Raw genomic sequence first — 70,368 nt, 5'->3', positions numbered from 1 at the left:
AAATAAGCCAGCCAGACAGTAAAGGAAATGCAGCTCAAACATAGGCATAAAAATATAGTAGGTACCCCAGAGATAAATGTACAGATAAAAGTACATGTGCTTCTAGCTGGATTCCAGCTTATAGAACCATTCTGCTCAGTGCAGCAAGTACTTGTAAGTGCTTCAGAGGATGCATGGAAGAGTATGAGGCAGCCCATGCCGTTAAGAAGTTTAAGATCTTCTAGGGTGGGAGAGACAACTATGCAGACAGCAACATCACAGGCAGGACTAATGTCACAACTGAGGAACTGCAACTTATATATCCTCAAAGGTGGGAGAGATTAAGGCTTGCAGGGCATCCAGAAAAGCTTCACTGAAGAGACACCATTTGAATTAATAAGAGTTAAAGAGAAAAAAAATGTTAAGTAGGATTTTTAACAGGTACATGGGGGAATAGCGAGTGCTTTTCAGGATATCAGGGAGGAAGTTTTAGATATGCCCAGAACAATAATCCAAATTTGCTGCAAGATAGGATTCTACTAGAATGACAGTGAAAGATAAAGTTGCTGCCAGACTGTGGAGGTTCTTGAATGCCACATTTAGGGGGCCTGTGCTTCATTTAACAGGCACTGAGAGGCTGAGTGTGGTGGCTTATGCCTGTAATCCCAGCGCTTTGAGAGGCTGAGGCAGGTAGGTCACTTGAGGTGAGGAGTTTGAAACCAGCCTGGCCAACATGGCAAAACGCTGTCTCTATTAAAAATACAAAAGTTAGCTAGACATGGTGGTATGCACCGTAATTCCAGCTACTAAGGAGGCTGAGGCAAGAGAATCACTTGAACCTGGGAGGTGAAGTTTGCAGTGAACCAAAATCGGGTAGCAGTGAGCCAAGATCATGCCACTGCACGCCAGCCTGGGTAACAGAGCAAGACTCTGTCTTTAAAAACAAAAAACAAAAAAGGCACTGAGAGATGCTTCAGGTGATACACCTTCAGGAGATTAATCTGGAAATGATAGTTCTGACTGGAATGGCAGCAAACGATGAAATGAAGCAACTAGGGAAGAAGAAATCTCAGCAGTGCAGGCAAAAGAGGAAGATAGTCTAATCTCAACAAGGATCAGGAATGGGAAGAAGCAGACAGATGATGGGGACGTCACAGAGGTAAAATTTGAAAATGGTTACCTATTAGGTACCAGGGCTCAGCAGAGAGAAGAGGGTGAAAATTAACTCAGAGGTTGATAGCCTGATTTACTGAATAGCTGGAATAGATGGACGGATTCATCTGAGCAGGGGACGTGCTGGTGGGAAGAGGAGGGAGGGAAAAGAAGAGGAGGAGGAGGAGGAAATAAAGAAGGAAATACTTTGAACTTGATAAATTTGCTCATGGTACTATCAGGTGGTAATGTCCAATAAGTGGAAGAAAATATAGGATTGGAGTTTAGAGAAAGGTCAAGGCTTTGGTAATTATCGACATGAAGGGCATAATTGAAGGTATGTGAGTAGATTCAAACACAAAGGAAAGAGATTAGATATCATCTTAAAGGAAGAAGAGAGCTGGCTAAGGACAGAACCAAGGGGCCGGAGGATGAGTGGTTAGTGAAGGGGACACAAAAAGAAGTGGTGGGAACTGGAAGGAGATCCTGGCATCCATTGCCAAGAGAACAACTTTTAGAAAGATATGCAGATGGGCAATTATGGGGTGAGGTTTTCCCTTTTTTTCTGAGACGGAGTTTTGTTCTTGTTGCCCAGGCTGGAGTGCAATGGCACGATCTCGGCTCACCACAACCTCCTCCTCCCGGGTTCAAGCGATTCTCCTGCCTCAGCCTCCCGAGTAGCTGAGATTACAGGCATGCGCCACCACACCCGGCTAATTTTGTATTTTTAGGAGAGACGAGGTTTCACCATGTTGGTCAGGCTGGTCTCCAACTCCCAACCTCAGGTAATCCGCCAGCCTTGGCCTCCCAAAGTGCTGGGATTACAGGCGTGAGCCACTGCGCCTGGCCTATTTTCCTTTTTTAAAAAAAAATCTTTCACCAAAATCAGTAGTACTTTTGTAAAAAATATTTTTAATCCGTTTATTTTAAAGAAATCATTTGTTATCAACAGAGGCAAATACCACAGAGACATGGGAGGAGAAGGGCTGGGGACAATATCACATTTAGTGACAAAGAGATTGTGTGTGCCCCTGTAGAAATAAACATGTTTCAGCAGAACAGGGAAGCAGGAGAGGATTGGAAGGCACACGGGAGGATCCTGCAAGTGACTCATTGGCAGCACAGGGGCATGGGGGCACAGGAGCACAGGGACACAGGAGCACAGGGGCACGGGGGCACAGGAGCACAAGGGCACGGGGGAACAGGGGCATGGGGGCACAGGGGCACAGGAGCACAGGGGCACGGGGGAACAGGGGCACGGGGGAACAGGGGCACAGGAGCACAGGGGCAAGGGGGCACAGGAGCACAGGGGCACGGGGAACAGGGGCATGGGGCACAGGGGCACAGGAGCACAGGGGCACGGGGCACAGGGTCACAGGGGCACAGGAGCACAGGGGCACAGGAGCAAAGGGGCACAGGAGCAAAGGGGCACAGGGGCACAGCAGCACAGGAGCACGGGGGCACGGGGCACAAGGGCACAGGAGCAAAGGGGCACGGGGCACAGGAGCACAGGGGCACAGGGGCACAGGGTCGGGGAGGAGCGAGATAGATAAGGGGATTGTTTTCAGGGAAAAAGTTTAGAGGCACATTTGTTGAAGAAGGGAAAGACAATAAAGAGGGAAAGTTGGAATATTTGTGTAGAAGTAGAAATTCTTGACCTAGCAGCAGAGAGAAAACGGGCAGGAGCAGGTGGGCTAGGAGCACAGATGTCAGCCTTGAAAAGCCAAAAACAGAGACCAGTCCTCTAATGTAGAGGAGTGTGGTGAGGTAAAAACTAGGAAAGGAGGCTGAGAGATTTTAAAATGAATGGAGGAGAGTTGAGGGTTGTCCCGTATGAATAATTTAAGGGATAGCTGAACTTAAGGAGCGTTTGAGAGGAGCTGGGAAAAGCAGAAAGGCAGTCTGCACATTGTTCAGCAAACACAAAGGCTTTTTCTTCTTAAATCTTAGGTCTTAGACAGATATAAACTTCCCCATGTGAGTAGGGGAATTACAACAGGCCCCAATATCAACCAAAAGAAGTTACATCTGAACCCACAGACCTTAACAAATACAGAGAAGACTAACAGGCTGGGCTACTATAGAGAACATGAACCACATAAAAATCATGGACACCTAGCACTCAGAGGGATCTCCAAAGGTCGTCGGAGAATGCACACATCCCTGACAACACACACGGCTGCACACATGCACCAATTACACTATGCTCTGTGTACAGAGTTTAAACACCAGAAAGTCTTCTATGGAAAGAAGGAGAGAGGCACCACAGTAGATGGCCAGAAAACTGTGAATTGATGAGAAGGGAAAGATGGTTCACAGGACAAAGCCTGAGAAAACTGCAGTTCCAAAACTATGCCCCAGTTCGATTCAACAGATAAAATATTGCATGATGTTTGAGGATCTTTGTATCCAGTTCCCAGAACGATTATTTTAAACACCAAGAGATCGATCACAGGAAAAATAAAGGTTTCTGGATTCTTTGACCACATCAAGTCCCACAGGAACCATGGACACGTGAACTACACACTTGCTGAGCACATAACGTGACACTAGCCCATATTTCAGGACCTTTACTCTCACCTTGAATCCTATTTCATTGAAGTCATTTTTCTAATCGTTAACTGTAGCAACAGGGAGAAAACATTCAATGTGGCAAAGAGAGAAGCTATGACCCTTTGAGTCCATGCCTTCTCCACAGGAATCTCCTTGAAGTTTTTCGTCAGCTGTGGCTCAAGGTGTCCGGCACCTCGAGGAACGGCACCTCTCCAGCACAGCTCTCAGCCTGCGGTTGCTGAAGAGCAGAACAATGGGGTGAACTCCTGCACACAGATAAATCACTGACTCCCCCACCCAGAATTTAAAGTCCAGAGGTGGAAAAATACCTGCAGCACTGAGCACCAGTGACAGGAAATACGAGATGAAGAGCATGGCAAGAGAGAGGAGAGCCAGCAGAGCCTTTATGTGTGCCTGCACACTGGGTTCTCGGAATCCTGAGGTTGTAAGGAGAGCCTTCTCCATGTGTCTTCCCAGAGATGTGATGAGCAAAATCATGCAAATGAAAAAGACAGCAGTGGGCATTGTCCAAGTAATCATTTTTAGAGGGAAAAGGTAGAATTTCTCACAGTAGCTCCATATGCTATTGCCAGTGACATTCCAAGGTTGTAGATGGTTCCTTAAATAATTCTGATATATACTGTGGTTGCCTATGAAAAATAGAATGGTGGTGAAGCTGGAGAGCCCTACAGAGCTGAAGAACATCCATGGTACCCACTCAGACAACTTGTGCTTTAGCCAGAGGAAGACAGGGTGGGTGAAGGTGGCAATTTTCACACAATAGAAGACACTGAGCCAGCTAGAGAACCACAAGGTGGCAGCATTCAGGAAGTCCCACTGGAAAGCTAGAAACTGCAGTACAGGGTTGTATGGGAAGGCTGTCGGATACAGCAAAACATAAATGGTGTTACCCATTACCACCCACTGCAGACAAAAGCGAGAGGCCCTTAGGCTAACCAGTAACTTATCACAAGGCAACAACGTTCCCCGTAGCACCCACTCCACACCCAGAGCAGCAGTGATGAAGCCATTGCCTGCTATTGCTACCAGGCACAAAAGGAGTAAAATGATAACCAAGATGATGGCCTTCTGGTCAGTCACCGAAGATCCTAGAACCATGTGATCTCCATTCATCTCTCCAGTGGACAAGATGGGTCCCAAAGCTTCAAGGGCTATTTCTGTTGGGTTGCTCTGGAAGGTCTTGTAGGATTTGGTTGTCCCTCCACCTGCCCCGAGTGCAGAGGCTAGGCCAGAGTAGAGGACACAGGCTATCAGCGGAGGGTGGAGACGTTTTTTCTTCTCAGAGTAGATGCAAATATTGTCACGGCTCAATTTTCAAAGTCCCCATACCTGCCCAAAAATTTGCCTGCTCTTCTGCCTATTCTCTGCCCATGTCAACATCAAAGTGGATAATATATCAGGCCCTGGCATTTAGTGTCCTTACACAGGAGGTTATACTTCTCTAAGCTGACACCTAAGACAGGACCATGCACCTGCCGGCTCAGTAGTATCATCTGTGGGACACACCTGCTACTGAGACAGCACTCATATCCACAGAGCGAGGTGATTGTTACGTTGCAGACATTGTTCTGAATGCTCTCCTTAGTCTCACAACAACTCTATGAGGGAAGTGGTATGGCAAGATCCCTCTAACCAAGACAGAGAGAAAACTGAGCAAACCTTTACAGAGAAAGGTTAATTCAAGTCTTATTACTCACAGTGACCATCATCATAAAAAAGAACACAGGAGACAATTATACATAATGAGGCAGGCAAATTTTTTCAAAATTTAAAAATATATATTTTATAACTGCTGGCCTCTAAAATAGCAATTCACAGAGGAACCCCCAGTAGCGATAAGCCAATGGGATATGGCAGAATGAGCCCTGTACTAGGAGTCAAGACAGCCTTTAGTCCAAGCTTCACCCCTTATTGTGAGTTGTTGGATATGTCAGCCCCTCTGCCCCTCATTTTGTCCATCTATAAAATATGAAAAGTATCCTATGTTCTAATTCACAAAGATGTCTTAGAATCTCAGCTTAGAACAAAAGAAGATACTAAAGATAATCTTACAGATAAAAGAAATAAGGCCCCAAATTATATATTAAGACTCCCACCTAAAGCCACAGTTACGCAGAGGAAAGAACAAGATCCAAACTGATTCCAGGACCAGGAATCTCTGCCATGGTTAGCAATACATGTTACATCTCCATCATCTTCATCCCTAGCTGAACTCAGAAACCCAAAGTTTTGAGTCTTGTCACAATCACTACGGATCCTCAAGCAGTTAACCTCTCTGAACACCCACCTTTCTTCACCTATAAAAAATATGGATCACAAATAAATATGACCATGAATATGGTAAATATATTGGAAACTATGAATCTCTGCATATGGACAAGCAGCAATGATGATGATGACAATGACTTTATTAGAATGGCTGTCTTCTATTCCATCCATCCTGTGGCATAATAAGTAGCATAAGGAGAATTCAGGAGAGCATCAGGGATGCAATAGAAGTTCAGGGCACCAAATGTCAGACCATTGACATCAACCAGAGAAGGGCAGAGTAAAAAAAGACCTCATTCTTTATGGAAATGAGCTTCAAAGAGTCAAAAAAAATCAGCAATCAACACCCAGGTGAGTGTAAGTAGGTTAACGTGTCACAGGGAGATAGAAAAGCAGAAATTGTTCTGGGTCAAATACAGCAGTATTGAAGGCTCAGGATCAAGTAACATGACAGTAAGGGGGTTTTTAATAGAATACACATCTTCTGGCCGGCACCACAACCTACCAGTTCCGTATATAGGACCCCCACAAAATGGGAATAAAATGCATGTCAGCATCTCTTCCCAGTTCTCAGTCCACTTCCCAGTCCCCAGTCCACTTCCAGATGAAATTGTTTCTTTAACAGATAGGCGAACCATAGTGGACACAGTTCTTCTGGGTAAATGAAAGCAGATGAACTTAGGTAACTCACTCTGCCTTTCTGTGAAGATGCAAATTTCCAGGAGATAGAGTTCCCAACTGCTTTCTTCCTTGCCCTTTTTCTTCTGGCTGACATTTGGCTGTTTTCTCTTGGAACTTGGAGACATGGGGCAAACTTCAGGCTTATAGTTCTGGAGTACGGCCACCTACAAACCTCCCATGTGGAAAACTTGAATCTTTTTCATCCACCTCCCACACCTTCAATGATAAAGATGTGGATTTAACCTTCAGTTCATTTAATAATAATTTATTAAGCATATCCTACATGCCATGATAACCCTTTGAAAGACATTGGGCTACAACAATGAATCAGATATCTGCCCTCAAAGCATTTTTATGGGGTAAACATAAACCACAAACACTTACTGGATGTATACTATGTGCAGAGTAAGTTAATCCAAAAGAGGGAATAATCATTTGAATTTAAATATGCAATGTATTTCGTGGTGATTCTTTTGTTGTTTGTCTGTTTGTTGCATTTGGCTTTCTCATGGCTAGATTTATCTTCTTAGGTAAAAGCCAAGTCTGAGAGTTTTTAACTTTTCATAACCAGTCTTTACAAGTGTAATCATGAGGATAGTAGGATAGGGATTCTGAGTTGGCTCTCTATATGGAATACCTTCAACTCAGTACTCTCAACAAGTGACTCCCAGTCTGTGGCTCTGTGTGTTAGGGATCATGCTATTCCCATCCCAAGATTTCTCAGAAGAGTTTAGCAGTAACAGCCCCATAATTGTGAGACAACAAATATGCTGTCTTGTATGTTGGAAGGAAAAAGATGAGGCATCAGTAAAGGAGGGGGATACATGATTATATCCAGAACAATTAGATACATTTAGTCACAACAGAGGACTTACACAGAGAAGATGGCATATCAAGCCAAAAAGGTAGGCTGGAGAGAGATCACAGAAATTTTTGGAAGCCTTGATGAGACATTAGATTGTATCTTTAGTCAAGATAGAGCCACCAAGTGTTTTGGGGCTTTTATGAGCTAGAGTTTAAAAAAGGAGATTGAGAACATCAATCAATCAGGAACTCCTGAGACAAGTCCACTTAACCTGGTATCACTCAGCTGTGAAGATGGAGCAGAACATGAGAGTTGAATCACCACCCACTTCCCGTCCAAACACCTTCGGTAAACTTCTGGAGCTCTGCCCAAGGGAAGGGCAGTCTTCCAGGTGCTCACAGTTGAGTAGAAGGGATACAGGAGAAAGATCTCCCCACCCCCGCCATGCTTCTGCCTTCCCTGCCTCCAACTAACTTGTGGCTTGAGCCCCAAGGCTCAGTCCCATAATTTATTATTAATCTACCTGTAGGAAGTCATTAACTCGCTCATGTTGCTACAAAGAAAAAGAAAAATTCTTCATGATTGATGATGAGAATAATACCTGTTCTCTAGGTGGGATAATTCATAGACTTCAGGTGTCTATTTAATTTAAAGCCCAGCCACAGTGCCAGCTTCCCACAGGTTCCTCCATCCTGCCTCACCCTCACTCTACCCTCTGGGGGAATCCCCCTGGGTTCCTCACCAGCAACTTGAGAATCTCCTCTTTTAAACCTTTAATCATCTTCTTGCAAGAGAAAATTCTTGATCTTGTTATCTTGCCTCTGGTCATCCCTCTCTCTTCTCTTGCCATATCTTGGCCTCCAGCTAGCATTGTAGCATAATGTTTTGGGGCCTCAGCTTCCCAGTGTTACTGGACATTTGACTATAAATGCATTTATCTATTTGAAAATTCTTTGTAACCTCGGTTCTGTCCTGTTATTTACTGCTTCTATTTTGACTAGTTCAAACATATGAATCTCTCTTAACTATGTGTAGAGTTTTTCTCAATCTCTTTTAGTCTGTTGGTCTCCATACTTTTTTTTATCATGAATTCCATCAGTAAAATGTATATATATATATGTGTGTATATATATATATATATGAACATGCAACCCACCAGCTATGAATTGAATGTTTGTGTCCTCCCAAAATTCATACACTGAAACCTTAACCCTCAATGTGATAACATTTAGAGATAAGGCTTTCAGGAGGTAATTAGTTCATATGGGTGAAGCCCTCATGAATGGGATTGGTGTCCTTATAAGAAGAAACACAAGACAGATAAGTCTCTCTGCCATGTGAGAACACAACAAGAAGATATCTGGCTGCAACCCAGAAGAGGGTCCTCACTAGAACCCAGCCATGCTGGCACCCTCAGTTTCAGCCTCCAGAACTGTGAGAAATAAATGTTTGTTGCATAAACACCCAGTTTATGGTATTCTGTCACAGCAGCCTAGGCTAAGACACTACCATATGCATGTTTATTTTTAATTATATGCGTGTATATTTTACTAATACATTATATGCATCATAAAATACCCCAAAAAATAGGGATTAAAAGAAAAAGAAAAATATAAATTGAAACTGAAATTGCTACAGGCCTAGTGGATCATCTTGCACAAGCCCTGGCATGCAGACATCCCAATCTGGAGATTCCCATCCTCAGCAGCAGCATCTGGGATCCACCTCCTGAGTGAGCAGACAGGAAGAGTAGGATCATCAAAATTAAGAACTGTAGGACATTTCCTTTGTTTTCCATCTATCTTCTGTTGGCCAAAACCTAAAAGCATTTTTACATCAGACAATTCCTTTTCATTCGACATGAACACATGAAGTTATGGATGTGACAGACAGTGGCACCAAACTGCTATGTGTCCTTAGCCTTCTGTGAGATACAGCTGGAAAAGTTCCTTGGGTGGAATCAGTCTTAAGCAGAGCACAAAGGAAGGAAATGGTGGAGATTGGCAGAGAAAGGAAAGAAGGAAGTATTGCGTGGGCCCAAGAAGCACATGAGGAAGAAAAGGACTTGGGGGAAGAGGGGAAGAAGATTTATTGGGCTGAAGTGGAGAGACGAGGCCGAGAGCACAGGCGTGGAGCAGAAGGGCAGGCGATGTCAAGTGGATGATGCTAGACAATCCATGTCACTATAAAAAAAATAAGCTTCAAGGGCAGGGCGCGGTGGCTCACGCCTGTAATCCCAGAGGTGGGTGAATCACTCGAGATGAGGAGATTGAGACCAGCCTGGCCAACATGGTGAAACTCCATATCTACTAAAAATACAAAAATTAGCCAAGTGTGGTGGTGCATGCCTGTAGTCCCAGCTACTCGGAAGACTGAGGCAGGAGAATTGCTTGAACACGGGAGGTGGAGGTGCGATGAGATCACACCACTGCACTCCAGCTTGGGCAACAGAGTAAGACTCCATCTCTAAAGTAAAATAAAATATATTAAAAACAAGCTTCAGTTTGCCAACAGAGACAACTGCTGACAGTTACAGTTCTCTATAAAGGGCATACAGACCAAAATGATGCTTGGCAAATATTAGGGTTGCTTACCTGTAGATTCATAGGGCTCCATGAGGAAATGAGGCCACCAGCAAAGGCCAAGGTGATTGAAGGCTAGGACTAGAGACTCACAGCAGTAGAGGGGATGGTAAGAACACAGACAGCAAGATGGAAAAGGGATTCTGAGGCATGGACAAAGTGGGAGAGAAAGAAGAAACTGGAAAGAGAAAGACAGAACCCAAACCATATGCACTCCTGCCGGAACCAGGATCATTCATCACAGGACTGGTTATTGACACGGATGACTCAGGAGCAGAACCACCCTATGGCCAGCACCTTCCAAAGCCCTATGAGCCAGCAGCACATGGGCACTGCAGCTGAGGCCATGTCTTCAGGCTCTTTTTCAGTTTGGGGCTCCTCAGCACCAGGAAGGTAGAGTGCAGACAGATGTTGGCATAGATTAGCACTTCCCAGGCCCAGTGCCAGTGATTCTGAAAGTTTATGATTTTCAAAGCAGAAACAAACAAGAACAGGAAGTACAATGTACAGAAGATGAGGGAAACGGTGAGTGACTTTAGAGCCACGGTGTAAGCCTGGGTGCTGGGATGACAGGGCCTGGGCCTGCGGTCCCTCATCTGCCCCAAGTGCCAGCACAGTGAGACTATGAGCAAGACAGTGGACACTAGGAACAGGAGGAATGGAATCAACAACACAAACCCTTCATAAAGGAAAAAGTAGAGCTCAAATGAAGCCTGCACTCTATAAACTAGAGTTTCGTTTCCGCAGGAATTCAGGGAGACCTTCCTCGGACCAAACAGTACATTCCCAGTGGCTGATGAGATGACTTCCAGGCCACAGATGATCAGGGAGACCTGGATCAGCCTGGGCACTGACCGAGAGATCCTCCACTTCATCCAGGCGAAGGTGGGGTGGGAGAAAGATGAGATCTTCACACAGTAGAAAGCAGCAAGCAAGGCAGTAAACCACAAAGTGAGGGCATTGAAAAGGTCCCAGAAGGTGTTCACATAGGGAACTGTGCGCCAAAAATCTAAGGAGGCCAGGAAGTTGTTCACCATGGCTACCCCATGGAGGCAGAACCGGGAGGCAGCGAGACAGGCCACAATCATGTCACTTGCAGACAGAGTCCGGCACCTTACCCACTCCCTGCCCAGCACTGTGACCAAGAAGCCATTCTGCATCATTGCAGCCAATGACTCCAGGCAAAAGATGGCCATGAAGATCAATGTGGGCGAGGAGGGCATCTTCTCCAGGGAAGTTCTGCTAAGTCTCGGCTCCTACTGCAGAGGACTGGGACACATCTGCAGGGAAAAACAGTCTCTCTGGCCAAGTCAAGCCACCCTGTTGACACCAGAGACTCAGAAGCCCTTGTCCCTGGATTCATAGAAAATCCCAGCCACCAGCAAACACCCCCAGTCCCCAACATTTGAAAAGATAATTTCTGTAATCTCCTTTGGCATGCAAACCACTCCCAGCTCAAGGACACCGTCTCTATTTGCATAACCTGTATTTGCCTATCCTTTCTCAGAGCCAGGTGCAGGGAAATGTTAACAGAACAGAGGCTGCCGGGGTGACTGAAAATACCCACATTCTGTACATTATGTCTTAACTGTACTATTTCTTTCCTAACTCTTCTTTAAAAGACTTTGTTACTCTTATTGTTCTCCCCAAACCACAAATCTTCCCTTCGCGTCCTGCCTTAATATTTTATTCAGTAGCCTCTATACACTGCCTTAGCTCACCTCCTGAATGGGTGGAACAGAAAAATCATTCACATGCACAAGGCTTCAGATTACCAAGAAAAGGCTCCCTAACCACTGACCTCTCATGCTGCCTAAAATTTCACTGTCAAGCTCCACATTGGAGTTCATGGAATCTCCAGTTAAAATGTGGATTTCTCTGATGTGTTACCATCAAATCTATTAACTATTATCCCCTTGGCTCCAGTGTGCTTGATCAACCAAAAGTAATCAGTTCCTAAGAAGCCTCTGAGGAAATGAGAGAGCGTAGATAAGTCATAATGAGAAGACAAGAAAGACAGAGAAGGGAAACTGACCCAGAGAGGACATCACCATAGGAGCTGGGGGAAGCAAGAGTTGGTGGAATGACAAGAGGAGCTCAGGGCAAAGCTGGGCCACACGGGAAGTTCTGCTTTATGTGGACTGAGCTCTGTCCTATAACAATCCTGAAGATATAATAGTAAAAACCATCCTGCTGGAACACCTTGTCTCTTTTTTTTGAGACAGAGTCTCGCTCTGTCACCAGACTGGAGTGCAGTGATGTGATCTCCGCCCACTGCAACCTCCGCCTCCTGGGTTCAAGCAATTCTCCTGCCTCAGCCTCCTGAGCAGCTGGGACTACAGGCGTGCACCACCACGCCTGGCTAATTTTTGTATTTTTAGTGGAGACAGGGTTTCATCATGTTGGCCAGGATGGTCTCGATCTCTTGACCTTGTGATCTGCCCAACTTGGCCTCCCAAAGTGCTGGGATTACAGGTGTGAGCCACTGCACACGCCCCACCTTGTCATTTTAAAAGTGATTTCACACATGTTGCATTTCGCCTTTACTGACAACCACACGAAATGACACTGGTTCAGATCAGCCAACCCAGGCTCAGGGAGCCATGAGGACAGGTTCAACTGAGGAAAGAATGCCTATGAATATGGAAAAAGTAAAAACAAAAAGGTTAAGAGGGAAGAGAGAGAAGGAAGGTAGAAGAAAGCAGAGGTGTGGGTAGAAAAACAGGGAAGGGAATCCCCCGGCAAATGTCTCAGATCTTGGAGTCAGGGCTCTCCACCAAGATGAGTCATAGAAAATGGCCTTGCCTACTTCCCACGGTCTCACTCAAGATTCTACAGGTGAGAGAGGCCTGTGTGTGAAAGATTAAAGAGAAAAAAAACAAGGACAAACATTTATGGTGGCAACTTCAAGAAAAAGAGGTTCAGTTCTCGAATACAGCAATTGCTTGAAGAGCTGTTTGTTTGTTTGTTTGTTTGTCTGTTTGTTTTGAGACGGAGTCTCGCTCTGTTGCCCAGTCTGGAGTGCAGTGGTTCGATCTTGCCTCACTGCAAGCTCCACCAAGCAATGAGTGGCTTCTGCATGCTCCACAACATTTTGGCTTGTCTCAAAATCCTTTGGCCAGAGCCCAGCTTCATGATGTCATCAAGAAGCGAGCCGAGGCCATGGTACACACGCCCTGTTGTGGTCACATGTAACCAAGTAGACATTCAATGTTTGCAGGCAAACTTCATGTTCTCTGCAGAGGTGCCAAAGTGTGCACTTTGCCAGAACAAGTCTTCCCCAGGACTTTTCCTTTCCTACAGTTGATAGCTCTAGACAGTAAACATTTTCTCCTGTTTCAATACTCTTCTATAAGAAGGCTGACAGAGTACCTTTCCCCCAAGCACCTGTTTATCCATCTCTCAATGCTTCACTAGATATATCTTATGGGGGTCCCATGTCCCATTCATAGTCTGCCACCAAAAGAGGTCATAAGCAAGACAATGTTTTAGGTTTTTTCAGTTTTCCAAGACTCCTCCAAATATGAAATTGCAATCAAAATACAAGTTGTTTCTCACAAAAGTTTGGGTCACATTTCTCTTTTTTAAAGGTGTCTCATTCCTACAGCTGAAGCTAACGAATTATTTTCTGTAGCATGATTGGAGATATGTTTTTTAGGATGAAGCCTGAGTCTTCTGTGAAATGGCAGTAATGGTAAACAAGTAACAGCAGAAGACTGGATTAAAATGGAAGATTCTGCAAAGAGCTACTAGCACTTCCCTCACGTTAGCCCTTGACACTAGTAAAGTGCTTTTTGGTTTCTGTTGATTCATTTGTTTTTTGTTTTTATTTTCTTATCACATTCAAGAATACATTGGTTCATCTTAGAGACATACAAAAATACATTTCATTTGACAAGGTTTCTCAATCTTGGCACCCATTTCCAACTGGACCTTTGAGTGACGTGCATTGCAGAACTACTTCCACATATTTCCATGGCATTATCAGGTAACTGATGGCCCACTCCAGGAAAAGGTGGAGGAAGAAGGAAATAACAATGTTTTTAATGGCTAGGCTGTGCATAAATGCTAAGCTAAACTAGGCACAAATTTATTAATGATTTCCCTGCAGGATAAGTCCTAAATATTTTTTCACACCCTGAAGACCTCCTCTGACTCTTATATTTAAGTAAGTAATTTAGAATAAACATTGGCTTTAATAGTAATCCAGCAAAAAAGAATTTTAGCTCTCTGAAAGTAAATTTGGGAATTTCTAACATCTTCCATTATCAAAATGTGAATGTATAGTTAAATATTGTTTAATATTCAAGTAAATCTACAGACTTTCCTCTCAAATAAAAATAGTATTTGATAGTTATTTTTTATCATTATAAAGTTAGCCTGCAAGGAAGTTGAGTCCAATTGTATTTCAACTAAAAGATCTTTAGAATAAATCTTTCTCTTTGCCTTGCTCCATTCGAGCATTCAGAAACAATAAAATTAATATCTAAAGGAATAAATCGAATGTTCTTTCCATACTGCCATGAACTTCACTCAATGTCTAATATCTACTGGAGGGATAAGTTATGTTCAGTAACTTCTAAATCAGTGGTTTACAAATTATGCTTTCCAGGGAGTTCTCATGGTAGGGAAAGGGTAAGAGGAGAACTGAGAAAGTAAAACCACAAACCCTCATTTCCTTTTCAAACAGAGCAGTCCTGCTTATATGTATTTTATATACTGAGCTTCTACATATATTTCAAAGAAAGAATTCCATTGCAAGAAACAAATTTAAACTGCTGCCATAGATGGATCCAAAGTCAATAAGAGCGGTAAGGACAGATTGCATCAACGCACCTTCTTTCCTTTCCTCCCCAAAGCTCTTCTAAATTAACTGTGAAAGATTTTTGAGGCCGGGTACAGTGGCTCACGCCTGTAATCCCAACACTTTGGGAGGCCAAGGCAGGCGGATCACAAGGTCAGGCGTTCAAGACCAGCCTGGCCAACATGGTGAAATCCCGTCTCTACTAAAAATACAAAAAAAAAAATCAGCTGGGCATGGTGGCGTGTGCCTGTAATCCCAGCTGCTCGGGAGGCTGAGGCAGGAGAATTGCTTGAACTGGAACCCGGGAGGCAGAGGTTGCAGTGAGCCAAGATCACGCCACATTCCAGCTTGACCTACAGAGAGAGACTCCGTCTCAAAAAAATATATATATATATAAAAAAAAATATATATATATATATATATAGAGAGAGAGAGAGAAATTAAGGCATAAATTCAAATAAAATAGTTGGAAGAGTGATCAAAGATACAACAGCCCTATGAAAACAGAATCCTATCCAAGCAGAAGGAAAAGTCAAGAATGAACCTGAGTTTTACCCAAGATTTGCCATACCAGGTTCCTCTAGAGAAAAATTAGTTAAAAGTCAGTTTAAGATTCAGATTCCCAAATCACTGTTCCCCTTTTGTATACCTGGGCAACCACCACTCTCTCACCCTAGTATTCTCTGGAAAGGATAAAACAGGATCACTGAGCTGGATACATCTATAGCACAGTTGAGACAAGGGTACTATATTGAAACAGGGACATTAGGTGAGCAAATGCTCTCCTCTCATGTGGTTTTCAGAACTCTGGAACCCAGGCTTTTACCCTACAGGTAGATGAGTATAGTCTTTTCCAAGAACTCAAACATTCTAAAAGGAAGACATAAAGACAATGTCAGATATTCCTCAAATAATTGGTCCAGCCAATTACTTTATAGTGAAGCCCATAGTTAACAAGTCCCATTCATGAGTTCAGAGTTTCCAGTCAGCCTTTCCATCTCTTTTACAATAGGAGCAGGCAACAAGGAGCTTGCGACATCTGAGAATGGCACCTAGCATGGAAAGTAAGACTGAAACAAAACAGGTATTTGGAGGAAGAAAACAATGCAAGAAGAAGAAAGCTTTCCCAAAATGATATCAGTATTTTTAGATTTATGAGAATATAATAATAACATACAAAACAACAATTACTGTTTAAAAGAAATACTCAAAATTTTTTAAAAGAAAGTTCTTGGAATTAAAATGACAAATCTGAGATTAAATGTCAATAGAAGAGGTGAAAGCTAAAATTTATTAAATATCTCAGAAAAGAGAGGAAATAAACCCATAGGTTAAAAACAAAAGAAAATGCCAATCCAGGATGTCTAATAACCAAGAAACAGGAGTTCTAAACAGAGAGATGTCATAAATGGGCGGAAAAAAATCAACAAAATAGAAGAAAAGTTCCCAAAGCTAAAGAACATGACTCTTCATATTAGAAAGACTCACCAAGTTTCTGTCTCATTTCATATACTTTTAGAAAACTGAGCACAAAGAGAAGTTCCTACAAGCTTTTAGAGAGGAAAAAAAAGGAGAGGAAAAATACTAAATTCAAAATATAATATTAGGAATTCAAGTTATTTTAGACTTTTCCATAGTAATTTTGGAAGCTAGAAGGCAACAGAGCAATGTCTTCAATATGCAGAAGGAAAATTATCTCTACCTTGGAATTCTCTATCTGGATACTCAAGTACAAGGACAAAATAAAGACTTTTCAGACATGCAAAGTCTCCAAATAAAGTTAGTTTTCTATGTTCTCTTTTTCTGGAGGATGCTGGAGAATACGTCCTTCCAAAGTGGGAGAGTAGGCACGATAAAGGAAGACATGAGTCCAGGCAACATGAGGTGAAAGGTGAGAGATAGGCAGAGGAGGCCACCACGAGGACTGTAAGGGCAGACCCAGGATGGAGGGAGGTGCTTAAGTCTAGACTGGAGCAGGATATGAAGCTCCAGGAGAAATTTTCTCAGGCAAATAAAATTTGAGGATACTTGATGATGGAATTGAGAACAAAAAGCAAACAAAATAAGGTAATTGTTAAATCAATGGAACCAAAAATGTGTACAGGAAAGAAAAATTAATTGCAGTTTAATACATGATTTCACCACGAATAGCATTTTCATTGGCATAATATTTTAAACAGTAAATATTCATTTTACCATTACAATAAAGCTATACTGAAAAGTGGGAGACAGAAGGGGTTTGCCAGGGGAATGAGGGTGAGGAAGAACTAAGGGTTCATATTCCACAGTGGAAAGCACACACATGCACACACACACGTGCACATGCACACACATGTAAACACACACACACATCAGGTAAAAGAGTTGAAAGTAGTTGCCTTGGGAAACAGGAATTGGAGGAGGATGGAAACTAAAGCCTCTATTTTTAAAAAAATAAACAGAGAAATATCTGGCCCTTTAAGTAGGAATACCTGGCTCTTTAGTCTAGATGCATGTATCACTTTGATAAAATCTTAAGAAAAAAAATGTGAAAAGTCAAGAAAGAGAGGGGTACAAGTAAAAACAGTCAAATTGGTCCTCTTTGGTTTTCGTAAATGATGGTGCCTCCTAGAAGCAAAGACTGATTTTCCTCTCACAGTTAGATACTGGACTGCTGTCCTCTGTAAACAGGAATTAAAGTGATCTAATATTGCTCACAATTTTATTAGAATCTTCCAAGTATGTGTTCTTCATAATTACTTGAAGGAAGAAAGGGCAGAAGACAATATGAGTCATGTTTCTAAAATGGCTTAATCATCTTGCAAAAAAAAATCCTAATCCAAGATTTCCATTTCTCAAATAATAACTTTTCTCCTGATTTTTTTTTATCTCCACCCTATTCCATCTTATTTCCCCCTCCCATCCTCAGACAGCCCCCGCCCGCCACTCAGCAGCCCAGCCCTTCCTTAAGGCACCGGGGGTGAGGGGAGTATTGGTGGTGGTAGATGATGAAACACTTCTTCTTAGAACAAGGCCAGAATGCAGCAACCTACATACTCACTCTTAGTGGTAGGACAGTACTGGGCATGGGAGGGTAAAATAAAGAGGTAAATGAAGAGGCATCTGCTGTCTTTCCAAAATAATGGGAAAACTAGCCCATTTCCTCTTAAACTCAATGGAGAAGGACTTTTAAAAAGCATTCCCAATCTTTCAGCTCCTGACAACGCCCACAGAAATCCCTATGGTTTTACTTGCCTGCACGTGCAGAAATGAAGAATGTAGAGGAACTTCAGTGTGGCTAAGGTAGTGGCATTTCCAGCTGGGTAAAACTAGGAGGGGATTTCAGAGTGGCGCAGGAGCACTAAGGAGTGAATGTGGAACCAATAGGAAATGAGCACCAGGCTCCCAGTAAGACGGTTGATAGATGAGTTCATTTTCTTCCTCCATCAGATAATGGGAACAAAAGTAAGAAAAAAATGTTTTCTAAAAAATCACAAGGCCAAGCACAGTGGCTCAAGCCTGTAATCCCAGCATTTTGGGAGTCAAGGCAGGTGGATTACCTGAGGTCAGGAGTTTGAGACCACCCTGGCCAACATGGTAAAACCCCATCTCTACTAAAAATACAAAAAAAAATGACCAGTTGTGGTGGCAAGTGCCTGTAATCCCAGCTACTTGGGAGGCTGAGGCAGGAGAATTGCTTGAACCTGGGAGGCGGAGGTTGCAGTGAGCAGAGATCGTGCCATTGCACTCCAATCTAGACAATACAGCAAGGCTCTGTTGAAAGAAAGAAAGAAAGAAAAAGAAAGAGAGAAAGAGAGAGAGAGAGAGAAAGGAAGGAAGGAAGGAAGGAAGGAAGGAAGGAAGGAAGGAAGGAAGGAAGGAAGGAAGGAAGGAGAGAAAGAGAGAAGGAGAAAGAGAAAGAAAGAAAGAAGGAGAAAGAAAGAAGAAAGGAAGGAAAGAGAGAAAGAGAGAGAAGGAGAGAAGAAGAGAAAGAGAAAGAAAGAGAGAAGGAGAGAAAGAGAAAGAAAGAAAAAAGAGAGAGGAGAGAAAAAGAGAAAGAGAGAGAAAGAAAGAAACAAAGAGAAAGAAAGAAAGAGAAAGAAAAAGAAAGAAAGAAAGAAAAAGAAAGAAAGAAAGAAAGAAAAGAAAGAAAGAAAGAAAGAAAGAAAGAAAGAAAGAAAGAAAGAAAGAAAGGGAGAGAGAGAGGGAGGGAGGGAGGGAGGGAGGGAGGGAGGGAGGGGAAAAAGGAAAGAAAGAAAGGAAGGAAGGAAAGAAATCAAAAGCCACAAGATATTAAGTAGTTCCAGAAAAGAGATACAACCTCAAATTAAGCCAACATTAATTAAAAATCTAATATGAAGCTGACATTGTGCTAAACACATTCACATCCATCATTTTTTCATGTAATCTTGTTTAAGGATGTCGTACGCACTCCAGGATTTGCTCTTTTTTATGAGATACACTGTCTGTGCCTCTGTTTTTCTCAGAAAAATGTAGTGAAGCTGTGCCATTCTACATTTGCCCTGGATGGAACTCCATGATACCACCTCGCTTCACGATATTTCACATCGCCTGATGGAACCCAAAGAAACCAGCTTTATTTCTGTGCCACTTCTCAGTGATTAAACCTCAAACTTCGGAACCAAAATTGCTGTTCTGAATAACTAACAAGTGTTTTCTCACCTTCCCTGTTTTTCCTTTTTCCCATAATATTTCATAATTATGTCACCAGGTGGCAATGAGTAAATACGCCCATGCAGGCAAATATTTAAAAGAATCAGAAAATAGGGTGACATTGCAAGGAAAGTTGCAAAAATAAAATGTTCATCATGACATTCTACCATTTTAAATTAATTTAGCATTGGTCTGTTACAAAATGCATATAATTTAGATTCAGAAGAATTGGGCTTCAGTTATACTTTTGTCACTTTCTCAAGATGTAACCTAGGATAAATCTCTCCCTCTTTTTCAAATTTGATGTGTACAAATGTAATAAGAAGCACTTGGCAACGTCAGGAACATTTGATAAGGCAAGACACATAAAGATATGTGCGTAGCCAGGCACAGCGGCTCATGTCTGTAATCCCAGCCCCTTGGGAGGCTGAGGCGAGTGTATCACCTGAGGTCAGAAGTTCAAGACCAGCCTGGCCAACGTGGTGAAACCCCATCTCTATTAAAAATACAAAAAGTAGCCAGGCATGGTGGCATGTGCTTGTAATCCAGCTACTCAGGAGGCTGAGGCAGGAGAATCACTTGAATCCGGGAGGCGAAGGTTGCAGTGAGCCGAGATTACTCCACTACTCCAGCCTGGGCGACAGAGTGAGACTCCGTCTCAAAAAAATAAAAATAAACAGAAAAAAGAGGGCCCGGGCGTGGTGGCTCACGCCTGTAATCCCAGCACCTTGGGAGGCCAAGACTGGGGGATAAGCTGAGGTCAGGAGGAGTTCGAGACCAGCCTGGCCAACGTGGCAAAATCCTGACACTACTAAAAATACAAAAAAAAAAAAAAAAAAGTTAGCCAGGCGTGGTGGCGCATGCCTGTAGTTCCAACTACTCAGGAGACTGAGGAGAATTGCTTGAACCCTAGAAGAGGTTGCATGAGCCAAGATCGCGCCACTGTACTCCAGCCCGGGTGACACAGCATGACTCCATCTCAAATAAAAATAAAAATAATAAATAAAGAAGAAGGTATTTTTATTTCTTACTAACAAACATATCTCAAATCTGGTAACAGCATTGTCTTAATATTTTGAATCCTGCAATGGGCGTCAAAGACCTTGAGCTAAATATCTTCAAAGTTCCCTGCCAGCCTAAAATTCCAGGATTCTGACTTTCTCTCTCTTTCTCAATCACTGTCTAAGTACTTACCTCTTTCCTTTTCATCAGTCTCTCTGGGACGAAGTCCAGCTTTACCATCTCTTCAAGAAATGCCTTCAAGCTACTGACAATTTTAAATTAAAATACCTTGCTAATCAATGAATCTAATAATAATAGCTTCTGCTTATTTTGTTCCTATTCTGAACCTGACATTTGTCTAAGTAGTGGCATTCCCGTCAAAGAGCTGTCTTACCAGAGATTAAATCTCACAATGTGTTTAGTTTACAAACAAGTCAGACTAGCTGAGGAGGACCTTCTTGGAAGAGTAGGGTGAGCTCTTTGAAATCATGAGTGAGACACTCCTCTGAGAAGCCCAGTCAGCGTGACCTCCCCTAAGGAAGGCTGGATTCCCAGAGATAAAAGAAAGGTCATAACTCTGGGTTTTCTGAGTGAACTGGAATTTGCTCCATCCCAGGTCTGGAGACCACGTAGAGAAGAGGAACAGAAAATGAAACAGCCATCCTCTGGAGAAGTCACACTTCGTGCCCCTGCCTAGTGAGAGCCCCTAAGTTGAAACAATATTCTTCCCTGAGGATTTGTTCTGACATGCACACAAAAAGGCACAGAGAAGGGTGCTTCTTGCTGCAACCCTCTAGAGGGGGAAAAGAGCGTCAGCATTATCATTAAATCATTGGTTCTTAACGTGAATAGTGCCTCCCTCTGAAAGGTATTTAGGAAATTTACGTGAGTGTTTTTGGTGGTCACCGTCTTCGGGATTACTATTGACATTTATTGGTTGCAGCCAGGATGCACCACAAAATGAAGAATTTTACCCCATCCAGCAAGGACTTTGGGTGTCCTGCCAGGCATTCATGTGGGCGAAAAACATCTGAGCCAAGAATTTAACTACACTATATATAAAGTAATCCTTGCACACTTTTAATATACAATGACTTTCCTAAAAATGAAACCATCAAATAAATTGAAAGACTCTGGAACTTTGTTTAATTTGAATCTTTACTGTGAGTTATTTATCATCTCAGAAAAATCATGAAGTTGATGGCAACATCACACGCATTATTTAAATCCGTAACAAAACACACCTAAATCTGTCTGGATTTGGATCTGTCACATTCCCTTGCATCTCCCTATAGGGGTAAGCACCTGTCTATTTCATTATGTTATCTACTACAGTGTACCACCTACCTATCAAATGTGAACTATTTATATATCAAAATGCAAATTATTTTTATTATAAATTGCTTTCCTTTATATTCTTATATTCAGTTAGGACATCATATTGAGTTTTAATCATTTTAGGTACATTAATAGAGTTTATGAATTTCAGTTCACCATAATATGGGGGTCATTCCCTCAACATTTTTGTAAAAGGAGGCATTGGTCCAGACACAGTAACTTTTTTTTTTTGAGATGGAGTCTTGCTTTGTCACCCAGGCTGGAGTGCAGTGGCACCATCTCGGCTCACTGTAACCTCTGCCTCCCAGGTTCAAGCAATTCTCAAGCCTCCGCCTCCTGAGTAGCTGGGACTACACGTGCCCACCACTGTGCCCGGCTAATTTTTGTATTTTTAGTAGAGACAGGGTTTCGCCATGTTAGCCAGGCTGGTCTCGAACTCCTGACCTCAGGCCATCCACCCACCTCCGCCTCCTAAGTGCTAGGAATACAAGTGTGAGCCACCACACCTGGCTCAGACACATTATGTTTAATTACATAAAATATGATACGTTATACTGTGGAATATCCTGCCACAGTTAAAAGGATTAGCTAAATCTATATATACTGATATGGAGAAAGCTCCAAGACAGTCAAATGAAGAAAGTTGTTTCAGAAAAATGTATACAGCATGTACAACTGATATCAAGTATATAAAAATCTATATATATAAAAACACGCTATGCCTAATTAGAGAGAAAGAGAGAAAGAAAAAGCATGGGGGGAAGTCTGAAAGTTTAAAAATAAACTGATACCCAGGAGATTGAATCAGGAATGGTAGTCAAGGTGAATTTCTGCTTTATTTGTAATGCTGGAATGTGTACAAAGAGAACGTATGCAGGTATTCATTACATAAGTGAAAAAAAAAAAAACTGGTAAAACAGAAATGTTGAAAAGAATTGCCAGGAAAAAAAAGCTGTGCTCAAGCTTTCATGGTTGTCACCCAGTATTCCTGGGTGACGGAAACAGCTCCACTAAAGAGTGGCTTTCTATAGGAACGGCCTCTTGGCATAGTGTCTACCAGAAGATGCTGGTCCCAGCATCTCCTGGTTACTGGAGGGAGCTCACCGAGCCTGGCATTCCTGAGCCTCTCTGAGCCCAGCCCACAGCACCCTGATGCCCCACAGCACTGGGCAGCCATATCAGACCTCTGCATTCTTGTGCACACTGCACTTTGACTTAAAACCCAGCCTAGTCCGGGTGGCGCCCTCCACTGAGTATAACCTTGGGGGAGGGGGCAGTCCAATGCTGAGGTGAGCCAGGCCAGTGAGCAGCATTGCATTATCATCATTAGCCGTCAAGAAGGCATGGAGCTTCACTGGCTTTTGGGTTTTAAGGCAATTACTTTGCAGCCATCAAACTGGGCTCCCACCCTCTTCCAGATCAAGACTCTAGTAAGCATTAGGAGACCCAGAGACATAACAGGATTGGGGTTGGAGTACCAGAGGAGGGTTAGAGTGAACTCCTGGGTCTCCTGCCGTCGCTATAAGGTGGAGGGCTTGGCGCACTCTGAGGAAGAAGGAGGCAGCGCATCCTACATGACTACGTCATAGCCATCTCAGGGGTTATGGTCAGCATAAAGAACTCCCTTACAGAAGCTCATGGGGCTCACTGTCAATATCAAGTGCAACAGAAAAACTAGAACTCACCTTTTGGTAAGGCAGCTACAGCAACAGACCAGTATATTTCTCAAGCCCAGTTTGGAGGAAGAGGTTTTATACATAAAAGATCAATTTGTACAGTCATTTCCCCAGGTCCCCCCAGCCTGGGGGACAAATGACACATCGCAATGGCACTAGGCCCTATGCGCCCTGCCAGCTTGGTCTGTGGGTCTCCAGACCCAGCCCTCTCATGGGCATCCAGCCCCTGCACAGCTGTCCCGGACTCTGCTCCCACAGCGGCTCTGCTGCCTGCTGTTGCTGTCTGTCTCCACCGCTGCTCGGCCTGCCCGTGACCTGCCACCAGCCTCCTGCAGCTCTCAGCCTTAGAGGAGTGGTCTTACCTCTGAGAACTGTGCTCTTTCCATCAGCTTTAGGTAACTGAGTCTTTAAGGGATCACACAGACCTTTTTTCCCCATAGAAGATATACTTTCAATGGGTATCTCAGAAAGCAGACACTCTGAGGAAACTTCCTGGATGACAAGGTCAGTGTCCCATTTTAGCTCACATATCTGCCTTCTCTCCAACTCTGGATGCAAGTTCCCTGCCTTCCAGGCATCCAATGAGGCAACATTCTTCAATGCTCCTTTACTTTGTACACCATCTAAATCCCAGAGTCTTCAGAACGTAGCCATCGCTACCAAGGCCTTTGCATAAATAAGATTCCTAGTGTCTACACAGAGTGGTGAGAGTTAAATGCAGCAATTGAGTGTGAGTTCTGGTGTCAGACCTTCTGGGTTTGAAGGTCACCTTGACTATTCCTAGCTGAATAACCTTGATTTCAGTTTATTTATCAGTAAAATGAGCAAACCACATGAGTTCTCATAAGATTGAATGGCAATGTACGTGAAGGGCGTGACATGGTGCTAGTTCATATAAGAACTGCAAAACAGCTATCAGTGTTCTGTCCCAGAGCCACCAACGTACAGATAAAGGCCCTGTTCCAACTTTTCCACACAGCAATGTGCATCTTAAAGGCTGTATTATGCCCTATATACTGCTTCATTTTAGTATTCCCTTCTTATCTCTGAACTCTTCTTCAGAGTAAGAATTCTAAAATTATATTGGATCTGGCCAGGCTCAGTGATTCATGCCTGTAATCCCAGCACTTTGGGAGGCCGAGGCGGGTGGATCACCTGAGGTCAGGAGTTCCAGACCAGCCTAACCAACATGAAGAAACCCCATCTCTATTAAAAATACAAAATTGCCGGGTATGGTGGTACATGCCTGTAATCCCAGCTACTCAGGAGGCTGAGGCAGGAAAATCACTTGAACCCAGGAGGCAGAGGTTGTGGTGAGCCAAGATTGTGCCATTGCACTCCAGCCTGGGCAACAAGAGTGAAACTCCATCTCAAAGAAAAAGGAAAGAAAAAAAATTATATTGGATCAATTGTGACTTTGTTTCTGAGAACTTCAAGTAAACAGCTGATATGGTTTGACTGTGTCCCCACCCAAATCTCATCTTGAATTTCCATGTGTTGTGGGAGAGACCCAGTGCAAGGTAATTGAATCATGGGGGCAGGTCTTTCCCATGCTGTTTTCAGAACAGCAAATAAGTCTCACAAGATCTGATGGTATTATAAGGGGGAGTTTCCCTGCACAAGCTCTCTGTGCCTGCTGCCATCCATGTAAGATGTGACTTGCTCCTCCTTGCCTTTCACCTTCTGCCATGATTGTGAGGCCTTCCCAGCCAGGTGGAACTGTAAGTCCAATAAACCTCGTTCTTTTGTAAATTGCCCAGTCTTGGGTATGTCTTTATCAGCAGCGTGAAAACAGACTAATACAATGGCATTCACAAAATTTTAGATCTTAACGTTAAAGGGCCCTTGAGAGATTATGTAGTCTTGCCCATGACTTTAGATAAGATCTTATTATCCCCATGCAAAGCCAAATGAAATCAACAGAATTGCCTAAGATTGCATGCCTAGTAAAAGATGAAGGATCAAAGCCAAAAGGCTTTGATTTACCCGAGAATATTGGAACTTTTGGCCATTTCCATTGCATGTGAGTGTCCATGGTTCTTGGTGATGGACTCTTAACTCCTTAAGTGCCACGAGAGTTTCTTAAAGTAGTTATGTTTGTCCATTGCTCTCCTCACCAGCCACTTACAATTAGGTGCTTCATAAAGACTTGGTGATAAAGGTAACACTAATCATGATAATAACAAGGGCCATCTTTCTACTATCCTATTGTTTGTTTTATTTATGTATTTTAGTTCTGAAAGTTGCAAAAAGACAGTGAGGGATGCATTTCAAGCTGGAAGAAGAGCAATGAAGAAAAACAGAACAAATCCTCACAAGGAAATAAAAGGCCAGTGAAGAACTGAATAAAGAACTGAGTGAACCTCAGAGCCCCTTCTGAACAAACAACCTTTTGGCAGAAGGCCAGACCCTCAGGGAGGACGGCGGGAGGTGTCGGTGCTGCTGGAGAGAACTGGAGAGCAAAGGCACCATCAGAAAGTGACTTTTATATTTATTCCCGCTAGACTATTGGGAGACACAATGTGAAATTCACGTCACAGAGCAGAAGCATAGAGCAAAATAGGAGGATTAGAAGAGCAGACAGCAGGAAGAGAACATATCAACAGAGGAAAGGAAAGAAAAATATCAGGACTTCACTAAAATTTTCGTTCATTTTGTTCTCCTACCAGGTGACAAGCAGCAGAGGAAAACAAAAAGACTGTCTTAGTCATGGGTAACTGTCCTTAGTCTTTGGAATCCCATCCTTCCAAGAAAATCAAGACTCTAAATCCAAAAGCACCACATAATGATAAAGTTTTTATAAAAGATATTGCTGGGGGACAGAGATGGAGGATGCATTCCTTCCCACAACCCACTGCAAATCTTCATAAATGCCCCTTCCGTATCTTGGCTGTTTTTAACCAATGCTCTCCTCCTGAGCATCTGACATGTCTCTGCCTGCTTCCTGGGCTTTTCTCAACAATCCTCATCCAGGCTTTTCTGGTTCCCTGCCTCTCAGTTTCCATTGCCAACCCCATCACTCAAAGTCTCCCATCCGCCAAACAAAATCCTAATTCGTCACCATTGTTTCTAAAGCATTTTCCCAGAGGGCAGAAATTTATTTCCAGCACCCCTACGTTCACACTGAGATAAGATTTTTTGAACCAAAAATATAACTACCCATCTGAATATGAGTATCGGTTAATTTCCCTCACCTCCATGTCTAAGCAGCCAACACATCCTGTCATACTACAAGTAAAATGTCACTCATCCCCTCCCTCTATCCACTCATTGACCAAGTTTGAGCCCTTACTGTTTCTTCCCTGGACGATTATCTCTCTGATTCCAGTTGCTGCCTCTTCCAGCTCTTCCCAAAATGCTCCTCTGAGCACGTGTCTCCCATATTCAAAACTTTTCCTGGTTCCAGGTTAGATAGGGAGGAAAGTTCAGAGTCTAGTCTGGTCACCAATGCTGACTCCAGCCTTAGCCCATCTCCCAATTTCCCCTCTTTACCCCAATCCAGTCGGTCACACCACCCTGCAATGCCATTCCTTGGACAGAGGCCATTTTCCCATTTCGTACAGGTATCGAGCTGATGCTTGTGTGGGCCTGAAACATTTGCTGCACAGCTGACTCTTCCCAGCCCCTGCACAGTCCTGGACAACCTGCTTCAAGCCCCCTCATCTCTTATTTAGACCAAGACAACAGGCTCCTAACCTACCCATGCTTCTGCCCTCAGCACTCCCCTGCCTTGCCCCATCTGTGTTCTGCACTCTGGGCAGGTTGATGTCTTCAAAGGCAAGTCAGAGAATATGCATCTTGTTTTACTGGACTCCCTCTAATGGTTTCCATCTCACTCAAAGTCAAAGCAAAAATCTGTGAAATGGCCTGGGAGACCTTAGGTGTGCTGCTCCCCATCCAACACCTATGACCATCTCCCTCCTAAAGCTCTGGCCTTCCTGTCCTTCCATGAACCCCATGCATGCCTGCCTTGGGCTTTAGGGCTGTTTCCTTGGCCTGGATTGCTCGTCTCTCCGATGACTTTTGTAGCTCATTCTTTCCCTTCTTCAATTCTTTGCTCAAAAGTTACCATATCTGTATAATAGAGCCCTCCTTATGCAATTCCTATTCCCCTTACCCTGTTTTAATTTTTCTCCCAGTATGTCTCACCATCTGAAGAATGCATTTTGTTATTCATTTATGTACCATCTGGCTCCTCCCCCTAGAATGTACACTCAGGGAGGGTGGGGTTTGGGTTTTGTGTTTTTTGTTTTTTTTTTTTTTCAATTTTGTTGTTTGCTGGTATATCCCCAGCACTTATAATAGTGCCTGACTCATAATAGGATTTCAATAAATTTTTGTGGAATGAATGAATAAAAACTGCCTGTTGAAGTCATTCTACTAGGCTCAACACAAAGGCCACCTTCTCCCATACTGTTCCTGTCAAAATTAGCCTACTGTATTCCTTGGCCACTTGCTTCTGCCTCCACCTTAGGGCTCACCCCTTTCACATAGTGCATCCCCCTCCCACAGAGGTGCTCCTGGAAGGTAAATGAGCCCATTTGCCTGTGAAGAAGCTCAGTCTCAGAGACGTTAAGAGAAATGTCCAAGTCTTACACATAGGAGACAGAAAGCTGGAGTCTACAGAATCCAAAGGCTACTAAATACCCATTCCGTTAACTCCTAGTGCTTCTCAAAAACAAACAAGAACTTTCTAAGCAAACACTCAGTACAGTGGGTGTCAGGTTTTAATTTTGGTCTAATATTTAGTACTTCCCCAGAACTGTTGAAAGAAAGAAGAAAAGAAGGAAGAAAGGAAGGGATGGAGTGAGGGAGGGGAAAAGCTTCAGTCCCTTCTTAATTGAGGCTCTGTTCAGAAAACACAGCAGTTTCACTGTAAGAAGACTTAATCAGGGCCAGGTGCGGTGGTTCATACCTGTAATCCCAGCACTTTGGGAGGCCGAGGCAGGCGGATCACCTGAGGTCGGAAGTTTGCAGACCAGCCTGACCAGACCAGCCTGACCAACATGGAGAAACCCCATCTCTACTAAAAATACAAAAAAGTAGCCAGGCATGATGGTACATGCCTGTAATCCCAGTTACTTGGGAGACTGAGGCAGGAGAATCTCTTGAACCTGGGAGGCGGAGGTTTCAGTGAGCCGAGATGGTGCCATTGCACTCCAGCCTGGGCAACAAGAGTGAAACTCCGTCTCAAAAAAAAAAAAAAGATTGCTTAAAGCCAGGAGTTGGAGACCAGCCTGGCAACATAGTGACAGCTCATCTCTTAAGGAAAAAAAAAAAGTTAATCAGAGTGTAAGTATATCTCTCTAGCTTACAACCTAACAGATACACTACAAACAGTGGGCACCATGTTTTCCCAGCCAGCACCTCCTAGATGACTTGGTTTCTGGTTTTTTTGTACGTATCCAAAGCAGAAAGCCCAAAAGTGAGACAACATGGTGGCACACCCCTCCCTCCCTGCCTCACCTGGTCAAAAGGCTATCATTACTGTGATGACTACGTCAAGTTAAGAAAGCTACTTTCTAGCCTAAGAGCCTACCATCTTTATAATAATAGGAATCTATAAAAATCGCTGTCACTTTCATATCATGTTGATAAATATTCCCATAGTATTCTAAGATTATATAAACAGAAATTATCTGTGGTTCTCACACCCGGAATTTGAAGATACGGGTGCAATTATCAAATTTTCCCACTAGGTGGCTCTCATATTTTATGAACCACGCATGGCCTGGGTCTCCTAAACTCAGGGATAGATTTGCAAATGTGTACATTAATTTCTTATCAGAGGTGGTTATCTATATGTTCAAATGTGTCTGTGTCTGGGTAAGTAGACTTATAATACTTTCTAACTGGAACTTGTTAGGAAAACATATAAATTACCCTATTACCGATCCCTTTATAAATAACTTCTTCAAAGCAAAATGTAAAAGAAATCCAATCTGTGCCCAATTAAGAGGTCCCATATTTATCAAATTCTTTATTTATTTATTTATTTATTTATTTTGAGACAGAATTTTGCTCTTGTTGCCTAGGCTGGAGTGCAATGGCACAATCTCGGCTCATCGAAACCTCCACCTCCCAGGTTCAAGTGATTCTCCTGCCTCAGCCTCCAGAGTAGCTGGGATTATAGGCATGCACCACCATGCCTAGCTAATTTTGTGTTTTCAGTAGAGACGGGGTTTCTCCATGTTGGTCAGGCTGGTCTCGAACTCCTGACCTCAGGTGATCTGCTTGCCTCGGCATCCCAAAGTGCTGGGATTATGGGCGTGAGCCACCGTACCCGGCCCAAATGCTTCTTTTGTAAAATAACAATATAATATTACCTCCTGACAACAGAACAAGTAACTTCAAATAGTAAGTATGGGTTATGCCAGCCTTCTTCTCAACCCTCTGTAGAAGTTACAAGAACTCCTAGCCTAGCTAGAAATAACACTAAATGTTTTTCAAATAAATTATGCTTGCTTAATCCAGAAGACAAAGCTGACAGTTTATTTCAGCGCCCTCTTCTCACAGGCTCGCTAAATTAAAATGGACTTCAAGACATGGCCGGTTTATCACTTTCTCTTCCCCTCCCGAGCTCCAACCAGTAAACTTTTTGACAAGGACCAAGCTATCGCTGTGCTCCCGGGGGATTCCGGTATTTAACACTTGTCTCAACCTGTTCTTATTAAATTTCTGACATGCCCTAGTTCACTGAGACACATTTGTTCTCTTCCTTTCCCTCCCTCGCTTCTACCTGCCCAAGCATTAAGGCAGCATATTAACTTCTCAGGTTAGCAACACTATCTTCTCAGGCAGTCAAGCAAACAAGTTCAGATAGAAACACAATGCTTTCTCATGAGACACGCACAAATATCATCGTAAGATATTTGAGTCACAGCCACTTCACATGACTAACCCCTCCACATTTTCATTTCATGACTCAAGAAATCAAATGAAATATTAGGACAGTTGGGGATGGTTTTACTTGTACTTTGGTATGAGATCTGTGCAGAATGGGGGTAAGGAAGGTATTGAGATAAAGGCTTGTATCTGAATACACACTTGGATATAACACACAACTCCACGTGAATTCCCGTTTGACTCCCTTTTTCTCTCCCATCAGCTCCAGATACAAGCCCACCTCACTCCCTGTGGCTGCTACCATCCACCCTTCAACTTCAGCTTCCCCTTCCGTGTGTCCCACTGCTAGAATGCAATGCAGGTTCACAGCTTCTCAACTACCTCTTGTCTCTAAAACAAAGAGAATGATTTAGAGGGTATTACTATTGCAGAGGTAGATACTGGATTAAAAAAAGAAAATCAGCGCAGGGAGAATTGCCATACGTCCTGAAAGTGTTAGAGTGGTATTTATTTTCATATTGCATCATAATGTAAATAGGTGGGAAATGATCCCTCTTAGCAATTTTTTCTTTCTTTTTCTTTTTTTTTTTTTTTTCGAGAAGGAGTTTTGCTCTTGTTGCCCAGGCTGGAGTGCAGTGGCACGATCTCAGCTCACTGCAACCTCCGCCTTCCAGGTTCAAGCAATTATCCTGCCTCAGCCTCCTTAGTAGCTGGGATTATAGGTGCCCGCTACCACATCCGGCTCTCTTAGCTTTTTCTTTAGTTTTCTCTTGCCTCTTCTTGAGATCGAAGCTTCATCCAAACATCCCTTTTAATCCAGGGGCTGGTGCTACTTTCAGCAGACTATCCTTAATTCCTTCTAACCCATCTTGCAATTAAACCTGTACAGGAGGACACAAAAATAAAAAACATGTATCCTTAAATGGCATGGTGCCACCAGAAGCTTTTGCTTGTACACTTTCTCATATTTGTACTTTCCTCATATACTATGACCAACAACATTATCATCATTTCCCCCATTTTGCAGATGAAGAAGCAAAGGCTCAAAACAGCTAGGTGATTTGCCCAAGATCACTTGTCTGTGAAGTGACAACATTAAAATCTTCTAAAAGATAGCTTTGCTTTTGACACTTCAGAGAAAACTTCCAACCACCTCTATCTCAAAACAGTTCTATTTCTAGCAAGAAGACAGCTTCCTAAACAATATCAGGTGTCTTCCTCTTAGCAAACTGACTGGAAGAAAGAAGGACATGCAGGGTTTCAGGGGGAGGGTGTATAATTGGGACCTGTGGCACTGCTCACAGACTGCCTCTGCATACTTTTAATCAATTAAAGAGTCGTTAGGAGGCTGGGTGTCATGGCTCACTCCTGTAATTTCAGCACTTAGGGAGGCCAAGGCGGGGGGATTACTTGAGATCAGGAGTTTGAGACCAGACTGGCCAACATGGTGAAACCCCGTCTCTACTAAAAATGCAAAAATTAGCTGGGCATGGTCGCAGGTACCTGTAATCCCAGCTACTCAGGAGGCTGAAGCCGGAGAATCACTTGAACCTGGGAAGCAGAGGTTGCAGTGAGCCAAGATCATGCCACTGCACTTCAGCCTGGGCAACAGAGTGAGACTCCATCTCAAAAAGAAAAAAGAGAGAGAGAGTCATTTGGATTAGGAAAAGTCTACTTTAAAAAAGGAAGTACGTTTTGTATGGAAAGATTAAGCCTCTCAGAGACACACAGACAAGCTGTACAAACCATGGAAGTCGTCCAATGTAGCAATTCAAGGGTAGAACCTGAACCCGTTTAACCACAGGTCAAGAGGTTTTTAAAAATAAGGTGTTCTTTATACAGTGGGATACCATACAGCAATGAGAATGAATCCACACACAACCAAGGAATACATCCTCCAAATGTAATGGTAAAGAACTCTGACACCAAAGAATGCATATCAGATGATTCCATTTTATAAAGTTTAAAAATAGGCAAATCTACTCCATAGTGTTTTAAGTCAGGTGGGGAGCGGGGTAGTAAAACAAAAGTGAGGTGTTAGCAAACATCTCTGCTTCTTGAAACTCCAAATAGAGGTTAGGACACAGGACTGGGAGTCAGACAGAGCTAGGTTTAAATCCTGGTTCTGCAGTTGAGTGTCTTTGAACTACTTTAATTCCCTGTGTCTCAGATTTTTCCACCTATAAAATGAGACTAATGATACCTTCCTCCAAGGGTTGGTGTGAGAAGTCAATGAAAGTCATGTATGTGAAATGCAGCAGCCTACGTAGGTGCTGTAATAAGTGGTAACTGTTATTATCCCCACCCCTGTTGCCTGGTGGTAAACGGGATCAGAGAACAGATAGGTAAGAGCACAGACAAGAAGGAAAGGGAAGGACCTAACTAGGCTTATGATTAAAGATGTGCAGAATCCACCAGAAGTCTGTACTGGCGAGTGCCATTTCCTCCCTCCCACAGCCCACAAGGTCTCCTGGATTTTGCTGCCTGCAAGTTTGGGCTGGCCCAACACAGTCAACCAAAGTCAGTTGGGTGCCATCCATGCAGGCCCTTGCTAGGGGACCTTATACTGTTATAGGAAAGGGGTCTGGATCCAGATCCCAAGAGAGGGTTATTGGATCTCACACAAGAAAGAATTCAGGGCAAGTCCATAAAGTAAAGTAAAAGCAAGCTTATTAAGAAAGTAAAGGAATAAAGAATGGCTACTCCATAGACAGAGCAGCCCCGAGGGCTGCTGGTTGCCCATTTTTATGATTATTTATTGATTATATGCTAAACAAGGGGTGGGTTATTCATGTCTCTCCTTTTTAGGCCATATAGGGTAACTTCCTCAAGTTGCCATGGCATTTGTAAACTGTCATTGGTGCTGGGGGGAGTGTAGCAGTGAAGACGACCCTAGGACCCTCTTGTGGCCATCTTGGTTTTGGTGGGTTTTGGCCAATTTCTTTACCGCAACCTGTTTTATCAGCAAGGTTTTTATGACCTGTGCCTTGTGCCGACCTCCTATCTCATCCTGTGACTTAGAATGCCTTAACTGTCTGGGAATGCAGCCCAGTAGATCTCAGCCTCATTTCAACCAGCCCCTCCTCAAGATGGAGTTGCTCTGGTTCATATGCCTCTGACAATACTAGTCCAAGAAATTAATTTGTACTAATTCTCTCATAATAGCTGCTAGCAACATACTGGGTTACCCTGCTGGTGATGTTGGTTGCATTTTAACCAGAGCCTGTGGACATACAAGACCATGACCTAGGCTGGGTGTAATTTCACCTTATCCTCAGTCAGAAAGGAGCTGGGTAGGGAGTCGAAGGGGAATAATATGAACAGGGTAATGTTAAGGTCAAGGTTACAAGAACAAGCCACAGCCTGGGCTGCAGGGACTCTGCAGGCTTTCCTTTCTGACTGCAGAATGAGAACAGGGACAGACATCAGAAGGGGAAAGAGGGGTCCCTCTGGGAGGCCCCGTCTGCTGTGAAGCCTATGGTTCCTAGGGGATCAGAGCACAGGAGTTTTGGGGTTTGATTTTGTACTGTTAAATGATGTCTTAAGGCATCTCTATAGGGAATACTGCCCAGCATTGAAAAAGAGAAACTGCTGATGGAGGCAACAAGAAAGATGGATTGTAGAAGGATGAATCTTAGAAGGATGGATCTTGGGAGCATCATGCTAAAGAGAAAGACCCAGAGTCCAGAGACTGCAGAAAATTCTGGAAAGGACAAAACTTATCCAAATGGACAGAAACCCTAAGGCTGGAGGTGGGATTGATTCACAGGAGCACCAGGGAATGTTTTTAGATGATGAAAGTGCTCTGCATCTTGACTGAGGTGGTGGCGCATCTACATTTGTGAGAGCCCATTAAACCATACACTTGGAATGGCTGCAATTTATTTTATGCACGCTATCCCTCAATAAAGTTGATTTTGGGATGGAAAAATAATGATGTCATCCCAGCACTTTGGGAGGCCGAGACGGGCGGATCACGAGGTCAGAAGATCGAGACCATCCTGGCTAACACGGTGAAACCCCGTCTCTACTAAAAAATACAAAAAACTAGCCGGGCAAGGTGGCGGGCGCCTGTAGTCCCAGCTACTCGGGAGGCTGAGGCAAGAGAATGGCGTAAACCCGGGAGGCGGAGCTTGTAGTGAGCCGAGATCCGGCCACTGCACACTCCAGCCCGGGCGACAGAGCGAGACTCGGTCTCAAAAAAAAAAAAAAAAAAAAAAAAGAAAAGAAAAATAATGATGTCTTAGTCACTGAGGTTGTTCTGCTCTGGGAGCAAGCTGGGAGGCCTGCAGGAGAACTCCAGCAATTCCCAGCCTCCACCATTCTCCTAGCCAATTAACGTTTGCTCAGTACCTTACAGTTAATAAAGTACTTTCTCCTCTTTTGATCATTACACCGACACTGTGGCCTGGACATGATTAATCTCATTTCATAGCTAAGGAAACTGAGGCACATTATGGCTAAGGGAACTGGCCAAAGTCTCCTGACTCAAAATCCTGCTATACTTTTATTTTCTGAGACCACCCCTGAATATAGCCTCAGAAATCATCCACGTCTAGGGAAACTGAAACCGTGGTCCAGAGAACGTAAATAATTTGACAACAGTTGTACTGCTAGTTAAGAACACATACTAAACTTGAAGGTATGCCTCCTCTCATGACAAACCAACCAGAAAATGTCAAATCAAGATAATCCTGAAAGGAAACAGAAAGTGGACATTCATTCCCCATATGCAGAGACTTTCAGACCAGTCTGAAATTAAAGAGCCAATCCTAAAACAAAAAGCAAGACTTTTTTTCCAGGGCTCTAGACTCCACCTCTCACTGCACGGAGCAGTCTCCCGCACTCCACCCACCCACCCACCCCCTGGAGTCCCAAGGGTCTTGTAACTTTAACAAACTGCAGCAGCAAGCACACGCATTACCTCACCACAGTCTGGCTTATTTCCTAGCAGCAATTGTCCAAAGCTTGCTCCATTTCCCCCCTTCTGTTGGCTTTGCACCCTTCGCCCATTCCTCCCTGCTGAAATCACAAAGCTCTGACCCCCGCCAGCCAGTGTGAGCCTCCTCCTCCTTCCTGGAGTCCTTAACATTAGAAGCGAGGCCTCTGGTGCAGAGCAATGTGTATCAGATGGCCCCTCTGTATACACATTTTAAAAGCATGTAAGTGTGGGAGTAGAGGGAGAGAGGGAGGGAAAAATACACGATCATGTGTACACAGTATCATGGGCGTCCGTGTGAAGAGACCACCAAACAGGCTTTGTGTGAGCAATAAAGCTTTTTAATCACCTGGGTGCAGGCGGGCTGAGTCCGAAAAGAGAGTCAGCAAAGGGAGATAAGGGTGGGGCTGTTTTATAGGATTTCGGTAGGTAAAGGAAAATTACAGTCAAAGGGGGTTGTTCTCTGGCGGGCAGGAGTGGGGGTCACAAGGTCTCAGTGGGGGAGCTTTTTGAGCCAGGATGAGCCAAGAAAAGGAATTTCACAAGGTAATGTCATCACTTAAGGCAAGGACCGACCATTTTCACTTCATTTGTGGTGGAATGTCATCAGTTAAGGCGGGGCAGGGCATTTTCACTTCTTTTGTGATTCTTCAGTTACTTCAGGCCATCTGGGCGTATACGTGCCTGTCACAGGGGATGCGATGGCTTGGCTTGGGCTCAGAGGCCTGACACACGTGAGGAAGGAATCCTAGGAGGACTTACAAGAAACAGTTGATGGTGGTTAACTTGGGGAGCAGAAATTAGACGGTTGGAGGGCAGAGGGTTCTACTTTCCATTTTGTTTCTGTATGTTCAACATGAATTTCCTAACCAATGCCCATGAATTACATTTATTTATGCAAATAAGGATAGTCTGAGCCAAGAACTGACGGGCTGTGTTTGTCATATGCGTACCTGCATAAGAAAGGAAAAAAAAAAAAACACCTGAGACGCATTAAATTTTGGAAATGAGAAAAAGCACCTACAATCCACCACCTCCCTTCATTCACAGTACCGAAATGTGCAACAATGTAGATGATAGAAAAACTATGAACAATTTACCCAAATGGGATGGAGCCAAGGAGGAGTGAAAGAAGGAGGGCCAGGAGTGGACTCTTAGCCTCTTTTGTAAATGCATCATTCCCCTTTGAGCCACTGTGGCTCCTGTGTGTACCTTGCCTGGGGTCCACTCCTGCCCGCCGTTTGAATCATCTGTGCAATTATTTATGTCTCAACCCCCAGCATCCCCAAAGTAATAGCTTATATAGGGCAGACATTGTCCTTCTGTTCTTAGATGCTTCTAGAGCTTCCTGCATGCATAGTAGAAACTGAACAAATATTTACTAAATAGAATATAAGGAAGTCTCAGCAGAGCGCAGTAAGTCAGGCCTGTAATTCCAACACTTTGGGAGGCAGAGGCAGGGAGATCACTTGAGGTCAGGAGGGATCACTTGAGGTCAGGAGTTCGAGACCCGCCTGGCCCACATGGTGAAACCCCTTCTCTACTAAAAATAGACAAATTAGCTGGGTGTGGTGGTGCACGCTTGACGCTTGTAATCTCAATTACTCGGGAGGCTGAGGCAGGAGGATCGTTTGAATCCGGGAGGCGGAGGTTGCAGTGAGCCAACATCGTGCCACTGCACTCCAGCCTGGGCCACAGAGCGAGATTCCATCTCAAAAAAGAAAAAGAATATAAGGAAGTCTGCAAGGAGGTTAGAGGGCACCTTCTTAGTGGCTTGACACCACTAAGATGGGTTAAAATATTCTTCCCTGCCACCTGTGGCTGGAACCTTAAGCAGATATTCATGTCTGCTGTGGAAGTGCATGGCAAGGTTCAAACTCCTTTTCTTGTTTACCCAGCCCTGGCCCGCACCTGCCTTTCTGCCCTGATTCCCAAGACAAATCCTGCGCCCCAGCAGTCAAACTGGTCCATTCACCACTCCCTGGGCGCACCTTGAGGCTCCCTGCCTTCAGGCCCTTGCTGGTGCCTTTCCCAATCTCTGCCACTGAAAACCCAGGTCACACCAGCTCTCCCTGAACACTCAACTAACGTGCCCCGACGACTGGGCTTGCTTCCTCTTCTAACCTCCAGATGCTTCACTGCGGGCTGTACCCCACCTTGCACTGTGGTCATCTAAGCCTCCCCTGCTGGAGGGTGAAGATGTGACTCTTACCCCTGCCTTCTCCGGTCCTATTACCCAGCTCTGGGGTCTGCAGAAAGAGAGAAAGAGGAATATAGGAGTGTAATTCAAGTCAGAGGTAGAATTAGGTTAAAAGCTGGATCAAGACTGGGTTGAGTTTAGGATTAGAATTGGGAAAAGGTTCATCAATTCTTAATCCCACCTACTAGGCGGCGCCCGCAGTCCCATTAGGGTCAAGACGCCTCCAGTTCTTGAATATGATTACCAGTCTAGCAAGTTTCTTTCCTGCCCTGCTGTCCCTTTAAGAAGGTGAACCAGGTGAGGCCGGGACTCCGCCCCCGGCACTGGCCCCGCCCCCCGCCCCCGCCCGGCCCGCCCGGCTCCCCCAGTCCCTTGCGACCAGACCCTGCCGTCCGGGCAGCTGTCCCAGGTCCCGGCCCGGAGCCATGGAGCGGCGCTGGCCCCTGGGGCTCGGGCTGGTGCTGCTGCTCTGCACCCCGCTGCCCCCGGGGGCGCGCACCAAGGAAGGTACCAACCCCCGCCCTCGCGCCCCCGCCCTCGGGCCCCCGCCCCCGCGCTCCCACCCCCTCCCGGGCCCAGGCCAGCACCCCCCTGCAGAAGCCGGCATTCCTCAGGAGGCCCTGTTCCCCGAGACCCTCGCCAGCTCTCGCTGTGCCCGACCGCCGGGCTGTCGACTGGCCAGGCCCATCTTTGGTCTTTAACCCCAAGCGGCTACTTTCCCGGGTCAGTCACCCCAACTCCCGCAGGCCAGCAATCGGCGCCTGGCAGTGAGGAGGGAGTTCCTGACCCTTGCCAGGAAGCAGCACCTGCACCCGCACCGCTGCCTGCATTCCCAGATAGTCCCAGCTTCAGGCGTCCACCCCAGAGATCTGAGCCCTTGGAATTTGAAGGTGGCAAGTCGCCTCCTGCCAACCTAGGCCAGGGACAGAGGGACCCGCCTCCGGGGGAAGGGTTAGGACTGACGCCACAGGGGTTCCCAGTTGTCCGAGTCGAATATTCCATGTGAAAGCTGGAACACCCTGTCCGGCCCTACTCCCCACCACTTCCCAGGCAGGGAGCTGTGCCTCTTATCCCCACTTCACGATTCTGATCACTGGCCAGGTCAGGCCAAAGCAGGCTTCGGACACTGGAGGTGAGCCTCCCTACCCACGAAACCACTTCCGAGGTCCCCGGTCCACCCTGCCCACTCCTGGCTAGCATAGGTGAGCTCCTCCTGCCCTCCACCCGCTCCAATCCTGCAGCTGATGGGTGCCCCAGGCCTCAGCAGCCTGGGTAACCGAAGAGTTTTGTGGGGCTGCTCTTATTGCATTGACTTTGGTGGAAGACCCAGCGCTCCAAACCTTGTCCCACTCTGCCTTCCTTCCTTCACACACAGAAAGAGTGAAATCCCTGGAGCTCTTCACTCCTCAGTCCTGAGCCCTTTTTCTCCCCTAAGCCTCAGGAAGTCACAGCTTTTAGGAACAGGATGTTGCAGCCTGGGGCTGGGGCCCCAGAATGAGGAATGTGAGTTGCAGGGGCACCTCCTCCCCCAGAGGTGACAGACTTCTTTTCTCCCCACTTTCAGTTACTCTGATGGACACAAGCAAGGCACAGGGAGAGCTGGGCTGGCTGCTGGATCCCCCAAAAGATGGGGTAAGTGTCAGGGGAGGGAAGGATCTTGGAAGACTCCTGAAGGCCAGTGGGAAATGGGGTGGAGAGGTGGGTGGAGGAACAGAGAAAAGAGCAGGAAAAACTGGAAGTGTCTCCTCAGGGAGGGGGAGAGGAGGTTGAGTCAGAGCCTCCTGAATGGGACAAGGGGTGGGGCGGGGGGTCAGAATTCACCCCAAGATGAACGCTTGAATGGCCTGGCTCCTCCAGTGAACACTTTGGAATATTGTGAATACAAGTTGATACTTGTGAGGGGGAGAGGAGCTCACATACCCAGGGAGAGAATGCACCATGCTGGGGACAGCTGAAGACTGAGACCAGTGCTTTGCTTGGGGAGGGACAGAAAAGGCAGAAAAGCATCCTCAATCTGAGATCCATTCATCCCAATGAAGTTGCATTGATAGGTTTCAGGGGCTGGGGAAACCCCATGAAAGTGTACTGTAAATTCTGTATACGTAAGCGGGCATTTTTTTTTTTTTTCCTAGAGAGGCCAGCCAAAACTTTCATCAGATTCTTCAAAGGGTCTTTGACTCCTCCAAAGTTAAAAGCTGCTCCCCTAAACGTTTCTGAGCCCTTAGCTCATCCTCCACACCTCCTCAGGCTGACTCCATGCACACCATGCATTCCAGCTGTTTGAAAGTGTCAGAGCTTGTTCCAATTCCCTTCCTTCCTTGGATGTTCCTAAGACTCAGTGAACAGGTTGTGGGGTGAGTCCGAGACAGCATATTCAGACTCAAATGCAGAGAGCACCTCTGATGATGTACGAAAAATCAAACTCAATTTTTTCCTACTGCACTCTCAACACAGATCACTTCGGTGACCTGTGGTCACCAAAATGCGTGGAGGGATTCCTCCTGCCTGCAGTGAGTTCTCTGGCAGATTCTTCACTGCACAGTAGCTGAGTGTCCTCTAATCTTATTCAGTTCTTACTCTATCTACCTGGAGATAGCCTCAGGTTGAGGGCTCAGCCCCACAAAACTGCCCCCCTCTAGACACCAATCACAAGTAATGGGTTGTCACCTATACTTCTGTTCCATCGGATGTAATCAGGTTTACCTGACCACCCTCCTCGGGTTCAATTAGTTTGCTAGGATGGCTCTCAGAACTCAGGGAAACATTGACTTATATTTACTGGCTTATGATAACGGATATTACAAATGATACCGTGAACACCAGATGGAATAGCTGCATGGGGTAAGGTATATGTGAAGGAGGAGAGCCACCCTGCAGCGACCTAATCATGTTTGGCTGTCCAGAAGCCCTGCAAACCCTGTCCCTCTGGGCTTTTATGGAGGCTTCATTACATAGGTGTGATTGATTAGATCATTGGCCATTGGTTATCAGCTCAACCTTCAGCCTCTACCTTTCCTGCAAGTTGGGGGTGGGGCTGAAAGTCCCAACTCCAATCACAAGGTTGCTTCTGCCACCCAGGCCTCCCTGACCCCAGTCTAGTTCCCATCCCCGTCAGTCAGCTCATTAGCATATAAAAAGACATTTGTCGCTTTGGGGATTTTGAGCGTTTTAGGGGTTGTTTGCCAGGAAATGAGAACAAAGACCAAATATATATTTTACAATTCACAGCACCCTTTCTGCCGGCAGCACAGCTGGCCACAGAACCACAGGGGGCTGCCTAAGTTACTGGAGCATCTACAACTCTGGCTCTGAAACCCCTTGTCTCAGGGTTTCCTTCCTTACCCCAGTACTTGAGACTTCAATCCAGCCTCTGTTTCTGGGGTCAGGGTTACTTGCTTTCTTTCCCTCTGGGTCCTACAGTCCTGGCTCCATTCTCTGTTCTCTGTTCTCCCACAGAGTAGCCTGTAATTAGAGCTAATAGACTAAACCATAGTGGATCCTCCAGGAGGGGCCGTTTGGAAGATCCAGCCCTATTAGGTGACTTACCTCATAAACCAGCTAATCACCCACAGTGATAGCTGCAGGTCCATCTGCGGGCTCCCATGGGCCTTCCTTGGGCCGTTGACACCTCCACCCAAATAACTCTTCCCTAATTTGACTGGAATGGCAGCAAGGCCCCTTTCTCAGCTCAGACAAAACAGTCCTGCATGCTGGGAGGGCAAGGAGACAGCCAGCAGTCACACACTCCCACTATCTACCTTGTCCCCCTCCTTCTCCCCATCTTTTCAAAACACACACACACACACATACACACACACACACACGCATGCAGGCCTTCAGGTCCAGAATGCACCCATGTGGCAGCCAGCAGTGCCTGAGTGATAAGCTAAAGGATCCTTACTGCTGACCCTGGACAGCTGGCTCTCGCCCATCTGTCACTGCTGGAACTGGGAGAGGGAAGTCACAGCTGGGAACATCTGCTTCTCCTGGCTCCAGCTGCAGCCGCGGCAATCTGGCTAATGAGCTGCACATTAACCACCCGCCACCCTGTCCACCTGACCCCCGCCAGTGCATCCACTTGGGCTGTCCCAGCACAGCCTTTCTTAGGAGCAGACTCTTGGTGCCTTTCTCATTCCAGCTTCCTTGCCTTTTAGATACCCCTTGCCCAATCTTTGAACACCCTAACATAATGCAAAAATATGTGCCTCGTAGCAGCTTCTGTTTCTGCCCCACCTCACCTCAAATTTTTGATTAGTGATTTTTTTTGCCTTTTCCCAGAGCTGAGGGTAGGGATGAGGGCCCCTGTATTATAATGGAGTAAAAACTGGGGAAAGTGAACTTTCTAAGGGCCTCAATCTATTCTGCATTAAATTATGGAGTTGCAATAAAAATATCAATAGAATACTTTATAGAATTTGAGAGCTTTTGAAAATTCATCTGACAGAGGAAATACTTAAAAATGGTTCAGAAGAGTTTTTGAAGAATGAAATGGGAGACTTGTCTAACAAGCAGATATCAGAACCATCAGCTATAACTACAACATATGGCTTGCACAAGGTCACTCAGGTTAATGGGATAGAATAGAAAGTCCAAAAACAAGCCGACATATATGAGATTTTAGTATGTGATAGCATTGGAATTGCAAATCAATATGGAAAGTAACAACTAGTTAATAAACTGATAGTTAAATATGCATCATTTTTTAATAAAAATATAAAGATATATCTCTCCATTATACACAAAATTCATTCTAAGAAAGCTAAAATCTAAACCTAAAAGCCAACCTACACAAATTTTAGGAGAAAACATAGATCATTATAATCTTGAGGTAGGAAAACTTCCCAAGTAAAATATACAACCCAGCAATCATGAAGGGAAATACTGTAGATGTGATTATGGAAGAAATTTAGAATGTATGTCCACATCAAAACATCATTAGCAAAGCTAACTGGTATGGCAGACAGGGAGAAAATATTAGCAACATACATTTGAAGGAAATGATTCATGTCTATAATATGTTTAAAAAAAAACTCATCCAAATGAATAATCAAAAGACAATAGAATGTCATGCAAAGGTTATAGACAGATAATTGCATAAACATGCCAATAGCCAATGAACAAAAGAGAAATATACAACTTCGTCCTCTAAGAAATGTGAATTAAAATGCTAAGAAGCTGTGTTTTGACCCTAGGATTGGCAGAAAGCAAAAAGGTTATTAATATTCTATGTTGATGAAGTTTTGAGAAAATGAACCCTCTTGTGTTGCTGGTGGAAGTGTAAATTGATAAACCTTTTTTGGAAGACAATTTGACAGTATCTTGTAAAACTTGTAGTATGTCTACCCTTTGATATGGCAGTTCCGTGGAAATCTTACATCAATCTGCACATGATTTCTTTAAAAAGAAAAAAAAAAACTAGAAGATGTCTAAATGTCCAACACTAGGTGAATGACTAGATAAATTATGGCCTTCTCTACAATGGAGTATTACTTATGGTTTGCTAAAGAAAAAAAAAAGTAAGATAGCTCTATATACACTTTTGTGGCTATCTTTCAAAGACTTTTTTGAGAGGTAGTCTCGCTTTGTCACCCATGCTGGAGTACAGCGGCAAGATCTTGGCTCACTGCAACCTCCACCTCCTGGGTTCAAGCGATTCTCCTGCCTCAGCCTCCCAAGTAGCTGGGATTACAGGCAGGTGCCACCATACCTGGGTAATTTTTTTGTATTTTTGGTAGAGATGGGGGGTTTCACCCTGTTGGCCAGGCTGGTCTTGAACTCCTGACCTCAGGGAATCTGCCTGCCTCAGCCTCCCAAAGTGCTAGGATTACAGGCGTGAGCCACCACTCCCGGCCCTCAAATACTTATTATTTGTGAAAACAGAAAGTAGGTTACAAAATAACACTTGTATGATCCCGTGTTGAAAGCAAAACTCAGAAACATTCAAGCAGTTCTCTGGAGGCATTGAAAATGGTCTGGAAAGTTTTGCTAAAAATTGTTGAGAGTGGCTTCCTCTGAGAATGAGAGTGGAAGGATGAGGGTGAGGGAATTAAACTTTATTCTGTGTAAGTCTTTACTTTTTGACTTTTCACAATAAGCACACAGAGGTATAATGATTAAGAGCATGAATTCTGGAGCCCAGAATGCCTGGCTCATTTTCCAGCTCTGCCTCTCCTAGCTGAGTACCTTGGCAAGTCACTCAACCTCCCTGTGCCTCAGTTTCCTCATGGAAAGTGTTTAAACCGGTGACTGGGCCACAGTAAGCACTATGTTACTGCTAGCCATTAATATTACTAAGTTTAAAAGTTCTTTTCAGATAGAAGAAGCTAACAGCCTGGCCAACATGGCAAAACCTTGTCTCTACTAAAAATACAAAAAATTAGCTGGGTGTGGTGGTGCATGCCTGTAATCCCAACTACTCAGGAACCTGAGGTGGGAGAATCACTTGAACCTGAGTGGCGGAGGTTACAGTGAGCCAAGATTGTGCCACTGCACTCCAGCCTGGGCGACAGAGCGAGACCTTTGCCTCAAACAAACAAACAAAAAGTTAAGGGGAGTCAACTAGATAGTATCAAGAAGTCCAGCCAAATCTGTCAATTGTTGATTTTGATGATGGCTATAATTGAAATATTGGAGAAGATGAGAATCCCCTATACAGTTCTGTGCTTGTTCTTACCCTCCAAATCTAAGGGGTTTTAATAATTAAAAATAAATCTTGGCCTGTGTGTGGTAGCTTACACACTTTGGGAGGCCAAGCAGGAGGATCATCTGAGTCCTGGTGTTTGAGATCAGCCTGGACAACATAGTAAGACCTCATCTCTACTTAAAAAAAAAAAAAAGGTAGCCCAGTGTGTTGGCAGGCACCTATAGTCCCAGCTGCTTGAGAGACTGAGCCCAGGAGTCTGACGCTATAGTGAGCTTTGATTATACCACTGTGTGGCCGACAGAACGAGACCCTGTCTCTGAAAAACAAAAAAATTCATCAATATCCTCTTGAACAAACAGAAGGGCTTTGCCTTGGGGGTACCTGACAGCTCTGCTGATGAAATAAGGGACCAGACTAACTGAAGGGACCAGGATCAACTGGGGATGTTAAGGGACTATTGTCTTACCCATCTTATAATCAAATAAATCCCCAACCCTAAACACTCAGTCTACTGTCCCAGAACTGAGGGGTGGGGAGAGGCAGGACAAGTAGCATAAACCTGAGGGGCTCTGACACAGCTGCTTCTCCATCAGCTCTAAAAACCAAGGGTTTGGGGAGCAGGAGATGATCTGGTCCCTGACTCTGATTCCCTCCTTGCAGTGGAGTGAACGGCAACAGATACTGAATGGGACACCCCTGTACATGTACCAGGACTGCCCAGTGCAAGGACGCAGAGACACTGACCACTGGCTTCGCTCCAACTGGATCTACCGCGGGGAGGAGGCTTCCCGGGTCCACGTGGAGCTGCAGTTCACCTTGCGGGACTGCAAGAGTTTCCCTGGGGGAGCCGGGCCTCTGGGCTGCAAGGAGACCTTCAACCTTCTGTACATGGAGAGTGACCAGGATGTGGGCATTCAGCTCCGACGGCCCTTGTTCCAGAAGGTGCTGCTTCCCTCCATGCCATCTGGGTCCTGGTACAGATCCCTGCCTGGCTCCTTATTGGGTGCCAGAGAAGGTTGCAGAGACAGGAAGAGGGTACAGAGGTAGAATCATGAAAAGTATTTGGCACTTGAGGCCTGGGCATGGTGGCTTGTGCCTGTAATTCCAGTGCTTTGGGAAACCGATGTGGGAAGATCACTTGAGGCCAGGAGCTTGAGACCAGCCTGGGCAACATGGCAAAACTTCATCTCTGCAAAAAATTAAAAATCACCTGGGCATGGTGGTCTATACCTGTAGTCCCAGCTACTCAGGAGACTGAGGCAGGAGGATCACTTGAACCCAGGAGTTTGAGGCTGCAGTGATCTGTGACTGTGCCACTGCACTCCAGCCTGGGCAACAGAGCAAGATCCTGTCTCTAAAGAAAAAAAGGAACAACGTGGCATTGGAAATCAGAAGGGCTGGATTTGAGTACCTTTTCTGCTGTGCCCTGACTTCGGGGATGTCATTTAACCTCTCCAGCTTTTGTTGCCTAGTCATAAAATAGTGACAATAATAGGGCCAGCTATATCTATTTTATAGGCTTTTATAAGCATCCACTGAGATCACAGGATGCCATGGTGGAGGGGGGAAGTGTAGCACAGAGTTATTCAGACTTTTCCTATCGATACCCGTGATGTTCATAAGCAACCTACTCCCTTAGTATCACTGGAGTCACGTAGCAAGACAATTCCCTGCAGGCTAGTACTCTCTAACACATCTCTTTCTTTCCTACTCAAAAAAACATCCTGGGATGCAGAAGAGGAAGGAGCATTTTATGATACGATGTGCTCTTGTTTCTTTCCAAAGAGAAAATGTTGTAAAATTTGTTACTAAGTAAGAAATTGATAATGACATGCTCTATAACTGATCGTGTTATTGGCACTGGGTTTAGGGAATGCCTCTGAATAGTAGAAATGTTATGGACTGTAGAGTCCCAGTGCCTGGATTCCAGTCCTAGCCCCATGATGTGGTCGCTGTGTGATCTTATACAAGGTCTTTAACTTCTATTAGCCTTGGTTTCCTCATCTATTAAATAGAGACGATAAGCCATCCTGCCTCATAAGAGGATTGCATGAGCTAAATAGCATAATGCACATAAATGCTTAGCCTGGCACCTCACACATACAAAGCTCATTGTTCATGGTTGTGTAAAGTATTAAGCAAACAATTGTTTCTGTTATGTGGGAAAGAAGCAGGACTTTGCCATTGTTCCCCTTTCTTCCCCACCCTCTACCCAGGTAACCACGGTGGCCGCAGACCAGAGCTTTACCATTCGAGACCTCGCATCTGGCTCCATGAAGCTGAATGTGGAGCGCTGCTCCCTGGGCCACCTGACCCGCCGTGGCCTCTACCTCGCTTTCCACAACCCAGGTGCCTGTGTGGCCCTGGTGTCTGTCCGGGTCTTCTACCAGCGCTGTCCTGAGACCCTGAATGGCTTGGCCCAGTTCCCTGACACTCTGCCTGGCCCCGCTGGGTTGGTGGAAGTGGCAGGGACCTGCTTGCCCCACGCGCAGGCCAGCCCCAGCCCCAGGCCCTCAGGTGCACCCCGCATGCACTGCAGCCCTGATGGCGAGTGGCTGGTGCCTGTAGGACGGTGCCACTGTGAGCCTGGCTATGAGGAAGGTGGCAGTGGCAAGGGATGTGTTGGTAAGAATGGAGGTGGTGAGAACCTGAGGAACCACTCGGGAGGATTGCAGGAGTACCCCTGCAGAGAAGGCGGCCAGAGCTCTGCCTCAGTGGGTTTTTAACCTGAGTGTCCCAGAGCAGCAGACACACACATGCAGAGATGTTTCCAGTAGAAGGGATTGGGGCAGGAAGGGGTGGTGGTGGTTCTGCCTGTAAAAACATTTACAGAACCACTGCTCTGCTGCGTTCTCTCTCCAGCCTGCCCTAGCGGCTCCTACCGGATGGACATGGACACACCCCATTGTCTCACGTGCCCCCAGCACAGCACGGCTGAGTCTGAGGGGGCCACCATCTGTACCTGTGAGAGCGGCCATTACAGAGCTCCCGGGGAGGGCCCCCAGGTGGCATGCACACGTGAGTCCAGGGGGTGGGGCGTGACCATCTGGAGGGAGGGGCTGGATCTTTGCTGAGATTTTGTCAGGGTTGGATTTTTCCAGAGTTTGTCAGATATTGGAGATGGTCCAGGGTGTCAGGCACTTTTAGCCCCTGCCCTGGCACCTTGCTCTCCCTAGAAGAATGCAGAGATGTAGTCAAACCCAGTAGAAATCAAATCTCCCTAGGAGGACTTCAGAGGACATCGAGGATTGGGTGGTGGTGGAGGCCGGGGAACAGCAGCTCGGGTGACAGCGCGGTTGGCTTCTACTGATGGCTCCTCTTCTCCCACAGGTCCCCCTTCAGCCCCCCAAAACCTGAGCTCCTCGGCATCAGGGACTCAGCTCTCCCTGCGTTGGGAACCCCCAGCAGATATGGGGGGACGCCAGGATGTCAGATACAGTGTGAGGTGTTCCCAGTGTCAGGGCACAGTGCAGGACGGGGGGCCCTGCCAGCCCTGTGGGGTAGGCGTGCACTTCTCGCCAGGGGCCCGGGGGCTCACCACATCTGCAGTGCATGTCAGTGGCCTTGAACCTTACGCCAACTACACCTTTAACGTGGAAGCCCAAAATGGAGTGTCAGGGCTGGGCAGCTCTGGCCATGCCAGCACCTCAGTCAGCATCAGCATGGGGCATGCAGGTGAGAGGCTGAGAGGGGCTGGGACAGGGACCTGGCTTAACAAGGGCTTAAGACCACAGGGACAAATTGGTGGGCAAGAAGCCATAGGAAAGTTACTAAGGTTGTTTCCTTTTTCCTTACATATCCAACCTTATCCCTCCGGACCCCCAGAGCCACTGTCGGGCCTGTCTCTGAGACTGGTGAAGAAAGAACCGAGGCAACTTGAGCTGACCTGGGCGGGGTCCCGGCCCCGAAGCCCTGGGGGGAACCTGAGCTATGAGCTGCACGTGCTGAACCAGGTCAGGATGCTACTGAGAGACAGTCTTCAGTATCTGTGCCCGGCACACCCCAACATTCCTAGCCTGGGATGTGGGGTGGGAGGAATCCACCCGAAGTCTACTGTGTGGCTTTCTCAGGGCAAAAGGCTGTGAAGAACCCTGTTGTAACCATTCTGCTCTCCAGCCCCTCCCTATGTGCTCTGATGCTGTCCATCACATCCACCGGGGTCTGGTTCAACACTGCCCGCTTAATGCAACTCCAACCCACAGGATGAAGAACGGTACCAAATGGTTCTAGAACCCAGGGTCTTGCTGACAGAGCTGCAGCCCGACACCACATACATCGTCAGAGTCCGAATGCTGACCCCACTGGGTCCTGGCCCTTTCTCCCCTGATCATGAGTTTCGGACCAGCCCACCAGGTGGGGTATCTTGTGTTCTGCCCCAACACACATACACCTGTTGCCCCACTGAGGCAACTCAGCTCCTGTTCCACATAGCGACCCTTCCTCTTCCTCTACACACATGCACACACATTCCTTTCTTCCGGGAGTAGGGGACAGACACCGATCTGATGCACACTGAAAGATCTGACCCCTAGGTGTACCCAGGGCCCTGTCCTTTAACCCCCCTCATTTCTAAGGACTGTGAGTCCCAACACTTCCTCACCCCTTTGTGCCTCCAGTGTCCAGGGGCCTGTCTGGAGGAGAGATCATAGCTGTCATCTTTGGGCTGCTGCTTGGTGCAGCCTTGCTGCTGGGGATTCTCGTTTTCCGGTCCAGGTGCCAGCTCCTGCCCCCTCCCCAACCACCAGCCCTGGGTCAGAAGCCCCTGACTGCAGCCCCAATGACCCTCCCATCCCCTAGTACCAAAGCTCAGTGAGTCCTCACACCCATCCTGCACTCCCTCCCCATTTCTGGGGAAGATTCAGCCAGAGTCCCTCGGACCCCTGAGGTGGTCCCGGGGCCCTGAAGGAGCTGGTCCCCAACCCCTGCAGGAGAGCCCAGCGGCAGAGGCAGCAGAGGCAGCGTGACCGCGCCACCGATGTGGATCGAGGTGAGCCAGGTGCACCTGCGTATGTCCCCACATGCATGTGCACACCTGTGTGTGTGTGTCCGTGTGTGTGTGTTGGGAGGTGGGAAGGGATCAAGGGACATAGTTGCTAGGCCAACTCTGGGGGGACATGTGGGGTTTGTTGTCCCCAGAGCTCTTGTGTTTTGCTACCTAATTAACTTTGGTTAATTAACTTTGTACTGATGGCCCCCAGTGGCTCTGATGCAATTATCTGTTAGTGTCCGTTCGCTGCTGGTGCTGCTGTCTTGTCACCTTGGGCTCTGGACAGCCCTCCGCATCCTGGAGGCCAGGCCTGTGGGCCGAGGCCAGGCAGGAGGAGGATTGATGTCCTCAGAGGCTTATGAGGACATCATAAGCCTGCTTGTCACCTCATTAGGTGACCCACAAAGGGGAGAGTGAGTGGTCCATCTGGGCAACCGGGGTGGGAGCCAGGCATGGCTCTGTCTGGGAATGTGAACGAGGTGCGACTGACCAGAGTGGTGTGGGGACTGGCCGCTGAGAAGATTGGGCAACTCAGGCAGCAAATATGCTCTTTGGGTTTGGATCCTGGCCACCGCCCTGGACCTTGTGGAGTGAAGACAGCGGAGCTTGGAGCATAGACAGGGAGAAGAAAGGCTTAGTTGCTAAATGGAGACTTTCTCCCACCTCAGCCCAAACAGGAGTCACCTTGGGAAACAGGGAGGTGTGGAGAAGTGTGTGGTCCGCTGCTGGGCCTTCTGACCCCCATACTCCTGAGCCCTGATGTTGGTACTCCCCAACCCCCTGTTCTGCCCATAGAGGACAAGCTGTGGCTGAAGCCCTATGTGGACCTCCAGGCATACGAGGACCCTGCACAGGGAGCCTTGGACTTTACCCGGGAGCTCGATCCAGCGTGGCTGATGGGGGACACTGTCATAGGAGAAGGTGAGTCCCGCCGTGCACCGCAGCAGGACCCCCCTGTGGGGCAGCACAGAGCCACCAGCAGGCCCCTTCCTTCCAGCGCTTCTCTGGGGAGCCCAGCTGGCTTCTCTGGTCCAAGAGTTACCGGATGGACTCACTCTCTGCTCCGCTCTGTATCCTCTTTGAACCATTGTGTTCTTGTTAAAAACCCCTCATCAGGTGCCCTGGAGCAACCCCTGTCTCCTACACACTTGCTTCTGTGGTTTTGGAGTTTCTGATAAAGGGCATTGAACACATTGTTTTCATCCACAGAAGTGTTGCTGTGCTGAGGGCCCGGATGTTCTCTGATAATGCCCAAATGTAGGAGCCATTCCCTCCCTAGCCTGGCATTCCACCCCATCAGAGGCCCAGTGTCCTTGGGCTGCCCTGATCCCTTGGGTCACCAGAGGAAATGGGTCTCAGTGGAGAACAAAGCTTGGCGGTGTCCTTGCCAATTGTGCAGCTGAGCCAGGTGAGCTGGGACCAGAGGAGCTCACAGAAGAGAGGCGGCCATAGCCAGCGTCCCTGCCACTTGGGTACTAGCCCCAGACTGGCTTGCTCTTCATGAGCACGGCCTGGTCCCGCTCCACAGGGTTCATTCACCCTTCGGTTACCAAGCGCCCATTGTGAGCCAAGAACTGTGCAAACACTGGGAGACAGTGGTGAACAGGTCACAGCATTGCACTCCAGCTCCAGACTCTGACCTTCCCCAGGAAGGACAGCCCACGCCCTGTCCCGGGAAGGGCACTCCATGCTTCTGATTCTCCAGAAAAGAAAAGGGCCGGGGGACTGGAGGAGTTGCTGCCTGTCCCCTGGAGGAGCCCTGCAGTGCATCGGGCCACAGCCTATGTTCTTTCTACCCAGGAGAGTTTGGGGAAGTCTATCGAGGGACCCTGAGGCTCCCCAGCCAAGACTGCAAGACTGTGGCCATTAAGACCTTAAAAGACACATCCCCAGGTGGCCAGTGGTGGAACTTCCTTCGAGAGGCAACTATCATGGGCCAGTTTAGCCACCCGCACATTCTGCATCTGGAAGGCGTCATTACAAAGAGTATGAGGAGCGCTCTCCCTCAGCTGGGGGCGGGAAATGCAGGAAGGAGGGGCGAAACCACTGGAAGTGGAGGGAGGATGTGCGGCCAGGGGCAGGAAGCCTGCTTCTGAGTGTGATACGTGTGTCTGTGTCTCAGGAAAGCCGATCATGATCATCACAGAATTTATGGAGAATGGAGCCCTGGATGCTTTCCTGAGGGTGAGGAGGGCAGAGGACTAGCTGGGGAGGGGGATGCGCCATGGTGCCCTGGGCACTAGGAGGAGACCCGGCCCATCCCGACTCACCCGCTCACCCTGCTACAGGAGCAGGAGGACCAGCTGGTCCCTGGGCAGCTAGTGGCCATGCTGCAGGGCATAGCATCTGGCATGAACTACCTCAGTAATCACAATTATGTCCACCGGGACCTGGCTGCCAGGAACATCTTAGTGAATCAAGACCTGTGCTGCAAGGTGTCTGACTTTGGCCTGACTCGCCTCCTGGATGACTTTGATGGCACATATGAAACTCAGGTGAGAGCCCAGTACAAACCCAATGCACATTCACATTGCCCCATAACATGCCATTCACACAGTCACGTGCATAAAGCCTCAGCCAGGTGCAGTGCCTCACACCTGTAATCCCAGCACTTTGAAAGGCTGAGGTGGGTGGATCACGAGGTCAGGAGATCAGGACCAGCCTGGCCAACATGGTGAAACCCCGTCTCTACTAAAAGTACAAAAAATTAGCCAGGTGTGGTGGCGCGCACCTGTAGTCCCAGCTATTCGGGAGGCTGAGGCCGGAGAATCACTTGAACCCAGGAGATGGAGGTTGCAGTGAGCCGAGATCACGCCACTGCACAGCAGCCTAGCAACAGAGGGAGACTCCGTCTCAAAAATAAAAATAAAAATAAAATAAAATAAGCAAAAGACTCGTGCTCAGGTGGACACCGTAACTTTCCGTCCCTGACCCATGTGCCTTCTTAGGGAGGAAAGATCCCTATCCGGTGGACAGCCCCCGAAGCCATTGCCCATAGGATCTTCACCACGGCCAGCGATGTGTGGAGCTTTGGGATTGTGATGTGGGAGGTGCTGAGCTTTGGGGACAAGCCTTATGGGGAGATGAGCAATCAGGAGGTGAGCCCAGAATATTCTTCCTCATCTCATCTCTAACTCACACCTCTTATTCCCTCCCAAGGTCCTCCCATGGCCTTTTCCTGCAAATGTCTTTATTTATTGATGACCCTTGGTTTTTCTGTACTCCTGGCTCCTCTGGTCCTTTACCTCATGCCCTGTTCTCTTTACTCCTCCCACCCTGATCCTCCCACTGTGATCCTTCCATCTTGGCCCTCCCACCTCCTCCCATCCTGCCTAAAATCTCCACTGCAATTATCTTATGTGACCCTCGGTTTCTCATGGGCCTCCAGGTTAGCTTGCTACTCTAGAGCATCCTCCTGTCCTGCCGTGCAGGTTATGAAGAGCATTGAGGATGGGTACCGGTTGCCCCCTCCTGTGGACTGCCCTGCGCCTCTGTATGAGCTCATGAAGAACTGCTGGGCATATGACCGTGCCCGCCGGCCACACTTCCAGAAGCTTCAGGCACATCTGGAGCAAGTGCTTGCCAACCCCCACTCCCTGCGGACCATTGCCAACTTTGACCCCAGGTAACCATGTGGGGGAAGGACTAGGGAACCCAGAAGCAGTGCTAGGAGAGTGGAAATGGGCATTCAGCCACCTCCGAGTGCTGGGCCTGGGGAGCTCTGGACCAAGTCCAGTGTATGAGGCAAGACCACAGACATGCCCTTGGGGAAGAGTCCAAGAGGTCAGCTTTAGATCACGCATATTTGCAGAAAATCAGTTACAGCTGGGCCCCAGTTCCCTCACTTCACCTGGGCTCGAGGTTGGGGGTCCCATCTTTTCCCTTCTCTGGCTGCTTCACCTAGGACACTCCTGGAGCCATCCTTGCCAATCCCACTGCGTTATACTGTGGCCCAGTCTTGGGCTGCATCCTCTTCCCCATAGAAATATTTCTGCATGTGGAGGAAAGGGTCATCCATTCACGAAGTTTTGGAGGACTGACTGGTGTAAGCTGTTTGCTGGACATTGGAGATACAGCTGCACTTATGACCTGGTACCTGCTCCAGGGAGCTTGGGCAGCCAGGCTGGGGTAGGGTAGGCAGGAGCAGCCTTGCAGGGTTTGGGAATGCTCCTGGATCACATGGCTAGTTTGTGGGGAGCCGAGGGCTGGTAGGTTGCAGATAGCGCAGGATGACTGCAGCATCGTCTTTCGGAATAGCATCCCTGAGGCTGGAGAGACAACCAGAGTCAACACAAAGAGGACCAACCCTGTTGAGAAGTTTGGACTTTACCCTGAGTGCAGAGAACCAATTCTTTTTTTCTTTTTCCCCCCGAGATGGGGGTCTTGCTCTGTCACCCAAGCAGGAGTAACATGGCACAATCTCAGCTCGCTGCAACCTCCACCTCCAGTGTTCAAGTGATTCTCCTGACTCAGCCTCCTGAGTAGCTGGGATTACTGGCACATACCACCACGCCCGGCTAATTTTTATACTTTCAGTAGAGACACGGTTTCACCATGTTGGCCAGGCTGGTCTTGAACTCCTGACCTCGTGATCCACCCGCCTCGGCCTCCCAAAGTGCTGGGATTACACGTGTGAGCCACCTGGCCTGGCCTAGAGAACGAATTCTTAAAAACTCTCCACTGGAGGGGACATGGTCAGAGTTGTATTTTACCAAAAATATGGCCTGAATGTAGAGAACGAACTGATGGGCAGGGGTAGGTGGGGCACTCCGGTCAGGGAGACAGGCAAGGCTGTACTTCAAGTGCTTTATTGGGTAGCCAGCGTGGCCAACTGACCTCTGTATCCAACCACCATATATAACCTTGTTTCTGGGAGAAAACATGCTCTAAGTCCCAACTTTTGAAACTATCTTTTGGAGCGCAACTCCCTCGTACACTGGAGACTGCATGTGCTAATCTTTCTGGAATGCTGGATATTTTTTCCCCCAGCAGATTTACTTTGCTAATGGTTTTTGGCTCTGGTGAGCTTTAGTACAGGAACACTCATTGTATTGTGGGTGTCAGAGTGCAAGAATAACAGCCGAAGTTGAAGGTGGTGAGGAAGGACTGCTCCCAGAACTCAAGCAGCCACTACGAAAAAAGGCAGGACCACGCCCAGGTGCCAGGGCCTCTGTTCTACCTTCAGCTTCCTCTCAGACAGGAGACTTTCATGTCTTAACCAGCCTCCAGTCAGGTGCCCAGAACCGGCCACTCCTTCAGGAGACAGGCTGGTGATCCACTTCTGTTGGGGCTTCCAGGGCAGTCCCTTTCCACAGGTCTGTCGACAGAGCAGGACTGTCAGCCAGTCCGCTGTTGTGAGTACACCGGGAAACAGGCCAGGAAATGGGCTCAGAGATAATGGTGGGGTCGATCCAGTCTAGATGATCTCTGTGCCCAGACACCGAACTTCAGTGCTGGCGGCCGACGCTCAGAGGCTAAGGCCAACCAGACCAGCCCCTGTACTCCCGTGTCACCGACGAGCCCATATCCCACAGGGTGACTCTTCGACTGCCCAGCCTGAGCGGCTCAGATGGGATCCCGTATCGAAGCGTCTCTGAGTGGCTCGAGTCCATACGCATGAAACGCTACATCCTGCACTTCCACTCGGCTGGGCTGGACACCATGGAGTGTGTGCTGGAGCTGACCGCTGAGTAAGGAGCTGGGCTGTCTGGGCAGGGGAGGGCTGTCGGGGTGGAGCCTCCGTACTCATGCCCCCACCCTTCCTTGCCCACAGGGACCTGACGCAGATGGGAATCACACTGCCCGGGCACCAGAAGCGCATTCTTTGCAGTATTCAGGGATTCAAGGACTGAGCCCTCCTCTCACCCCACACCCAATCAGGGAGCAAGGAGCGAGGACGGGGCCAAGGTCGCTCATGGTCACTCCCTGCGCCCCTTCCCACAACCTGCCAGACTAGGCTCTCGGTGCTGCTCCTGCCCACTCTCAGGAGAACCCTGCTCTGCACCCCAGAAAACCTCTTTGTTTTAAAAGGGAGGTGGGGGTAGAAGTAAAAGGATGATCATGGGAGGGAGGTGAGGGGTTAATATATATACATACATACACATATATTTTTGTAAATAAACAGGAACTGATTTTCTGCCTCCATCCCACCCACGAGGGCTGTAGGCATTACAAAAGAGCTGACTACTGAGAATTCTGGAAAACAAGGTTTTTTTTTTTTTTTTTATTTGTAGCTATAGCTACAACCTGGCAGCACGGGGGAGGGTGGGAATGTCCTGGAGGGTCAGGGCATCTCCCAAGCCTCCGCAAGCAGAGTACAAAGGCTGCTCCGGGGGCTGGCCGAGAGCGTGGGTGCAGCAGTGAAAGCAGCAACACTAAACCTGGTGCCCCGCTCAGGTGGGGTGTCTGGAGGACGGTGGGCAATCCCTGCAGGATGGGCGAGGACTAGACCCCAGGGTGGGGACCCTGCATCCCTAGGCCATCTTGGGCCCTGGGTCAGGGCACCTGGGATGCTAGAGTGGGGTCGGGAATGGGAGGGGCTAAACATCAAAACAATAACTGAGGTGAGGGCAGGTGGTCTCAGTGTGGGTGGTCCACGATGGGGCATGGACTGCGGTTTGAAGAGGGCCTGTCCTCACTCAGCTCTGGGCTCTAGCAGTGTGGCACTTCCGACAGAGCACGTGACCGTCCAGGGGGAAGCAGCCATTGTCATCTGCCTCAATCGACAGGGGCTTCCCGCAGTCCTGGGAAGAAGGAAGGGTGAGGGGCACTGGACCAGAAGGCCCCTGCTCTGCTCCACCCTACCCCACCCCGTGCAGCTCCATCGTGGAATTAGAAAGATGCTTCATGGCTCACAGCTGGTGTCATCGCATTTTCCAGCCACACCCAACTCCCCATCCCTATCCTGCTTCCAGTCACCCACTAGCACCTTCCTGCAGGAGGGCAAGCAGTGGGTAGAACTGCTTCCAAGGTGTTTGCTCCCCTGCCCGCCACCGCCCTAATAAAAGAGAGGTTTGGGGGCCTCTTCCATCCTGGCTCACCTCCATTCGAAGACTTCTTCTCTCAACTCCTGTCTCCCCATCCCCTACCACAGTAAAACACCATGCCCTTCCCTCCTATTGGCTTGTCCTGTTTCTTGGCTTATCCATGACTCAAAGTGACCTCAGAAGTCCCACAGCCCTGTTTCCTGCAGCGGCAGGAAGGATTCAGGCAGGGAAGATGGGCTGCCATCATGAGCCACCCTCAAAATCACAGCCCTGTTTCCTGAATGCTGGCGCTTTCCACCACCCAGTTAGTAAGCAGCATCTCCCGCCACCTCCTGGTCGGAACCAGCCCAAGGAGCCCAGAGGGATGGCTGACCTCACACTTGTAACACTTCATGTGGAAGTTCTTGTCCAGGGCAACCACTCGCACGGTCTCATCTCGGCCAGGCTCAGGCATGATGGGCTCAGAGCAGACGGAGCACCTCGGGGCGTACTGCCTGAAGGGGGAGAAAGGGCCAGCAGTTAGCCAGGGCTTTCATCCCCTGTGTGCACACACAGAAGCCAGGCTGTGCAGCCAGGAGGCAGACTTCTCTGCCCTGCATCTCTAGGTGGAGGAAGCTCACCAGAAGGGCCTAAGACTGAGCCACCATGACTGGCCCTCATCAAAGGGAGTTTCCTGCCTCCCCAGTCACTCTCCCAAAGCAAGATATCCTCCCACACACCTGCCACGGTGTTCTCTCCCACTAGATCCTTACTGTCCCATTCACACTGCAGCTCCTGCAGAAAGCCAGCCCTGAGGTACCCCTCCCATCCGATCCTGCTTCCCTGACCCTCACCTTCCCCCAATCCACCCACCCCAACGCATGTTGCCTCTGCCCTGACTGCCTGGCACTGTGGAGGGATGTGAAGTTGTGGCCACCCCAGGTGGAATCCTAAAAGTGTCTGCCCAAACACTGACCCCCACTGGAGGTGGGGGTCAGATTCTGCACTGTTCCCACAGCTGCACTGAGGTTCTGTGGGTCAGCCTGGAAAAGGAGTCACCTTCTAAACACTGTTTCTGAGGAGAAACCAGATTTCCAAACAGCTGATCTCCAGAAGAACTTTTAGAACCCAGCCTGTGTGAAATGAAGTCACTCCAGCACACTTCACGAAATGCTGACATAGACACACAATAAGCTTCAGTGATCAAGGACGAGGGAGGGACCAGCCAGCAGCAGGACTCGATGTCCAGGCCTAAGGCCCCTGGACAGCTACATCCAGATGACTTGGTCCCTGCTGTCTACACACAGGACATGGGACCAGAAAGCAACACCAAGGGTTTGGGGCTGTCCTGATGCTAGGGTGACTACCAGACCAAGCGCGGCAGAAGCCCAGAAGGCAGATGGCAGGTCCTCACTTGTGGTAGTCGGGGACACAGTGGGGCCGGTTGGCCTGGTCCACAATGAAGGAGGTGCCCTCCAGGGGGCGGGCACAGACCACGCAGGTGAAGCAGTGCGGGTGATAGGCCTTGCCCGTGGCCCTCAGCATGCGGTCGGTGATGGGCTCCCCGCAGGTGTTGCACTTCTCCAGGGTGTCCTGAGGAGGCAGCAGGAGGAGGTTGGCAGGGAACTGGCACCCCACAGCCAGCTTCCAGGGCCTGACTGCCCAGCACAGCCCAACTCACAGTGTAGCAGCTCTCGCAGTACGGCGCCCCCTCCAGGCTGTAGAACTGCTGGCCCTGGAGCTGCTGCGCACACTGGTGGCAGGTGAAGCAGGCGATGTGGAACAGCTGCCCCAGAGCGCGGACGGCCGGCTGTGCCCGGGCCAGGGGTTGATGGCATCGACCGCAGAGTTCTAGGAAAGCCGGAGAAGACAGCAGTAAATAGAAGGAAGTATGTAGGGCTGTGAGGGATCAGCCCGCTCGGATAGGGGGCAGGGTGGGGCTGTCCCGGTGGGGTGGGCTCACCGTTGACGGCCACGTTCTGCCTCTGAGGATGCTCCATGTCCTGCATTAGCTGCTGGGTCAGCTGCTCCAACTCCTCCACCTCCTTCAGAGTCAGGGGCCCTGGGGCCCCAGGGGAGCGCACCTGCAATCCCAACACTTTCTTCACACTCTCGAGGGTTGCTGCCTCCACCCCCCCAGGCCAGCCTACCCGGCTTCTTCCGATGAGGACTTAGCTCCCAGCTCATGTCCCAGATGCTCAGGCTTGACCCTTAAAGCTTCTCCCTTGTCCCCCTACCCCCGCCATCCCCAGCACCACACAAATAACAGGGGAAGAGGACCTAAGCCTGGATCTCGTACAGCAAGACATTTCCGCCCGCTTTGCCCAAACCCCCTGAGCAGTCACAGACAGGCCAGAATGACTGAGCAGACGGAGGCCACGCACACAGCAGCTCGGGTCACTGAAGCACCAGACACTCCAGGGCCACGCATCAACTCCACAGAGCATGCTCGGACATCACCCCCATGGGACAGGGGCACGCAACAGCGTGCACACACGCGCACACACACCTACCCGGCCTGCCTGCTGCTGAGCAGCCCCTGTCAGCGTGGGGATACAACACAGGCAGGAATTGCAGGTTAAACCCACTGAGCTGTCTGCAAGAACCCAGCCCCACCCCCACACAGAGACCCTGTCCCTCGAGTGAGGGACTTCTGGACTACCTTACTCAGGTCCCTCCCCAGCAGCCTCAGAGAAGGTCCAAAGGCCGTCCCCTAGGCCAGTCCAACCTTTCCATTTAGGGGATCCTGGGGACTGGGGTGGGGAGTGGATGAAGGACAGCGCCGCCAGTAACCCTGAGAGGTAACCCTGAGAACTCCAGGAGGGGCTGTCTGACCTGCACCAGGACTGCCAGGAGACACGCCCACAGGAGCAAGTGCACTGGGTGGGTCTTTTCTATGTCTGGAAAAGCCTACCCAGGACCATGTCCCCATCACCGAGTGTGCTACCTGCGGATGCCTTCATTCCCGTAACACCTGGAACCTCCAAAGCTCCCCTGCTACCTCCTTCCACAGCCCCTCTCCCCTCAGCCCTGGCTTCACTGCCCCTCACCCTGACCCCTATCTGTACCCAGAGTTGCATCCTTTCTGCCCAGTGAAGCATGCGTCCATAGAAGTCCAACTCCCCAGATCTTAGCCATTTTCCCTTAAGATCCTGCCATCTCTTAACTGACTCGTTCCCTGGAACACTCACTTCAACTTTGTCTCCTCCAGTCTTCCCTTCCTGGCATCTCGGGGACAGAGTGAAGGGCCTCGTCAGTCCTTGCTCTCCAGTGCCATTCTAAATGCCCGGCTCCTCCTTCAGAAGCACAGAATCCTCATGTGCATCACCTCCCATGGGTATCCCCGTTCATCAGGACCCTCTATCCAGAACTGTCCCCTCTGCCAGCCTGCAACAATGCCACCGCTTCAAACCAACCTTCCCTCCAACTCAGTCATCGTCCATCATGGGACATCCTTGACCTCAGATTTACCTCCAAGTCCCCTGCCAGCCATGATCTGCCTCTCCTCTTCCCCATCCACACCTACTACGCGAACCCAGAAAAGCCTTAGTTCCCCCACCCGCAACCCACCCCTGGACTTTGTCCACCATGCTCCAGCCTGGTCCCCTGACCATGTACTCCTACAAGGTTCACTGTCCCTCCGGGCACCTGCAGCCACCCGCAGCTATCCAGCCCAGTCTCCACCCCAAGTCACACCACCACCCGCTTCCTGTTTCTGCTTCCAAGCTGCAAAAAGCAGTGGAGAGGTCGCTGAACACTGCAGAGTGAGCTCACAACACTGCAGCGCCCGCACGACCTCCAGCCCGGCCTTCCCCACAACAGCTGTTCCAGACCTCTCCATCTTCTTAGCCGCGACCTGCTTCACCCACTTTCTGGCACCATGACCTCACCTCCCACATGGCTGAGGACATGGAAGCCAGCCAGCTTAAGCTCCCTCATCGTCCTTCCTATCCACACTGCAGCCACTCTGTCCTTGCTGTCTGGGATGCCTCTAGGGGGAGGGGACATCACCAAGATCTCTTCCAAGGACCGAAGCAGGCTGACCCTGCTTTCCCACAACAGTCACCCTCCATCACCTGCTTCCCCGGGTTACACACGTACTCGAGCCCTTCTCCCCTAACTTGCAAAAACCACATACACTACACCACAGACTGATACACCCTCACACATACATACCCACACACCACTCACATGCACACATACATACACCACACACCACTCACACATATACCACACACATTCACACTCACACATATACCATACCACACACACAAACACCACTCACATGCACACTCACATTCAGATATACCACACCAAGCCAGGCACGGTGGCTCACGCCTGTAATCCCAACACTTCAGGAGGCCAAGATGGGCAGATCACTTGAGGTCAGGAGTTTAAAACCAGCCTGGCCAACATGGTGAAACCCCGTCTCTACTAAAAATACAAAAATTAGCCAGGTGTAGTGGCACGTGCCTGTAATCCCAGCTACTTGGGAGGCTGAGACAGGAGAATCGCTTGAGCCTGGGAGGTGGAGGCTGCAGTGAGCATGGGTGACAGCCTGCACTCCGTCTCAAAAAAAAAAAAAAAAGGATATACCACACCACACATACCACTCACACTCACATGTATACACGTACACCACTTGTGTGTATATGTGTGAAAGTATGTATGTGCTCATTCGCTTGTGCATATTCACACATATATATACAATGAATGTATGTGCTCATTCGCTTATGCATACTTTCACACATATATACACATATATACACAATGACACACTATACACATCACACTGACACACCACTCACACATGCACACACCTTTGCTCACACATGCACACATATACTCATATACACACTTTCACACAATCACACCACACTCATGCCACTCATACATTCATGCTCACACATGCACATATACTCACATACACATACACCATACCCACACCCACACACTAACACACACACCATTCACACACATGCGCCACTCATACATTCACATATGCATATACACACACACACACACACCACACTCACATCACTGATACACAGTCCTTCCCTTAGTCCTTTTCCCTGCCAATCTTTAAGACCAGGCTACACCAGTAGCCCCACTTCTCACCACCCACTCTCTCCTCAACTCCTCACATTGTGTTCCCACTACAGGGCACAAACAGGCCATCCCAAGACCGGTGACGATTTCCCAATAGTCTAATCTCTAGCCTTGAGTCCTCACTCCCTCAAATACCCCGCTGAAGGGCTCAGCTTTCTTCTCCAAGTGCACCCTGACTCTCCTCCTGACTCTTCTTCCCACACCTCCCAGTCCCTGCTGTCTGTACTCCCTGGGAAGCTCCTCAGCTCCGACCCTGACCCTCCAGCGTCACAGTGTCACTGTGTCCCACTACCATGCTAGACATCTCTGGCCCTGTCCTGAAACCTGGCCCTGAATTTCTAACTGAATGACGGCCCCAGCTGAAAGTTCTCCTGGGACCTGTTGCTCAATACGCTGACAGCTGGACCCCTCCTCTTCCCGTCCAAACCATTTCCCCTTCTGGACTTCTCTATTTTGTCAGCAATCTTGTCATCCGCCCACACCCCCAATCTCCAAATCGCCCTGGAGACTTTGTTTTTCCTCTTCCCCTCACCCTTGTCTTCCAGTTGCTTATCCCTGGCTAAGTCCTGGAGGCTGTGCCTTCCCAACAGCTCTGGCACACAGCTCTCACATGCGGGGCTTAATATTCATTGCAGCTAATATTACTATTGCCCAAAAGTGAACTCATACCCATCACTGACTTCCCTCGAATACACATCTCTGCTGGTGAAACTTTCCAGAAAGCTTCCAAAAACACTGCTTTCACCAGCCCTCCTGACCCACCCTGCACCTACTCAAAAATCATGAATGTGGCCGGGCGCGGTGGCTCAAGCCTGTAATCCCAGCACTTTGGGAGGCCGAGACGGGCGGATCACGAGGTCAAGAGATCGAGACCATCCTGGCTAACACAGTGAAACCCCGTCTCTACTAAAAATACAAAAACTTAGCCGGGCGAGGTGGCAGGCGCCTGTAGTCCCAGCTACTCGGGAGGCTGAGGCAGGAGAATGGCGTGAACCCGGGAGGCGGAGCTTGCAGTGAGCTGAGATCCGGCCACTGCACTCCAGCCTGGGTGACAGAGCGAGACTCCGTCTCAAAAAAAAAAAAAAAAAAAAAATCATGAATGCCTCTCCAGTGCTCAAGAGCTCCTTGGGTGAACCACTTCACCTCCTACGCCCTCCAGCCCCGCTTGCCTCTCCAAGTACAGCTCCATCATTTTCCTACAGGAACCTTCCACTTTCTGCTCTCCAAACATCCCTCTCCTCTCCGGATTCTTACGTCCTGCCCATCCTTCGAAGCCTCTCCTAATTTGCCAGGCCCCAAGTGGACTTCCTGGTCTGAGTGCCTGTGACTCACAGGATTCTGCAAAGCTCACTGGTCCTTGGCATTTCTTCCTATGCTGTGTCTGAGTGTAAGCAGACATCCACACTATCAGTGGACTCTATGGATGCTTGGACCAGCATCATCATCACCAGAAACTGGAAGGTCTTATTTCCTGAACTAGAAGGCAAGAACCATTTTGTAATTACAGCTTTTGTATTTTGAGCATTCATGTGCTAGATACAGAACCCAACACTCTCTAGGTTATTAGTTCACCTAATCTTTACAATCACTGTATGGAGTAGATAATGTTAAAGATTGAGAAACTGAGGCTCAGGGTTCACCTAACTTGCCCAGTCTAAGGGCTTGGGAGAAGCCCGAACCAGGAATTCCATTCCAGGTCCATCTGACACCTGAAGGCTGAGCTTCTTGCAGAGATCTCGTCCTTCCCATGTCCTACCCTCCTGAGCACAGAGCACAGTGCCTGGCACGTGGTAGATGCTGGCTCAGCCTATGTTTACTGGGGCTGACTCTTATCTCCAAGCCCTCAGGCAGAAAGAGTGCTCAGAGGAGCAGGGAGATTAAGTCAAGACCCAAGAATGGGAAAAACCAAGGTGGGACTGGTGATCTCATCCCTCCCTTTAACTTTCTGGGGTAAAGGCGCAAGGAAAGGTCCACCAGATCCTCCTAATTCAGAGCCTGTGCTCTCTGTGCCCTCCCAGCCAGGCCCCACCCAGCCCCACACCCAGCCAGGCCTCTCCTCCAGAAGAGCATTTTCTTACCACTGTTCCACCAGGCTAACCTCAGAGGATGAAACTTCCTATCCCGCCACCCCCGTGTCCACCCTGACTCTCCAATCACCTTCATGCTTCTGTTCTGGCTCCTGACTCAGCCCCGCCCCAGCACCCGGGTCCCAAGCCTTGTCCTATCACCATCCCTTACCTGGTTTTGGTTCTGAGCCGGTGCGGGCACTGGGTGCTGCTTCTCCTGCACTCGGGGCTTCTCCCTCTGCTGAGCATAGGTGAAGCTGGGAGGTTGAGGGGAGCCTGTGCCAGCGGAAAGAGCTTCGGGATGCCCCAATTTTTGATTTGGCTGTGACCCAGATCCACCTGGGGCTCCAGGACTGAACTTGGAAGCCACGGGAGTAAACTTAGGAGTCACTGGAGAAAACTTAGGGGCTGGAGCTGGCGATGAGGCTGGGGGACCTCGGGGCTGGGTGTTAGCCAAAGACACAGGCTGGGGCTGGGACTGGACATGGAGTTGGACCTGAGGCTTGGGCTGGGGCTGGGGCTGAACATGGAACTGTGTCTGGCTCTGAGCTGGAGCCGGAACCTGGGGCAGAGGCTGGGAGCTGGAAGGGGCCTTCCAAGGAGGCAGGGGTGCTGTGCCCCCAGCTGCAGGCTTAGTACTGGACTTGGAAATGAATGGAGTGGCCACTGGTGGGGGGACATATCCAGATGACACCTGCAAGGGGTGGGAGAGGGAAGAGAGATGCAGACAGGAGGACACCATCCTCCATAGCTCTATCCCCTGTCTCTCTGGCCCTGGGCCCTGCTTTTCCTACTTTGCGGTCCCTTACCCGAGCTTTGAAAGGATCATTCTTGGTCATGTCATCCAGCAGTGAGGACAGAGAGTCGATCTCCAAATCAATACTGCTCACCTTCTCCCTGGGCTAGAGGGTCAGAGGTCAGAGCACCTATTCCATGCCTCCATTCCCCCCACCCCCAAGGCAGAGGTGCAGGGGAGGTAAGAAAGGGCCCTCTTCTCCTCGCCTTGGGGGTGTCCGGTACAGCCGCCCCTCCCAGGCCTCCATACCTGCGGTGGGGACGGTATGGGGGCCTCAGGCCCTCCCTCCTCTTCCAGAGGAGGCGGCGGGGAAGGGAAGATCTCCTCCTCCAGAGGCGCAGGGGGAAATGATTCCTCGATCGGCGGAGGGGGCGGCGGGAAGGCACCTCCCAGAGCACCCTCCGCATCGTCGCCATCCCCGGCGAGGGGAGGTGGAGGCAGGGGAAAGTCTGGGGTAGGAAGGAGAAAGACGTCGCCCGGGGTCCCTCTGCCCCTCACCCAAGCTCCCCTCGGTTTACCGCTCTAACCCCTAACCCAAGAATTCTCTCGAGGGTCCCAGAGCGTGTGGGGACGCAAAGGCGGGGCGCAGGGCGCCCTGGGAGTACCAGGTCAGGAAAGGCCGGGGGCACGGCCGAGGAGTGGTGCAGCTCCCGTTACACTTCGGAAAACGGACCCGGAGGGGAAGATTCGTGCCCCACATTCCCGCCTCCCACCCCCAAGCGGGGGACTTGGAACGGTCCCAGGAGCTCTGGCTCCCAGCCACGAGCTCCACGATGAGGTAAGAACATCTGCTCGGGACAGGGTGGCTGCGCCCAGCCCCCTAGGCAACAACCTTTCCAGACATCCCCAGATTCCCGAAACAGTGCCCCCCCTCCGGCGCCCGCTGGGGTCCAGCCCCCAAGCCCCGCCGCATACCTTCCGGGGGCGGCGGGGGAATCTCGCCCACCCGGCCCATCTGTGCGCGCTGGGCCCCGGGTGCCGGGGGAGGCTCGCTGTCCCCGGGCCGGAAGGGATTCACTTTGGGTTTTGGGGCCACCACAGGGCCGAACTTCTTCTGGGGGGCGTAAAAAGCCGGAGCCGAGACCGAAACGGAGATCGCGGGAGACGGGCGGGGGGCCGCCATGGCCGGGCCGGGCTGCTGGGGTGGGTCGCCGGGTTACGCAGCGCAGAGCCCGGCTCAGGAGCCCCGGGCGGTCCCAGCTCCCCTTGGCGACCCCCATGCGCCCCCTCCCGGCGCCCCGCGCCCCCTCCCCGTGGGGCCGCCCTGCCGCTCCCCGCACCTCACCGCGGGCCGGAGCGTGCGCGCCGCGTCTCGGGTGGCCTCCTCGGCGCCGGGTCCACGGACTCTGCGTCCCAGTCCGGAGCAGCCTCCAGCCGGGCGGGGAGGGACACACGGAAGGAGGAGGGAGGGAGGAGGGAGGGGGCGGGGAGAGAGCGGCGCCCAGACCATACAAGGAGCGGCCCGGAGAGGGGGCGGGGAGAGCGGGGAAGGGCGGACCAGGCAGGAAACTCCCCCAGGAAGGGGCCCTGATCCTGCCTCAGGCCAGAGGCTCCGCCGAGGTCCGCCCGCCGCCACCCCACTCCACTCACTGCCGCCCCCGCCGCCCCGGCCCGGCTCAGACCCCCGCTCCCTGAGCACAGGCCTCTGATGTCATTTCCTGACCTGCCCTCCCCCCATGCCCGACCCGCGGGTGCCCGAGATCTGACTCACCGTCCCCCTCCGGGCTTAGCCGGCGGAGGTGGGGCGGTGCCGCAGAGGTAGCCACGCAGCCCCTGTGCGCCTCCGGCCCGGCCCAGCGACCTCCTCTCCGGCCTGCAGTTACCCGGTCCCCTCCCGCCACCACCCGCTACCCGACCACCTCCGAGTCCGCCTGGGGTGGCCGAACGTATGGAGCTGGGCTCCAGGGTGCACAAGGATGGGGGATGAGGAGCGGGGCGTTCTCCCTCCCAGCACCCCCCAGCTGACTCTGTGCTCGGAGGGGGTGTGTGAGCTGGAACCTCCAGCATTCTCGGGGATACGAACTTCCAACGCTGGGCAGCCTCTTAAGGCTTCTAGGAATTCGCATCCTCCGCGCCCCCGCCATAGGATCGGTTGCGAGAGGGACCGTTCGGGCCCGCGGGGCCGGGAATGGAGGTGGGAGGGCGGGGCCGAGGCGGCGGCCGCCTGCGGACTGGGGACCCGGGAGGACGGACGCGGACGCGGGCTGCTAGTCTTTTACAGCTCTTCAGCGCCCACCACTACCCACTCCTCTAGAAGACCCCGGGCGACGGTGGGGCTCTTGGGCATTCTGAGACTGCGCTTGGTGGAGCCCCCTACTGGCCCGACCAGATTTCTCAGCCTGCGACTCAGCCCCAGGCTACGCGAAAGAGGCCGGACCCGGGTAATTCTTCTAGTTGTTCTTCTTCTTCTTCTTCTTCTTCTTCTTCTTCTTCTTCTTCTTCTTCTTCTTCTTCTTCTTCTTCTTCTTCTTCTTCTTCTTCTTCTTCTTCTTCTTCTTCTTCTTCTTCTTCTTCTTCTTCTTCTTCTTCTTCTTCTTCTTCTTCTTCTTCTTCTTCTTCTTCTTCTTCTTCTTCTTCTTCTTCTTCTTCTTCTTCTTCTTCTTCTTCTTCTTCTTCTTCTTCTTCTTCTTCTTCTTCTTCTTCTTCTTCTTCTTCTTCTTCTTCTTCTTCTTCTTCTTCTTCTTCTTCTTCTTCTTCTTCTTCTTCTTCTTCTTCTTCTTCTTCTTCTTCTTCTTCTTCTTCTTCTTCTTCTTCTTCTTCTTCTTCTTCTCTTCTTCTTCTTCTTCTTCTTCTTCTTCTTCTTCTTCTTCTTCTTCTTCTTCTTCTTCTTCTTCTTCTTCTTCTTCTTCTTCTTCTTCTTCTTCTTCTTCTTCTTCTTCTTCTTCTTCTTCTTCTTCTTCTTCTTCTTCTTCTTCTTCTTCTTCTTCTTCTTCTTCTCCTTCTTCTTCTTCTTCTTCTTCTTCTTCTTCTCCTCCTTCTTCTCCTCCTTCTTCTCCTCCTTCTTCTTCTTCTCCTCCTTCTTCTTCTTCTCCTCCTTCTTCTTCTTCTTCTTCTTCTTCTCCTTCTTCTTTCTTCTTCTTCTTCTTCTCCTCCTTCTTCTTCTTCTCCTCCTTCTTCTTCTTCTCCTCCTTCTTCTTCTTCTCCTCCTTCTTCTTCTTCTCCTCCTTCTTCTTCTTCTCCTCCTTCTTCTTCTTCTCCTCCTTCTTCTTCTTCTCCTCCTTCTTCTTCTTCTCCTCCTTCTTCTTCTTCTCCTCCTTCTTCTTCTTCTCCTCCTTCTTCTTCTTCTCCTCCTTCTTCTTCTTCTCCTCCTTCTTCTTCTTCTCCTCCTTCTTCTTCTTCTCCTCCTTCTTCTTCTTCTCCTCCTTCTTCTTCTTCTCCTCCTTCTTCTTCTTCTCCTCCTTCTTCTTCTTCTCCTCCTTCTTCTTCTTCTCCTCCTTCTTCTTCTTCTCCTCCTTCTTCTTCTTCTCCTCCTTCTTCTTCTTCTCCTCCTTCTTCTTCTTCTCCTCCTTCTTCTTCTTCTCCTCCTTCTTCTTCTTCTCCTCCTTCTTCTTCTTCTTCTCCTCCTTCTTCTTCTTCTCCTCCTTCTTCTTCTTCTCCTCCTTCTTCTTCTTCTCCTCCTTCTTCTTCTTCTCCTCCTTCTTCTTCTTCTCCTCCTTCTTCTTCTTCTCCTCCTTCTTCTTCTTCTCCTCCTTCTTCTTCTTCTCCTCCTTCTTCTTCTTCTCCTCCTTCTTCTTCTTCTCCTCCTTCTTCTTCTTCTCCTCCTTCTTCTTCTTCTCCTCCTTCTTCTTCTTCTCCTCCTTCTTCTTCTTCTCCTCCTTCTTCTCCTTCTCCTCCTTCTTCTCCTTCTCCTCCTTCTTCTCCTTCTCCTCCTTCTTCTCCTTCTCCTCCTTCTTCTCCTTCTCCTCCTTCTTCTCCTTCTCCTCCTTCTTCTCCTTCTCCTCCTTCTTCTCCTTCTCCTCCTTCTTCTCCTTCTCCTCCTTCTTCTCCTTCTCCTCCTTCTTCTCCTTCTCCTCCTTCTTCTCCTTCTCCTCCTTCTTCTCCTTCTCCTCCTTCTTCTCCTTCTCCTCCTTCTTCTCCTTCTCCTCCTTCTTCTCCTTCTCCTCCTTCTTCTCCTTCTCCTCCTTCTTCTCCTTCTCCTCCTTCTTCTCCTTCTCCTCCTTCTTCTCCTTCTCCTCCTTCTTCTCCTTCTCCTCCTTCTTCTCCTTCTCCTCCTTCTTCTCCTTCTCCTCCTTCTTCTCCTTCTCCTCCTTCTTCTCCTTCTCCTCCTTCTTCTCCTTCTCCTCCTTCTTCTCCTTCTCCTCCTTCTTCTCCTTCTCCTCCTTCTTCTCCTTCTCCTCCTTCTTCTCCTTCTCCTCCTTCTTCTCCTTCTCCTCCTCCTTCTCCTTCTCCTCCTCCTTCTCCTTCTCCTCCTCCTTCTCCTTCTCCTCCTCCTTCTCCTTCTCCTCCTCCTTCTCCTTCTCCTCCTCCTTCTCCTTCTCCTCCTCCTTCTCCTTCTCCTCCTCCTTCTCCTTCTCCTCCTCCTTCTCCTTCTCCTCCTCCTTCTCCTTCTCCTCCTCCTTCTCCTTCTCCTCCTCCTTCTCCTTCTCCTCCTCCTTCTCCTTCTCCTCCTCCTTCTCCTTCTCCTCCTCCTTCTCCTTCTCCTCCTCCTTCTCCTTCTCCTCCTCCTTCTCCTTCTCCTCCTCCTTCTCCTTCTCCTCCTCCTTCTCCTTCTCCTCCTCCTTCTCCTTCTCCTCCTCCTTCTCCTTCTCCTCCTCCTTCTCCTTCTCCTCCTCCTTCTCCTTCTCCTCCTCCTTCTCCTTCTCCTCCTCCTTCTCCTTCTCCTCCTCCTTCTCCTTCTCCTCCTCCTTCTCCTTCTCCTCCTCCTTCTCCTTCTCCTCCTCCTTCTCCTTCTCCTCCTCCTTCTCCTTCTCCTCCTCCTTCTCCTTCTCCTCCTCCTTCTCCTTCTCCTCCTCCTTCTCCTTCTCCTCCTCCTTCTCCTTCTCCTCCTCCTTCTCCTTCTCCTCCTCCTTCTCCTTCTCCTCCTCCTTCTCCTTCTCCTCCTCCTTCTCCTTCTCCTCCTCCTTCTCCTTCTCCTCCTCCTTCTCCTTCTCCTCCTCCTTCTCCTTCTCCTCCTCCTTCTCCTTCTCCTCCTCCTTCTCCTTCTCCTCCTCCTTCTCCTTCTCCTCCTCCTTCTCCTTCTCCTCCTCCTTCTCCTTCTCCTCCTCCTTCTCCTTCTCCTCCTCCTTCTCCTTCTCCTCCTCCTTCTCCTTCTCCTCCTCCTTCTCCTTCTCCTCCTCCTTCTCCTTCTCCTCCTCCTTCTCCTTCTCCTCCTCCTTCTCCTTCTCCTCCTCCTTCTCCTTCTCCTCCTCCTTCTCCTTCTCCTCCTCCTTCTCCTTCTCCTCCTCCTTCTCCTTCTCCTCCTCCTTCTCCTTCTCCTCCTCCTTCTCCTTCTCCTCCTCCTTCTCCTTCTCCTCCTTCTCCTTCTCCTTCTTCTCCTTCTCCTCCTCCTTCTCCTCCTCCTTCTCCTCCTCCTTCTTCTCCTCTTCTTTTTTAATTGCGCTGGGAAACTTACCCAATCTCGGCCCCAGTTCTTTCCCACTCACTATCTGCAAACTAAGGAGTCATGGCCTTTCGCCCGCTAGTCCAGTATGCATCCCTAGGCGCTTCATTTTATCTCCTCTTGTCAGCTTTTACTGCCTCCTGAGGCCTTCCTCTTGTTCACCCTGAGTGTCCAGTCCCTCCAAATCTGACTACACTCTACTGGCAAGGAACACCTGGGCCATGTTTTAGAGATCATCCGAAGACTAACACCAAAAGTTTATGAAGAGAAAGCAGAGGCCGAGCTGGAGATGGACCCGGGTCACACCCAGGTAGAGGCAGGATCTAAACTGAAACTGGTGTCAAATCTTTTTGCCTTGAAGCAACACTGGGCAGGATAGAGCAGAGTGAGGTCCGAGTGTGAAGATCCAGCCTGATGCCCAAACTGACGCCTCTTCATTCTCCTCCGCTCCGTCTGTAAAAGTCAAGGGTTAATCCATCTACTTTATTGCATTATATGGAGAAATAAATGAAATGTCATAGCTGTATGCTGTATATGACTCAGTATTATTATTCAAATTCCAGTTCTGCCCAGAATGAAAATTCTGACCCGGTTACACTAAGGCGTTTTCCCCCATATGTCCCTTTCTGGGTTGCCAGGCACATCTCTCAGGGGCCTTGGTATTTGTAATGTCCTCTCTTTCCTTCAACCTTATTAAGTCCTTAATTATACCTAAGACGACATCCTAATCACCTTCGCAAACCCCACTGATCTTTTTCTCTGCC

General features: G+C 48.4%; 3 protein-coding genes and 1 non-coding gene across 5 annotated transcripts; 2 read left to right on the top strand and 2 right to left on the bottom strand.

Annotated features, from left to right (window-relative positions):
- Positions 1–3,861: 3,861 nt before the first annotated feature.
- On the bottom strand, positions 3,862–4,818 carry TAS2R60 (taste 2 receptor member 60). The gene has a single exon (XM_001092105.4). The coding sequence runs from the start codon at positions 4,816–4,818 to the stop codon at positions 3,862–3,864; it is 957 nt and encodes a 318-aa protein (XP_001092105.4).
- A 33,006-nt stretch (positions 4,819–37,824) lies between these two features.
- Positions 37,825–55,305, top strand: EPHA1 (EPH receptor A1). 2 transcript variants are annotated; one of them, XM_015135129.3, is made up of 18 exons: positions 37,825–38,006; positions 39,064–39,131; positions 44,803–45,084; positions 46,359–46,491; positions 47,005–47,160; positions 47,473–47,817; positions 47,968–48,095; positions 48,345–48,495; positions 48,759–48,855; positions 49,071–49,129; positions 49,925–50,050; positions 50,930–51,115; positions 51,252–51,313; positions 51,418–51,624; positions 52,078–52,227; positions 52,561–52,754; positions 54,664–54,819; positions 54,903–55,305. In XM_015135129.3, exons 1-18 carry the CDS (start codon positions 37,925–37,927, stop codon positions 54,979–54,981), a joined length of 2,661 nt encoding a protein of 886 aa, XP_014990615.1. In that variant the 5' UTR covers positions 37,825–37,924; the 3' UTR covers positions 54,982–55,305. The 2 variants fall into 2 exon arrangements, with proteins under 2 accessions (XP_014990615.1, XP_001090564.1); XM_001090564.5 differs by having other exon boundaries at positions 46,359–46,767.
- A 69-nt stretch (positions 55,306–55,374) lies between these two features.
- On the bottom strand, positions 55,375–65,373 carry ZYX (zyxin; the record flags this gene model as incomplete). Its single annotated transcript, NM_001261048.1, is given in 10 exon segments — positions 55,375–55,872; positions 56,489–56,609; positions 57,509–57,687; positions 57,776–57,945; positions 58,058–58,178; positions 63,442–63,963; positions 64,079–64,171; positions 64,315–64,514; positions 64,981–65,200; positions 65,346–65,373. Coding segments are annotated over 9 exon segments (1,719 nt in total). The 3' UTR covers positions 55,375–55,767.
- A 207-nt stretch (positions 65,374–65,580) lies between these two features.
- On the top strand, positions 65,581–70,128 carry FAM131B-AS2 (FAM131B antisense RNA 2). Its single transcript, XR_013415678.1, has 2 exons — positions 65,581–66,446; positions 69,966–70,128. It is a non-coding gene; the product is annotated as an FAM131B antisense RNA 2 (transcript).
- Positions 70,129–70,368: the final 240 nt, after the last annotated feature.

Source organism: Macaca mulatta, chromosome 3, assembly GCF_049350105.2.
Source record: "Macaca mulatta isolate MMU2019108-1 chromosome 3, T2T-MMU8v2.0, whole genome shotgun sequence".
Lineage (NCBI taxonomy): Eukaryota > Metazoa > Chordata > Mammalia > Primates > Cercopithecidae > Macaca > Macaca mulatta.
The sequence above is the reverse complement of the archived record's forward strand: the minus strand, read 5'-3'. Positions and strand labels throughout refer to the sequence as shown.

What these genes read in the sequence shown, in the direction of transcription:
- TAS2R60 (XM_001092105.4), bottom strand. Translation starts at nt 4,818, where the DNA reads ATGAATGGAGATCACATGGTTCTAGGATCTTCGGTGACTGACCAGAAG.
- EPHA1 (XM_001090564.5), top strand. Translation starts at nt 37,925, where the DNA reads ATGGAGCGGCGCTGGCCCCTGGGGCTCGGGCTGGTGCTGCTGCTCTGC. An exon ending in CATCAGCATGGGGCATGCAG is followed by an intron (nt 47,818 to 47,967) that starts GTGAGAGGCTGA and finishes CCGGACCCCCAG; the next exon opens with AGCCACTGTCGGGCCTGTCT. An exon ending in GGGAGATGAGCAATCAGGAG is followed by an intron (nt 52,228 to 52,560) that starts GTGAGCCCAGAA and finishes CCTGCCGTGCAG; the next exon opens with GTTATGAAGAGCATTGAGGA.